The 62,120-nt window shown below is 37.3% G+C and overlaps 2 protein-coding genes across 2 annotated transcripts; one reads left to right on the forward strand and one right to left on the reverse strand.

The window, feature by feature from the left end:
- Window positions 1-6,728: 6,728 nt before the first annotated feature.
- GEN1 (GEN1 Holliday junction 5' flap endonuclease) lies at window positions 6,729-24,966 on the reverse strand. Its single transcript, XM_080342914.1, has 15 exons — window positions 24,840-24,966; window positions 24,007-24,269; window positions 20,970-21,167; window positions 19,022-19,208; window positions 17,856-18,032; window positions 16,083-16,193; window positions 14,119-14,192; window positions 13,496-13,587; window positions 12,551-12,701; window positions 12,397-12,433; window positions 12,213-12,293; window positions 10,932-11,062; window positions 9,117-9,178; window positions 8,413-8,556; window positions 6,729-8,195 (listed from the first exon to the last, which is right to left on the reverse strand). Exons 3-15 carry the CDS (start codon window positions 21,128-21,130, stop codon window positions 6,754-6,756), a joined length of 2,850 nt encoding a protein of 949 aa, XP_080199040.1. The 5' UTR covers window positions 21,131-21,167; window positions 24,007-24,269; window positions 24,840-24,966; the 3' UTR covers window positions 6,729-6,753.
- An 83-nt stretch (window positions 24,967-25,049) lies between these two features.
- Window positions 25,050-60,441, forward strand: SMC6 (structural maintenance of chromosomes 6). The gene is made up of 29 exons (XM_080341682.1): window positions 25,050-25,179; window positions 27,371-27,523; window positions 29,878-30,026; window positions 30,877-30,994; window positions 31,885-31,990; window positions 34,106-34,242; window positions 34,794-34,855; window positions 35,538-35,618; window positions 36,999-37,100; window positions 37,280-37,399; window positions 37,505-37,603; window positions 39,288-39,434; window positions 39,823-39,911; window positions 40,373-40,537; window positions 41,514-41,692; window positions 42,764-42,965; window positions 43,101-43,215; window positions 45,046-45,206; window positions 46,932-47,067; window positions 47,985-48,065; window positions 49,952-50,122; window positions 51,277-51,414; window positions 52,265-52,410; window positions 53,088-53,213; window positions 54,467-54,572; window positions 55,758-55,910; window positions 57,636-57,733; window positions 58,962-59,080; window positions 60,092-60,441. Exons 3-28 carry the CDS (start codon window positions 29,883-29,885, stop codon window positions 59,068-59,070), a joined length of 3,291 nt encoding a protein of 1,096 aa, XP_080197808.1. The 5' UTR covers window positions 25,050-25,179; window positions 27,371-27,523; window positions 29,878-29,882; the 3' UTR covers window positions 59,071-59,080; window positions 60,092-60,441.
- Window positions 60,442-62,120: the final 1,679 nt, after the last annotated feature.

A 62,120-nucleotide genomic window follows, 5' to 3' on the forward strand; every position in this document is an offset into this window, starting at 1 on the left:
CTATCAGCTACTACAGGAGACCTTCCAAGCCACTAACACCAGAAACTGCAAAGTGCATGGTGCTGGATAAGGTGTTGGTGGTGTGTATGGGGTTTTTTGGTGTTTTTTGTTTAGTTGTTTTTTTAAAGTTTTGTTTTCTTTTCTTTTTTGTTTGTAGTTTATCTTGTTTGAAGTTTTTTTTTGTTTTGTTTTGGTATTTTTGTTGGCCTTTGGAAAAAAAAAAAACAAAAAACAACAAAAATCCCCCCATAAAACAACAAAAAACCCACACCCCAAAATTCCCCCAAAACCAAAACAAAATGGAAAATGTCATTGTGAATCCTGCTTTCTTTCTACATTATATCTCAGAACCTCTTAACCATATGATTATCACAGTGTTTTCTTACAGTATTGCCAAAAAGAATATTCGTAAATCAGAAAAGTAGAATAACCTATTTGATGAGTTTTTAAAATTAGTGTGCTAAGAATGATAACAACAACGAACAGCAATACAGGCAGAAAATATAAATATACAGAATCACAGAATGTCAGGGATTGGAAGGGACCTTAAAAGATCATCTAGTCCAATCCCCCTGCTGGGGCAGGAATGCCTCGATGAGGTTACACAGGAAGGTGTCCAGGCAGTTTTTTAATGTTTCCAGAGAAGGAGACTCCACAACCCCCCTGGGCAGCCTGTTCCAGTGTCTGTCACCCTCACTGCAAAGAAATTTCTTCTCAAATTTAAGTGGAACCTCTTGTGTTCCAGTTTGAACCCATTACTCCTTGTCCTATCATTGGTTGTCACCGAGAAGAGTCTGGCTCCATCCTCATGGCACTCACCCTTTATATATCTGTAAACATTAATGAGGTCACCCCTCAGTCTCCTCTTCTCCAAGCTAGAGACCCAGCTCCCTCAGCCTTTCCTCATAAGGGAGATGCTCCACTCCCTTAATCATCTTTGTTGTCCTGCGCTGGACTCTCTGCAGCAGTTCCCTGTCCTGCTGGAACTGAGGGGCCCAGAACTGGACACAATATTCCAGGTGGAGTTCTAGGTGCTCTTACTTGATGATAAGAGTACCTACAGATCCCACATACCTCATGATGTTCGAAGTAAATACATAGAGAATGTAAACCACTATCTGAAATTATGTTGCAAAGGCTGGGATTTTCAGTTTAAAAAGGTAACAGAGAAGATGTTGGGTTGTACGCGCCTTAGTAAATATCATGGTAGGGGGCAGACACGGGGAGAATGGTTGTTGGGCATAGGTTTATACAAGGACAGAGCTGCTGAACTGCAGCCTTGGGCTGTCCCAGGAGGTTATTCCACAATTTAAAACACAAGTGTTTGGGAATTGGAGGGTAATACTTGACCTGTGCTGCCCCACTGTAGTATCTTCTGCTCCTTGGCTGTATCTCAACTTCTCCATGATGTCAGTAGAACCTTTCTGAGGCCTTTGATAACCTCTCAAGGCAAAACCACCTTTACAGCATCATGGCCTTCCCTGCCCCACATCTTCCCTCTTTTTGTTCTGCCTGATAATCAAAAGATGTCACAGCTTAGGGAAGCATGTGTCACCTGGCTGACCAGCTGTCGTCAGAGCCACTGCCGATTTCTTTCCCTCGGGAAGGCATGAAAAGACTTTCTTTCTCCCCTGAGCAATCAATTTTCAAAAATGTACAGCTCCAAAACTAGCAAATATGATTGAAATTGGCCAGTAGCTAAAAAATAGGAGTGAAGGACAGAGGGGAAGAAATCACACGCCATAGACAATGCATCATTCCATAAGGCTCCATGCCCATAACCGGGTCGTGTGGCTACTTTCCCAGAAACCCAGTCAAACCAACAAGGGCACTGAATAAGTTTTCTCCTTTTCTAGCTGAAATTCTCTATTTATTAAGAACATCTATGAAAAAGACACCCCATATTCTTCTGATCTTCCCAGCAGAATATGAGGCCTGATTAAGTTTGCTAAGCAGTAATTCTGGTTACACACTCTCAGGAAACTTTCAGATTTCTATAAAGTCAAAAGAATGTAAGAGACAGTCAGCCTATACTGGTAGGCAAGTTTTCTGGACAGAAGTAAAATTTATCCACACTTAAACCATAAAAGCAATTTAGGTATAGAAAAACGCGATTAATAAAACTGTCTCATTACCAAAAGGTCATCGATGAACTGCTAATTGCCTGTTCCGTCAGCAGCATCTCATATGAAAGATGCCATCCATCCCAGCAGTGTCCTCCTAGGTCATACTGGGACATCAGCCCTGTAAATAGTTAGAAAAGACCATCTCCCACACTTCTGACTGGCAAGGTTTATTTGGTAAAAAGGCCATTCAGTAATGAGGTGAACTAGCAACACGCCATGAAAAGTCTTATAAAGCCCCTGTGCAGTAGGTGTGCACGTGGCTGTAACTTTGTTCCATTAAAATCCAGGCTTTGCAGAACCCAAGCCTCAGCACAGGGCTCTTCTCCACCCAGCTGCAGATTAAGCAGCAAATTTAGCTCAACAGCGAAAAATATTCAAATAAAATATTTAGAACACATTGCAGTGGGCTGAGCAACAGAGAGTCTTAAAGGCTAAAGCTGTTCTGAGACCTGGCGTTCATGTTGGGCTGGAAGGCAGCCTGAATTCGACCTGAAATGAGCCCACAAACCTCATGTGTTTGCAGCAGATAAAATATGGACAGTTTCTAGGGCTTGGGGTATCTTGTCTGTTATTTGTAATGCGGTATCACTGCCAGGGCAGCAGTGGGATGTTGGGATGAAGGAAGGTGACAGAACACAAGGGTTAATCTCCTAAGTTAGCTCACAAATTTATCCAAAGCAGACCATGCTCATAGTTCCTCCCACCATGTCCTAAGGAAAACCCACAGCCTGCGACAGCTCCAAACTTTGTCAAGAACATTTGGTAGGACAACTTGGCTTTGAGCTTGGATGGGGAGTTGGTCAAACAGAGCCAATTGCCATTTAAAATTACATAAATGCTAATGTACAGCTCCTTCTACACTATTTTGTCATTAAAAATATCCACGGTTAGCTTCTTTACCTTCATTGTATTTAGTTAGGCAGCTAATTCACTTTAAATATCCATCAGGAAGAAGTTTAGTATAGATAGCCACTTTCAAGGAGCAAGATTTCCAAAGGTGTTTCCCTTTTTCCAGCTGTGCTCAGTCTTCGAAGTGACAAAAATCTCTCCAACCTTGCCAAATGAAGTTGGGGTGGGGGCTGGAGATGAGGCTTGGATTTAAATAACTTTTAAAGTTTGATATGTGATTAATCTTATTAAGTTAAATTAAGTCCAGTACTGATAGCAGCTACGATGAAGGATACGTGTGCAAGAGAACTGTGCAAAGACTGGTTCTGTCACCCATCGTAATTTTGTTTTCTTGAAACAGTTAAAGTGTTTTGTTTCCTGAAGGAAAAAGCGCTAAATCTAGCACTGAGTTTACTGGTTTGGCAGTAGCACTTGGGTTTATAACAACTCTCAATAATATTCTAACCACGGTTTCCTTTTATCTGCTGATATAATACAGCAGGATTTGACACCTTTTTAGACATGAAAAGACTTTATCTTGTCTGAAGTAACAGCTGCCATTAGTCTCTTCCACCGCTATATTTCTAAGTATCCTTCTTGACATAAAAGCAGAGCAGAGACTGTGCAAATCCTCAAAGTTAAATAATCCCCCTCTCAAATGAGGAAATTCCTCTGTTAACTAGCAAAACATTTATCATCAATTCTATCAATAAAGTAGAAATTGGTAAATGCAATGAAAATGAATTTTTCCTTTTGTTCAGCCAGTTCACACATATTGATAAGTATTTCAGCGCTATCTTCCAAAGAAAAAAGAGCATTGATAGTAGCTTGATAGTAGGATATATACATTTTTTTGGTAAATATTCTATTTTAGTAGCTCTATGTATACATTCCACGTAAACAGTATTTATTTTCCTTTCTGTTTGGATCCCCATGGACCTTGAAATAGTAACAATCACAAACAATGCTAAATAAATGTTTCCCTTTGTTAAGCTACGCTAAATAATTTGCTACATCAAAGCAGATGTTTAATACTGTTTATAAGAGGAAATAATGATATTTATACCGCTAAGAGAGAACCTACGGACCTGTTTTATTTGTCTGCAGGAATCATTCAAGCCAGAGGGATGTCGACACCAGGACTGACAGACCAGGTAACGTATTTGGGCTGGCAGAGCAGTTCTGCAGAAAATCTTTCAGAAGAGTACTCAAAATCAATGAATCCTTCACTTGGCCCATCCCCATCGCAGAAACAGTTTTATTACTTTAGATGAAGCTTCCTGACAGAGACTTTTTGGGCTGACCATGACAGATAATAAATGAAAATACATTCAGGGTCATCAGGCTGGTACATCACATTCATTTATACTTACAGCCATTTCAACATAATCTTGTAGGAATATTTCGTGCAGAAGAAATTTACCCATGATACCCTCTTCAATTATTTAAATAGCATCCTCGCAAGTGTGAGAGGCTGCAAAGCAGTCAGCTTTGCATGGTAAGAACAGTTCCAAAAAAGAAAAACCATCCCTAAACCTTAGATTGAGTAAATTACAGAAAGATGAGGAACCAAAACACTTAAAAAATTGTAACTTCCATTCTGTAACAAATCACACGTTTAATTCAAGCAACAGCCTACATGAGGGAGGGCATCAAATACAGTCATTTTCCCATCTATTGATGCTTCCAAAATAATGGCTGAAAACCTGCACAAAATTGAGATGTATGGCAAATATTGACATTTTTCTGCTTTTCACGCTTGAACTGTACCTTATGAAACCAGATTAATTTGTAGCAATATCAACAACATAGTATTTTTTTTTCTTCTGCAGTTCTTGATGTCTTATAATTATCTCTCATTTCTGGTTTCCATCATCTGCAAAACATGAACTTGTCATAATTTTGGCACAGGGTTTTCAGTGAGATATCCATTAAAGCAGACACCCCAGACAGATTTGGAAAACAAACAAAACACCTTCCAAAAACCACTCTGGCCCCCAGATTGTGGCCAAAACCTCAAAGCACAAAACCCCACACACTGGCTGAAATGTCATGGTCCCTCCAACAAAGAACACATTCCCATGCACAAGAAGTGGACAAAAGCGAGGTCATCCACATGACGTTGGCATATTTATTAAACAAAAATTCAAACTCTTGACTCCAACTTTCAGTATTTAGTATCAGAAGCAAGGAAAAGAATCATACAGAACAAATAATAATGTTTTTCCACAAAAAGGGGTCTGATTTCTCCAGCACTCACCACTGCACAAGGAATCTCTCCATTTACCGTACCAGGTGACCACTACTCTTATCCTCCTCAGCCATTCTATTCCTCCAGATACCCTCTCACATGAGCTGGGTAGTTAAGAGTCTCCAGAAGAGAAAGACCATCTTCAAAACTAAGGTTCCAATATTTTGGATTTCATTTTTTGCTCATTTCCGTAATACTTCTCTCATTTGGAGAATCAACTATAAAGAAGCTTTCTCCGTCTGCCCACAGAGGAAAATAAGAAACTACCATTTTGGCTAATTACAGATCTATATCTATAGACTACCTATTTCTTCCTTAAACACATCTGGAATTTAGCTTCCTAGCTTTTAAAGCCTTGGTCTTTACAAAGAGGGAATTGACATTTTCATTAAGATATGGATATTCTAATTTTCTATTGTTAACATTATCTATCTTAGTAAGAGTGGCCTTCGTTCTGGCTGGTCCATAGAAAGTTATGAACAGTTAAACACAGGCAAGGAAGCACTTTCTAATGAGCTGGTGAAGACAACTTTTTTTTTTGCCTATGAACAGAGATTGCTTCTATATTAAAGAAGTAGGAAGAACAGCTTCAAAAATGCAATTGGATTCAAGTTCTCCCTTTAATAACAATCATTTACATGGCAATATTCAAATAATCTGCAATAACATCATCATCTGATTTTATCTAACTTAACCTTCATTCTATTACAAGTGAGTGTTAGATCAGATTTCATACCTTCTTTAAGAAAAAAAAAATACCCAAATTATTAATGTTTGATTAAAACAAAAATTTCCTTGAACAATAGATACGACAGCTACAAAACTGGAATATCCTCACATCGCTTACTGCATTATTTGGAAGGTGCACATACTCAAAGAACAGTTTATTACAGGACATGGCAGATTTAAATTCAGCTGCCCTGCAAGGCACATCTGCTGTGTGTCTCTGTCTGGTCCTTCAGTGGTAATCAACACAACCAGCATCCCAGGATCTGAAAACCCATTTTAAAACTAGCAAAATTAAGTTAGCAGAGCAGAATGGAAAATTTCAGTTGGGAAGTAATGTTATCACTTTGTCTTATTAAGAATATCCAACAGCAGTGCAGGCACTATTTTCCCAAGTCTGTTTTCATAAGCAGAAGGACAAATAATTGTACACAAAAATCTCACAATTGTCTGGGGAAAAAAACCCTTATTTCATTAATTAACCTCCCTGCTATATGTATACTACATTCTGATGCTTATGTATCAAGTTCAGAGAGTAATCAAGTCCAGAATAACTGGCACTTGCCTATAATCAGCTATTTGGTACTTTTGCTAACATTATAGCTTCAAACTTTAGCTCCAGTATGCAATTATTTCACATTACTTCTTATTCATCAAAACTGTGCCCATTAAAATTGATAGAGCACACTGCAGAAACTTCAAGAACTCTGTAAGAGCTGAAGGTTCGGAGCTAATTGTTATCATAATCTATTTTAAGGGAACCTAATTGATTTTGATTCTTCCCTTTAGTCTTTCAGACAGGGGAAGGGGACTGTCTGCCCATGCACAAGTCAGGATGGCACTTTTGTCTTGCTGAGTGGGACCAGAGCCTGACCTCTCAAATGGCTGCTCTGGGCTTTGGAAACAATCAACTTCCCCTAGAAAGGAAGGTTTTGGAGATACTTGCAATGACAAACTATTAACAGGTTTTTTAAAACCGGTCGTTTTCTTATTTTCTTTAATTATAAGGGCTGAGTCACTGTTAGTTCTTTTGCTAGTAACAACATTATCCCTTTTCTTTGTAAAACATTTTTTAAACTGACCAGGATTCAGCTGCCTTTTTTTCTGCAGGTTTTTATTTTTGTTCCCATCATCACTGTCTTCACTAGAAGAACATCTGTTCTTGCACACACTCTTTTTAAATGAAGTTTGAGTATAGGCTTTTTCAATGTGACAGCCAGTTACATCTGCTGGTTTTTGAGACACAGGAAACTTTTCACACCCAGGAGGCAACGTCTTTGTTGTTTGCTCACTGAGGGCTAGAGATGTTGAATTGCTTATATTATGGTCGTTTTGCATAATTTCAGCCAGGCTGTCAGCTTTTTTGTACTGATCTTGACAAATGTGCACGCTGGATTCCCTTGCATAGTTTTCTGATAGCACTTTTTTACTTTCCTGTACTAGTTTATTTAACTGACATGAGGAAGAGATATAATCTTTATCAGGATTCAGTGTTGCTTTTGTTTGTTTAAAACATTTCAAAGACTCCATTTGCACCACATCTTCAGACAACGAAGGGTTTGACGGAATGGAAGTCTTCTTAAGTATTCGCTCACTTAAAGACCACTTATGAAGTTGCCCCAAAGCATCATCTGAACTCAAATCATCTGCACTATCAGAATGTTGTTGATCAGACTGCACAGCATCAGAATATTCTGAGCTATTTCTTGCTGCTTCATGACCTAGTGGATGTGAGTGCTTCGTGCATGCAGTTAAGCCAGGTGCTGGATCATGGGCATCACCCCCGTGGGCTGGTAAAGTGCTGAAGAAGGTTCCTTCTGAATCAATACTGCTTAGCTGTCGACCAGCTGTTACAGCAGAAGATGATGATATCCCTGAATTTTTAGTAAACTGTGCTGGCAATATAGATGAGTCAGCCAACATACTCTGTAAGAGCGAGTAATGTGATGTGGTCAGAGGCAGAGCAGCTGCTGATGCTGGCATCTGAACAGTTGTTGTGCAGGAAGCTGCAGCCAACACTGCATCTTCTGATTCAGTATTTCTCTGGTGTATCTGATCTTCTGGAGGAGTTTTTATATCTTCATATCCAGAGTCTTGCACAGGAATAATTCCACATCTAGATTTTAAATTCATTTGAGACAGAAGATCGCTAACTTCATCATACACATTCGATAATTCCTTTTCTTTTGGTCTATCTTTCCTATCTGTAAAAAAATAAAAAGGGCATATCAAAATGGCATATTAACCACAGTTCTGATTTCCTAGTGCTAATGTATAAAATGGTACAATAAAAGCACAAGATCATGCCCTGATCTTGACAAAACATGATATTGCTCAACATTGGGAGGAATGTTGGTTGCTTTTGCTTCTTGTATTCTGGCAAGACCCATAAGTTCACAAGAGATAAGCTTTTGGACTTACTCTTCTTTTTCTTCTTCAGAACTTCTGACTTTTCCATTAGATAACGGGCAACAACATCAGGATAAGCAGCCTGAAACAAGGACTCCTCTTCTACTGTGACTACAAACAACTCCATAGGCTCATCTTCTGCATCAATGTAATGTTCTAAAAGAATTAATGAAAGTTCGTTAGACCTGTACATACACATGTATCAAAGTAGGGAATAAGAAAAACAACAAACAAAATATTTGAGTACAAAAAAGGTATGTAAAAAGGTCAACAGTACAATGTTTGAGATTTAGCTACAAGTAAAGTAGCCTTCTTTCTGCCAGTCTCCTGGTGCAAACAGGTACACTAAAAGATGGAAGTCTGTCAGCATATAGAAAAATTTCTAGCTAGCAAACAGTCACAGCTTTGGCTACATAGTAAGATATAAAATACAGAGTCCAGGTCTTATTAACATGTACCAGAAAAGTACCTGAAGATTGAGACCTTTGCTTTCTAGGTAGATGATTTTTTTTTTTTTGTCTGTAAAGCACAGCTTGTACTTTCAGGATATACGAAATTTGATGCAAATTTTCTACTGCTTTCATAGCACAGTTTCCAATGTCACCCACATTTCATGGCCTCATAATGTTGTCAAACTCTTTTCCTCTTTAAAGCACGCTTTTTTTCTTTTTCTATGAACTGTTTTGTTCTGTAATGTACACAGAAAACAGACCAACCTGGTTTTTGCCACTCAATTTCAAAACAAGGAATTCCATTTTTAATACGTGTCTTGACTATCCTGTGAGAACAAAAAGAAGTCAATTAAATGATTTTGTTTCAAGAGGAAACGAAAAATCAAAGTTATCTAAAGTATTTCAGTACTCTAATTTGTAATGATTCAGAGGCAAAAAAATATTCTTGTAATAGTGAAATTAATACATCTTTTAAAAATACACGGTGTAAGTTATACACTACATTTTTGGGGCTAGATTTGAGAACTGAAAAATTTTTATTTAATGATACAGCTCAGAGGAGCATAACAAGAAATCAAAAAGCTATTCTGTAGCAAACATCTGTAATGCAGACTCCTACAAACAGCAGTTCGACAGCTTCAACTAATGCCACAGAGAAGATTGTTGCCATGTACAGTAATTTTCTGAATGACCAGACAGGGTAATTTACATCTTTTGAATAAAAGCATGAAGGAAAATAAAACATGACCTGAGCAGAGACAGTCAATCTTTATGAGATTTTAAAAAAATATACTATCTATATCCCAGGTTAATAGGTTTCTACATATGAAGAGTCTCCTGCTGAATCATTATTGCATTTAACGTAGAACCTCGTTAAAAGAAATCTAGAGCACTCATGATCGTTTTTTTAAACTTTTGAAATACTCAAAGTGTTACAAACAGAGGATGTAAATTAATTCATTCATCAAGGTAAACCCTGCTAATTTATCTAGCCCACCAATTTAAAAAGCAGTGTCCAATCAGTCTCTCCACTGTTTTGAAAGATAACACTGAAAAGAACAGCTTCTCTGCAAGTAATAATCTAATAGACTACAACCCAGAAGAGATACTATCACACTGCTACTGACTGTCCTTCTGTTCCCCAAAATTAAGGTCTATAAAAATCTTGAACAGCATCAAAGAACACAGAAAAACTACCAACTTTCTTGCAATAGAATCTGGGGAGCAGGAGAAATCTGGGTTTCATTTGGGAAACAACCCTGTCAGATAATAAAGTTAAAAGAAGTCACAATTCCCTTCACATAGTGAAGTTCATATTTTCCAACAGATGTTGTAGATTCTAAAAGTTCACGTAAGTCTAAGAAAATATTAGATCATTAAAAAAAAAACCTTTGAGGGCTGATAGAGTAAGAAGGTACTAATGCTGGCTCAGAAAACCCCTGAGTAACAGAAACCTGGATGGTGAGAAAACATTCTGATGGAAAGCACCACATGCCTATCTTGTTGGTTTTTTTTTTCCTGCATATCCATTTTTAGTAACAGAATACTTGGACATTTTTATATTCCCAAATGCAGCAGTCCTGAATGAAAACATTGTTTTGAGAAGAAGGGGTAGCGGAACAGAGCCATAAAGCAAAGATTTGATCTGACAGTTGGTAGGTCTGATGAGAAATTGGAGACCATGACTGAGTCTGTAGCTACTCATTTCTAAGTCCAGGCTCTCATTTTGAAGCACAGAAGTCAATTAAACTTCTCTTAAGAACCTGAGCAGAGGATCAAACCTGTACTGCTAAAAATCTATGTGCAGATCCAGAGAAACAGAATAGAAACAAAGCATAGGAAGAAGCAGGCATTGTCAGTCAGCATGAAAGGAAACTGCTACCTGTATTACTTCGTGCAGCAGTAGTAGAAGAATTGGTGTACTGATCTAAATTTTTACCTCTATTCAAAATGAGCACAAAGCTTGAAACAGAGGTGGAAGAAAACCATTATATTTCCATAAATAAAAAGAAAAAAACCATGACTTTCAACCAGCAACAGAAGTAAACAGATCAAGTTCAAGAAATCAAGTTATATTACCGTATTGCCTGCAGTTGTTTTGAATCGATGTATCCAGATTTTCTCTGGATCATATCATAATGCGTCAATAGCACTAACAGTTTCTTACAAGCATAATGTTTGGGCCATTCCATCTTCTCAGAAGCAAATATCTGTTAGTATTTAAAAAAAAAAAAATATAACAACCCAAACTTTAAAACTTTCTTATTCTGTTAGATATCACACTTAGACAGCTATGTAGCAGGGACAAAGGACTAAATACTTAAAACATCTAGAATGCTTTTATACATTAGTGTAATGCCTAACATTATCTCACTGCCAAGGGAGGGAACAGTCATCTGTAACAGGGCAGATTGATCAGCTGTCAATAACAAGTCAAGGGACCAGTTGTGCAGTGGCAGCAGCACGGATAAGACAGTTGCTAAACACTTTATCAGCTTCAGATCAGCTATGCAAGGAGCTGTGAAAATTACAGATTAAATAATTCTTAGAAAACAATGCTAACACGCATATATTAACACCCCCTGTCCTCCTCCCCGCCCCCTTCCAAAAGGCAGCTTCACAGAATATTTAGCATTTCTTATATGGACAGAGGAATAAGGTAGATCACTTCTGAGCTTCGTGCACTTTGAATTAAAAGGTCTCTCAACTTGAGAGCTGGCAGTATTGTGCTAAATACAAGCTATCTGTTTCTAGGAAAACATGCAGCATTCCAAATAAAAGCCACTTCTGCTTGTTATATACAGAAATTGGTTATCTCAATACCAAAAAAATAATTGAACAGAAAGTTTAACGTTAAAAAAACAGTCCACAATCATGACTTGCTCTAATACCCAAAGTTACCATCCACACACTGTGTCAGTGTGACGATGAAACAAGTACGAGCTGAAACACAAGTTATATCTGATGTCAATACCTTTACAGAAGGTGGATGAACACAATAAAGATAACATCCCTGAAACATATATTATGCTATACAACAATATAGTACTTTATACACTGTATAGATAATGCAGCTCTAGGCAACACAATCTAGTAATACTAGACAGTGAAAAACAAAACAGTGACAACTGATCTTGTTTCTGAGTTCTCTTTCTTCCACATTTCTACATACCTATTTACATCTATTTTTTTCAGTGTCTTCAGTTTAAAGCTTTCAAAAATAAGGTATATTAAGAAGTTGCTGCAAGATTCTTAATTCTTATTTCCAGTTAAATTACCAATTAAGATCAAAATTATCACAGATGCCTTCTTTACTAACAAAAAACTACAGAGCTGAATATCCAGTGTTTTGTTATATACCTGAAAGGACAATAAATTGGGCCTTTGACATTCTTTTATCTTGATCAATTTATTCTTGTTTACAAGAAATTCTTGGATAACCTTGAGAAAAAACAAAAAAGCCAGTTTAAGAGAGGGCAGAAATCTGAAATTTCAATTAATTGATTAAAAAAAAAGAAGTATCTTTAATAGGCTTGTTTGTTACCTCAGAGAATGGAAAGCCCTCACAACTGTTAGCTTTTCTGCAGGTAAAACAAATGTGTTAGGAAGAGAATACAAACGGGAAAAATGCAGAATTTACATGCTCACCCTGCACATGAATGCAGGGAAAAGCAGTTCAATTTGCAAGACATTCCTACTTTCTGATATTGTCCTCCACTGCACTTGCTTGTTTCGCTCGCTCTAACTGATGCCATTCACAAGGGCAGCAGAATTTGGAGTCACTGGGTTTGCAGTATTTAGTGCTTTCACAGAATTTACATCCACTGTGTTCATGTTCCTTGTAAGAACCTACAGAAGCAGATACACAACGCATGAGGAGAAAAGACATTTCCAAAATCTCCAAATATACAAAGCTAACAGTACAAATATGAAGCTCAGGACACACATGCATCTGACATGACTGGTAGTTTTTAAGCAGATCTGACTGATTTAGCTGTATCTTTATATCTACAGTGAAAACTAGTACAAGCAAGCTTGCATTGTTTTTGAAGACTTTTCCCCCAACGGTTTCAGATCTTATGCTGAAAACTTTATTACCTAAAAACTACAGTAGCAACAAGGCAAATGTATATAATATATTTGAAACAAGATTTTCTCCTCCAAGTGATGGATTTGAATGAGTTCAGTACTGAACTGAGGTTCCTTAAGATTAATTTACTTTTATGAAAACACTGTAGCAAAACTCAGCAATGCTAATGGATTCAGTCCTCATGACCCAAGACCAATTCAGGCAACTAAAGAAATAGTTGCTTGCCAGTACAGCATACTTTCTTTACTCATAGTGTTAAAAGGCAAATATCTGGGATCACACAACAGCATTGTGACAACATTCCATCTGCTATCAACTAGTTTCACATTTCAAGAATGGCAGTTCCCAGCCTCAAAAACATTTATATAAAGATCCATATACATAATATTTAAAATGCAAAGACAGCCCAGAAGCTGAATGACAGGAAAGTAATTTTTAATGCTACTCATAAAAATCACCAAAAACCCAGCTGAACAGAAAAAAGCCCCACCACCCTCCCCCCAAAAAGTAAACAACTAGGCTTAAAAAAAAATTCAACACTTTTCAAACTGACCTGGATGTTGGCACTCAGAGCAGTGAATTACCCTTTTAACAACCAGGGGTGGATTATTATCATACTGAAATTGTTCTTTCCATTGCTCAAATCTAAAAGGATGATATTATAAGCATTAAGAAGCATTTTTAACTTTCATACTTAAAACAGTGAAAAATACACCCTTTGTACTTCTCGGTCATCTACATGGGAAATAGTTTTCCAATCTATGAATTATTTTTTTTTTTTTTTACAGTACACTATATAATTGTTGGATTTCTAGTATTGATACACATACTATCATAACAAACATAGAAAGTATTTGTATTTCATGTCCTGATCCATAACCTAATTAAAAATCAGCAAAAATCTCTTATCAGTCCCTATGATTTCCTTTCCAATATATCAAAATATATCTGCTAGCTCAAGAGCTAGAAGCCAGTTAATGTTTAAAACAATTAAGAAGCCTGCCTAGCAAAACACAAAATTAATTTAGCAAACTAAGTTAGGAATGTGGCAACCTCCCCTACCCCATGCCCTCAGTTAAAGTATTACAATCATTGTCTTGGAGCTGAAGTACATACTAGCAAGTCTTTGAAAAAAAATCAAAGTACTTCAGCATACAACATAAATTTTCATTTTACCTTTGCAGCAAGTTCTGGCCTCGCAAAGCATCAATTAACTTTAAAGCTTGCTCTTTCCCAACTCCTGGAACACCCTATAGGGACAGAAACATGAAACATTATTTAATGACAAACAGAAAGTATTTATGTTTTCATAAATTTGCCTTCATAACATCAATGAGCAGGGACATCTTCAACTGGACCAGGTTGCTCAGAGACCCATCCAGCCTGGACTTGGAGATTCCTTTTCTGCAACCTAGTGTACGGACTGAGATCCAGAACTTTGCTGTAACCCCTAGACACACTGAAGAGTGAAAATCGGCTCAAAACATCCAGAGGAGGCTGCAAAAATGCTTAGAGGAATGGAACATCTCACCTATGAGGAAAGGGTAAGAGAGTTGGGGTTGTTCAGCCTAGAGAAAAGAAGGGTCCATGGAGAGAGGACTTACAACAAAGATGGGGATAGACTTATTAGTCAGGCCTGTAGTAACAGGACAAGGGGCGATGGTTTTAAACTGGCCCAGGTTGCCCAGAGAGGTAGTAGATGCCCCATCCCTGGAGACATTCAAGGCCAGGCTGGACGGGGCTCTGAGCAACCTGACCTGGTTAAATATGACCCTGCTCATTGCAGGGGGGACACTAGATGACCTTCGAAGGTCCGTTCCAACCCAAACTATTCCATGATTTAAAACACACACACTGCTTTTGCAGTTCCATTCAAAACCAATTAGAAATTCTCATTGGACTGCAGATATACACTCAGGTAGAGTCAGACACTCAGCTTCTGCAAGGGACACACCATTTTGATATATATTCAAAGTAAGCACAATTATAGAGTATTATTCCCTTTTATCTGTTCTGTCAATCCCCATTCCCAATGCACTCCCATGATTAAGCTTTCCTTAGAAGTTTCTATCTTTATCCACTTTGCTGGGCTGCAGTAATCCAGAAGACCTATCTGACAGAACATAATCACATCGCTTAAGGACTATGCAAGAACTTGGCATGCCAGGAACTGTGAGTTCCATTACAATAACCACTGATTAGCCACTGTTTTTGTTTGTTAGGTTTCTTTGTCTTTTTTTTTTTTTTTTTACTCCTTGTCTCTTTATACATTTATTTTGTAATGATAATAATAAACAGCTCTTTAAAGATTCCTATAACAGAGGCCAGTCTTTCAGAAAAGATAAAATAATTAGAGCTATTTGCTCTTTCAGCAGTATCAGTGGTTTAAAAGGATAGTTTTATCAAATTGGAACACGATGATTTAAGAATAACCAGATATCCACTGTAAGCCTGAATGGGAGCAACTGTTGCCTGAAGTCATTGTATGATGAACTGTATGAAAATCAAGTTTAATCTCACTTCCTTTCCATTTCAAAGAGCTATTACAACAGCTTCTGTTCAAAGTCTCAAAAAAAATTCAGGAGCTTACAGGAAAAAAAAAAAAAAAGTGAAGTAGAAATCAGCAAGATTCCTCTCACTTCATTCATTAGGCAAAGTTCCAAATAGATGACTTCTGCTTCTTCATAAATCATATATTTATAAATGACAAAACTAAAAAGGGATACATCCGAACTGCATCCAGAACTGGTATTACTAATAAATACAGTTCAAAACCATCACTACAAAGCTGTTCTTCTAATTTTCCACAGCTCCTCTGCCAGGGATGTACTTATACGTGAATGGTTACAAAGCATCCTCACACCTTTGCTCAATGTAATTAACACCTCAACTTTTGTTTTCACCTCCACTATAGAAGAAATCTGGAATAATACATAAGTTTTGAAAAGATTAATGTTCACAAACCATTTTTATTATCTCTAAACCTTCACAAACAAAATTTACAGCAACTTCTTCAACTAAATCTCACTAACCATGCATTGCATACAGTTTTGCCAGCATGCACACATCTCCCTTGATGTGGTTCATTGCTTTTGAGACAGCATAAGTACCTAATAAAAAAAAAAATATATGTTGCCTACCTTTGGAAGATAATCACAACCCAGAAGAACAGCTAGCCCAATCAAAGACTCTCTGTCACAACCAAGCTTCTCCTTAATAGAGGACATTGTGTAACAGTCAAGATACGGATCCTGCAAGAGAAATTTATTGCACACATCATTTCTGTAACATCGGGGAAGGAACTGCTCTGAGTCACATTCAGCTGTGATTGCTTACCCACACCTATTCACCCACATGTGCAGGAAACGGGTCTATCCCATAAGAGGGGTCTTATAGCAAAAAATGAGTGGCAATTAAAATTTATAATGTTATGCCTGGACATTACATGAATAACTGCAGTTCTGCAGTTTCATGTATGAGCACCAACTGTTGAAAGAAACTAAAATAAGGCAAGAAGTGTTTTTATTGTTCACTACCTGTAGGAAAAAGTGTGGCAAAATTACAATTATCCAGTACTAGTGGCTGTGCAAGTCATCTCAGGAACTGTAGTTTTTAAAATCCATGTAAACACGTTAATGTGCTACTCAAGTAAAAAAAGGAAAAAAAAAATAAATTGAAATGTCACCTAGCACATTACACATCAGCTAAAGGAAAACCTGAAGCTTTGAAGGGTAGAGGGACTCAAATGTAACAACATAAAATCAAGATTAACATGAATCAAAACATAGGACACTGCCCCCTCATCCCCAAAAGACAAAACAAAACAAAAACACAAAATAACCAACAAACCAAACAAACAAAAAAGCAAAATCACACAAGCCAACAACCCCAAATAATCCAGTTTTCTGAAACTGACACTCCTGACAGACACGCACTCACAGAAATTATTTTGACTTAGATGCTTAACAAAGTACACCTGAAAGATTCAGGCTGCTTTCATTCTTGTTGATAAATGACAAAGAAGTCGAATGAAAGAAAAGAACCAGGTCAAGACAGAACCCAAACACAGTGTCATCAGAGCAAATAATCTGTCATCAACTTTATTATTTTTTTAAAGTTAATTGTTCATACTACTTTTTTTCTGTTCTATTGATATTCTCCTATTACTGAAGTATTTTCTCAGCAAGTCTTTCAGATTAATATTATTTAAAATTCCAACTCAAATATAAATTTTTCTCCACTGTCTTCTTAGAGTCGCAAGACAGAACATTCATAGCTTTCTCTGATTTATAGAGAAAGTATAAATTATGGAAATTTAGCATTGCCTTTCACCAGTTCTGGAAAACTGCAGTCCCAACAAGTGAACGCTTCAGCTCAAGGTCATAAATTGATTTATTTTTTTTTTAACAATTGCAACAATTGACTATGATACAGATGTATAATCCCTACCCTATTCATGTTCAATTGGAGACTAATAGTATTAATTGTAAGTATATTCATAATAAGACAAACCTGTAAGATACAAGTGTGTGAACACTGGTATTAGACCCAGGAGGCTGACCACTCTCATACGCCCTAATGGTAAATTAGTCAAATTCTCCACAGTAGAGGAGGAAAAGGGGTGAAAAGAAAAAAAGCTTGCTACTTAGCTTTATATTACACATTACAGGACACTACAGAGACCATAAAACCGTAAGTGTTCTTTAATTCAGTAGTTTTGCTCTCACATCCAGTACATGGATTGCCAGTGAAACAAACAAAATGTTCCTGTTTTAAATGTACTATTTTTAACAAACTCAACTACTAGAGAGTAAGTGTGATAATACCTAAGTAATTGTTTCACGTCCCTTCTTTCGATTCACATTTTTGGGAAGAGTCTAAAGAGAAGGTAAGAACACAATGAGGGACATCACCTTTGCATTCATAGCAAAGTTCCTATAAACTGTTTGAGCTCCATATAAAAAGACATCTCCATCATTGGTAATGCAGCCATCAACATGTCCTTTTGCATTTAGGTAGGCACACATCGCCTCTGCTTCCCCAGCTGCTTGAACCCAAGGAATACCTAAACACTCCAGCAGTTCCAGACACTAGAAGAAAAAAATCCAAAAGGAACGAGATTGAATTAGATCCACTTACTAGCACATATTTTCCAGACACAAGTGTACACAAAAACTGCTACTGTTGCACTGCTCATAGAACACTACATCAATACAAATACTGCTTTAGGAAAAATATTGTTTTCCGTAACAGTCAAAAGAAACATCCAACTAAAAGCAATGTAGTAGTTACAGGACTTGAACACAGCACGATTAAAGGTTACTCCTTCACAAAAATCTCTACACTTCAAATAGGATATTTAGGATGTTTTCAAAAGAGGAGTAACAAAAGAATATCCACCTTTGTGAAGCATCCTTGTTTACTCAAGCAGTAATACTGGGCTAGCACAGCCATCTTTCAACAGACACCAGATTCCCCTTAGAATGTCAAGCATGAAAGTACAGTACTGTCAACGTAGTAAGACTGGACCACAGTACAAGACATACTGATATATACTCAAAAATTCTGTTTTCTGAAATTTGTAAGTAGTATATATTCCAGATTTTTTTAAGAATAAAACATTGATACATTCAATCTACTGAAGCCATGAGCATCTATAAATTCTGTGTAACCCCTCAAAAATATGCTAACTTAGTTTACATAGGTACGCAACACATTCCTATTTTCACGTAAACCCTAATCTAAGGGAGGAAAAGGTATCAATACTAACACTACTAAAGAACAAGGAAGTTGAATTTCTGTAACGAACAGTTACGGCTATGGCTCACTATGACATGACATGCACAGGAACACATCAAACAGAAAAACTATTCTAACTGACATTGTCCCTCTTTTGCAACCACAGTTAGCAGATGCTCTCAGGCACAATTTCAAAGGCATGTGTTCCCTCAAAACTCAAAATACTGTTGAAATTTGGTGTGTAGAAGACTATCAATTCTCCCAAGTTCTTGTATTTAATTTGGTTAAGACTTCTTCCTATCACATTTAAAATACTGAAACAGAGCCCTCAATTACTCACCTCTTTTAACATGGCTTTAAATAAAGATCTCCCTGTTCTTGAAGCTCCAACTTTCTTTGAAGGTCCATAGCGCATCTCATTCCTCTTACTCATGGTGTCTGCTTTCAACTTGGGGGCCTCTCCTTCCATGACGAATACTAGTTTAATTCCCATTGATGTTAAGAAAGAGATCCGAAAAAATAGGTTTCTGCAACAAAGCAAGGTGATAAGCTGCAGAATTAGTGAAGCCTGATTTCTTCAGATGTTGTACTTCTATCCCTCAGCCTACCTCAGGAACAATCTTAGCTTTCTCTCCACCTTTTACGAACCTTTTATCTATATCCCTGGGTTTGGTTGAAGTTGTTTTACTATGAACTCGCAATAGCTTTACAAAATTCCCAAGAAAATAACACGTAAAGACAAGAAAGATTTTTTGGGGGTATAAAGATGTAAGCAAATTTAAAAGGCTTAATAAAAAAAAAAAATTCAATATCCAAAGTCTGCTTCCAAACACATAACCACATTGATTCTTTTATATCAAATTTTAATTCCAAATTATCAATACAGGTACATCGGATTCTGAAGTGACTGAATGCTGCGGTATTAGACAGACTCATAGATATCATTGCCATGCCAACTAATTTCATATGCAAACCAGCATCACTGAAGAGTGGAATTTTGCAAGTGAGCAATAACTATTTGGTCTGTAACAGTAAGAGTAGTAGCATCAGAGAGTATACGCTTCCTCCAGGAATTCCAGGATCAATCTTTCAAAAAGAGTAGACCAAACATTCATATCTCTTTGATTGACATGGAAAAAACATTACCCTAGTTTTGATTTTGCACATTTGCTATTGGTAATAACGGAGAAGCTGCTCTTTAGACACTAGTTCTATTTACACAAATGATATAAAAATCAGTCACTTAAATTGTTTTGCTAAGTATTTTAGAGTAACTGGTTGTAATTTTGAACTGCCTGAAAACATTTATTTTTTTGGTAGAAATCTGTCCATCCCTTTGCCTTGCTTTGGAAAGACAGCATAAGAGATCTGGACTGATATTTTTCACTCCACTGCATACAGGACATCCTATCAGAGGGAAGTAATGATTTCAGTCACGCTTCAAGTTCTGTAGCCAATAATCTATTTGGGGTCATAAGCATAACATTTTAAGAAATTATTTTCAGAAGATGCTTGTATTTCATATCAGATGAATTCCACAGAAGCCATAGGAATGTCTAGCAGCAGTTAGTAACTTGGTATTCTTAAGTTAACCAAAGCAGATTTACCAAAATTTGTATATATATTTTCATTTTTGTCAGTGCCATTTGCAGAAAACAGTGCTTTGAAACTACAGCTGCTAATATTTGGTCATCCTTGAAGTAGGTGATTCATTTAAATTAAAAATATACATATTCTTCAAGGTGGCTCATAAGCCTGAAGAATGACTTTAAAATATTCAATTCAACATGGGGTCTAACTAGAATGTTAATTTATAAGCCAGACTGTGCTAGAGCATGCATAACTCTCAGTATGTTCTGACTTCACAAGCATCCAAACTTCTGTGATAAATAGTTGTAACTCCTATGTTACCTTCCATCACACAGCCTCAGAAACATTTAGGAATTAGCACATTGATTTGTGTTCCTTGATAATCTGTATATCACCACGCCATAATACAGTAAGACGAACATGGTTCTGCTTATATCTATCTCATCCTTATCTACAGCTGAGGCCCCAAGACAAGGCAAGCTGGGCTCACAAACTGTTTGCACCCAGGCATGAAGTTGAATTCAGCCAATATGACTGAGCCCTCACCTCAAACTTTTACATGTGTAGCACAAGTGATAACAACAGAATCAAAACAGTCAAATGAATTTCGAAGGTAGTCTTAAATTTGGCACAAGTATCATACCTAAATTATACAGCTCCAAGACTTTTGGCTGCAACAATTTATACGGATACCATACCTCAGGTGTGGCTTGGTAACTACTCCAATCATCTTTTTAACGGTCTGTGCTTCACAAACCCAGAGACTGAGATCAACAGCAAGTGTTTTTCCTTTGAGGCTGCTCAAGCTGATTGATTGTCTCACAGGCTCAAGGATTTGCCACAGATTGGTCACTCCCATTGTTGCAGCTTCTTTGTTGTGAAAGTGAAGGTTTTAGCTGTGAAGACCAAGCAAAATAAAATGCTTTCAGAATATTAAGCATGACATATTATGAACGTGAGGTTCAGAATATATTTAGTCATTGCCAGTTTTATGAGCCAAGAACACTTGCAATCAAGCCAAGTGTGTAGTGACTCCAGTTCACAGGTGGTTTATTACTATTTATTACTATTTATTACTATTACTATTACTATTATTTATTACTATTTATTGCTTTCTTGGACTGTATATTTCCATTACTAGTAGCCTGAATGTAAATGAAAAAAAACCTCAGCTGGCAGGCGGGAAATGATCATTCATTTCCAAGACTCACATGTCCCATACACAAATATAAAACAAGCTTTATTTAAAAACAAAGAAAAAACACACCTCTTGAGGGAATTGCTTCCTGATCTGAAGTGGCAGAGTTAAACACTAACATGTTTTGGTTCAAATAGAAAAGGCTTAAAGCTATTTGAGGAATATTTACAATGAACAGAGAACTTAAACTTTACTTAGTGTTCCAAAATGATTTATGGGTCAACTGCCACAGATTCTGGCCTGGAAAATTCAAATTGAACTTCAGGGAAAAAAAATGACAGAAGACACTGCAGCACTGGTTGCCCTGAGGTTGCAGATCTCCACTATTGGATATTTTCAACATCCAGCCAGCATACTGTCTTAGTGGTTTAATCCTGTACTGGTAGAAGTCCCCCTCTGAGTAGAGATCGGCCCTGACGATCTCCAGAGGTCCCTTCCAACAAACATTTCAACATGTATGACACTATGATGGCAGAAATATGCCAGTGTGTATGCTTTCACTATTTTAATTTCAGTATTGTGTGACGGGCACTACTTATAACAGACACCAGCTGAAAACATATACTATATTTCCTTGTCTCGTATTTAACTTATAAAACTCTACCATTATCATATGTTATTTTCTTTATTTTCTTGTTCTCTTTTTCATTTTTCTTCTGGTTTTCATGCCTTGTCACTTCTACACAAGGCATCTAGCATGTACTTTGCTTTTCCTCTTCACAATACCAATCTATTCCTGCACTGTCTTCTTGTACAAAGTTTGCCTCATGTTCATTTCTCTATGTTTCCCTCTTCTCCCTCAATAGTAGAAGATTAAAGAAAAATAAAATAAAATCTAGCATGTTTTGTATTTCTTTTTTCTGAAACTACTGTACACTCTGAAAAAATGTAACTCTCCTTTGAATAAACATGACTAGATGAGCGAGCTACCTGTGCTCCGGCACCTGTGCAAGGCACACGAGGATCTATGACACCTGCAGCCTCTGCTGAACTGGGCCATGTTAAATTTCGCAGTCTTCCCCAGTAACACCACCACAGTCTGATGCATTGTTTTATACTCTAGAACTGGTTTAAAGCAAGGCAGCTAAGCAGTAATACATTATTTCTGCCACTGCAGGAATTCCAGGCTGTTTTCAAACAAGTTCTCACATTAAGATTTACTTTCCACAGAAATCATGTTTCTCAAATTTGTTTGTTTACTTCATTAATTCAACCTGATTTTAGTTGCACCCATACAGGGCATCATGTATTGCTTTAGACATTGTTATACGTTAAGCATATGAAAATCAGTTCAAAATATAATAAAGCATGCAAACACATGGCATAACTTCTTGAAGTCCAGGATGAACAATTTCTCTGATGCACAAGGCATCAAAACCTCCTCAAAACAGAACTATGACATTCAGCTTCTGGGGGGTTTAACAAGAGAACAGCTATCAAAACACAAAACAAAACAAAACAAAGGAGATTTGTTTTTTGATGTTATAATTTGGTTCCTGCCAGTTTGCAACAATACAAATTAAAAAAAACCAAACAACTGTGTTCATTGGCTTCTAAACATTGTTATGGAATGTCACATGGTACTTAATTAACAGGAAAGAAAAATACACTACAAACACTTAACAATCCATAAGATTACAAATACTAGAGAATGAAGAAATATTAAAAAAAATGAAAATTACCAAAAAACTCTTTTTTTTTTTATTATGAGATAATAAAGTCCTATTATTTGAAAGACAGTTTTCCTTATCCTCATTCAACATATAAGGCTGAGTTACAAAAGTCTGTGAGACTTACCAGCCTGTGCTTTTCTGAGCATATTCTGTAAAATATTTAGATCTGGGTCCTATATACAAACAAATCTACTACTTTTAATAGGAGTGACTTGTCTACTCAGATTTTCTTTAGGAGCTTCGGTCATCACAAGCCTTCAATCTACTTAGAAACATGGTAACTTCCAAAGAAGGGAGACTGAGCCTGATTTTTTTCATATACTTAGAAATCACTGAAGGCATCATGTTATTATAAGATCACTGTCAGGAAATATAACCTAAAAAAAATCCTCACAAAACCTTTTCAGTTTCTCATTGGTCCAGTATGTACTACGGCTATATAGCTTCTATATTTTATAAATCGTGTATTAAGACTATACAAGGTCTACAAGGTTTTTTACATGCCAGAAAACATAGCCAATTACTTGAAAACAACTACAGAAAACATTTAATGCTGAAGTTTAGTTCATAAAGTTATGCTTTCACCCATTGCTGAGGTAGGCCAAGCATACACTTTATGTCTGAAACAGAGGTCTCTAAAGTAAGAAAAATTAAAAAAAAAGCCGACAGCAGGCTTTTAAGAACTTTCCCACTCCCTCCCCCCAATACCCCAGGACCTGGCACAGCTTTACCAATAAACCTGAGCACCTGAAGCTCAGCAGTGATGTGCTTCAGCATTTACAGATTCCCCCTCAAACACCTATGCGTCCCGTCCCCGCCAATCAGACGAAAACAAAACCGAGAAATCGCCAGAAAACAAAATACCAAGTGGCGCAGGCATCTGGAGTTACAGGCATTCAAAACTCCCGCCTTGACGGGAGCCGGCGATCGAACGCACCGCACGGACGGGGGCGGAGGATTCCCCGGCCCGCTGCGGGACGAACCGCATCTGCTACCACAGGATGGTCATTTTTGTCACTGGCACGATTGTGGCTTCTGCCAGCATTTTCCCAGATTGTCCCAAATGCAGACAAAGTGTCAGGAATTGCCAGGAAGCATTCACGGAAAGTAGTCTGGAGGCAGACACCCTGTCGCGGAAGATAAAAAGCATTCAAGGGTACAGACGCAGACTGTGATATTCCAGCTGGCTTCAGTACCAGGGAACAACCTTACTTAATACTTAAATAAGTGATGCCTTAGGGCAACAGAAGGACTGCACGGAGAAGTACGAGGATTGCCTATAAACGGACACATGCTGGAGTATTACATCCAGTTCTTGTTTCCTCATTTCACAAAGGAGATAAAAACCTCATAGGATGTGGAAGAGAGGCACAGAAATTATAAGAAACCTTGGACAACAGCCTTGCAGTGAGAGATTAAAGGGGTCTAGTCTGCTGAGTTTAATAAAACTATCTAGTGATGATATCAGTGACCACAACATGCATGTATCACCCCGCTCAGGGCTCCGGAACCTCCTCTCCCGCAGCGCTCCCCCTGCCCGCCCGCCAGCGGAGGCCCGCGGAGCCCAGCCCGTGGCGCCCTGAGGTTCCCCACACCTCCGCAGGGAACACGGCTCACACGCTGCGGGGAAAGGGGGGAAGAAGCGCGGCCGAACAAGACACGAGCCGGTCTCCAGCCAAGCGTTAGTAGAGACTTACGCCCCAGTTCGAGCCCCGAGCGAGCCCAGCCGCTGACTCCCGCGGCCCCCACAGCGGAGAAGAGGGGCAGGAAGAGCCCCCGGGTCCGCTCACCCCCACTTCGCCCCGCGCACCGCCCCGGCGGCAGCTCCGCCCTCTGGAAAATGGCGGGCGCGCGGTAAACGGCCCCTCGGGGCGGGGGACGAGAGCGCGCAGGCGCCGCGCCCGTGGCGGCTCTTCCGTGTGCACCCGGGTGGCCACACCGCCCCTCGGTCCGAGCTTCTCGCCGTGCGGGGTTCGGGGCTGCCCGCGTCTGGGCTTGCGGCGGTTGTAACGGCCTGGGCGGTGGCGTTGAGGAGAGGTAGGGTGATGGCGGGCCTGGCGGCTGGTGCCGCGGCGACCGGCCGCGCTTCTGCTGTGTGGAAGTGGGGGGCGGCCGGTAAGAACGGAGCTTGGTCGGTCGCAGAGCAGCGGAGTTGCCCGCCCCCGCCCCGGCGGGATGTGTCAGGGCAGCGCCAGGTCGGGCTGGGCCGGGACCCCGTGCCCCGCTAGGGCGGCTTTGGCAGGTGTTTCTGAGACGTGCGTTAGTACCGGAACCGGCTGTTACCGCCCGCTTTTCAGCGTGGTTGCCCTGCCCGGTTTGAGGGCTCCCCGCCGGGTGCCCGGCTTTGCCCACTGCCAGGCGGTGCTGCGAAGGCGGGCGGAGCGGGGAAGGAGCGGGGAGCGGCTGCCGGCCGGGCCTGCCGGTCGCGGGGAGACCCGTGTCGCTCTCTGGGACGCGAGTGAATCCAGCCGGATTCGGAAAAGGTGTTGGGCTAAGGAGCAAATAACTGTGGTACCGAAGGGGCGAGTGGGGGAACTTCAGGCCTCTCTCTGTGAGGCTGCCGCTGTTTGTCAGGCAGCGCTTTCCCAGGGCCTCGATAGGAGAGCGTAGACAGTGGCGGTGAATGTATTTGGAGGGGGATCAGAGTCATGTAATCTAACATGGAACACCTGGCTCTGAAAACCCCTAAAAATATACGGCACTCCGCTGCTGTGTATGAAGCTGGGCTTCTGGCTTTGATTCTTTCAAACCTTTTGAGTGCAACAGATTGTGACTGTTCCCTTCATTGTTGTAAACCACTAGACTTAATTTTTTAATTGTTTATAACTGCCTTTGCTTCTGTTTAAACAAATACTGTGTACTGTATGTCAGCAGAAGACCATAACTATTTTTCCTCTTCTACTACCTTTTGCCTTCCCTTCTTCCTATATCTTGCAGTCTTCCCACCATAGACCTCTGATGTCTTTTCTCTACCTTTGTTTTGCGGACTGGACGAAAGGGAGTCTGGGTTCAGAGTGGTTGAAGTGGATGTTTTGAGTGGCAGCTTCTTCCTGTGTTACATGGATACCAGGTCAACACAAGGCTGCTAGAAAGGCAGTGGAGTAGTGTTGGTGGCGGTAGGTTGGTTGTGTCTGCTCTGGATGAGGCTGACTGTGACCAGACAGGTGAGGAAAGGGGAAAACAGTTGTAGAACTGCATTGCAATGGGAGCTGTGGGAAGAGATGTCATTGGTGAACTTGGAACATGGATGTTGTTTCTCAAGTTGTAAAGTGAGAGGAAATGGCTTCAAGTTGCACCAGGGAAGGTTCAGATTGGATACTAGGAAAAACACAGAGCAGGTTGTCAGGCATTGGAAGAGGCTGCCCAGGGAAGTGGTGGAGTCACCATCCCTGGAGGGGTTTAAAAGACCTGTAAATATGGCGCTTGGGGACATGGTTTAGAGGAGACTCAGCAGTGCTAGGTAAGCGGTTGGACCTGTTGATCTTAAAGGTCTTTTCCAACCAAAATCATTCTATGATTCTATGTAGCGTTGCACATTTTAATAACCTTCAGATAGGTCGTATCAGGTGCTTTTCCTTTACCTTGAATAGTTGTTCCCAAACTGTTGTTAAAGTTACAGTAAGTAGTGCTGAGACTGAAATCAACTATTTTTTTTTAATTAAAAACTTAATGAAGACAATTATAGGTGTCTTGGTGTAAGAGTTTTGGGAGCAATTAATATTTGAAAAAATGAACTTTTTCTGTCAAAAGTATCAGGGTGATCTAAGGTAGCAGTCAAGTGTGTGTTATTTTCTGTGTTTGTTTTTTTTTTTAATGTTGATTATTTCTTCCTTTTAAAGCTTTCTTTCTTGTCAAGTCTTATTAGTGGATCCCTTGTTGCTGCAGTCAGTTTCTCTTTCCTTCAGGCTTTTTTTATACTCTATGGAGGTATTATATCCCCTGGTACTTGTCATAATTTCTAAGGCTACTTCAATAAAGTTTATTTGCAGTTCCAATTAAGTTTTGTTTGCAATACCAGCTCTTCAAGAGTTCCAGGGTACAGACTATTCGGTCCTTTGACTTCGTCATGCTTAGATTACACTAGTGAGTTTTCTTCTATGTTATTTTGTTCTGTTTTCTCTTTTTCTTAAATGTCCACATGTTATAATGATGGAACTCATAGCCCTGATCGTTAGGTTGGACATTAATAATAGGAACATTTAAATCTTGTGGTTTTTCTTTTTTCTAGAGAGAGATTTCAATGGAACAGCAAATTGAATGAACATGTATCTTCCTGATTGGGTGATGGATAAAGTCTAAGACCATACAAGCGACTCTTTCTCAGCCTGACATAAAGCATAAAGACATGTTAATGTAGGAAACTGGAAGTAACATACAAAAAGTATGTAGCTGAATCATGAAGTATATTTGCTTCTTGGTTTCTGTGTGTATGGCATTAAACTACATAACATAAAATGGAAATTACATATTCCCTATAAATACTTAATGGATATAATCCAGTATTTGATCTGAAATTCCAGTCATACGAAATTATTGCAAGAATGTCAGATGATAAGTTCATTTTATTTCTTCATTTGCTTTGAATTTTGGTCATTACACTTAACAGAAAGAGATGCATGTTATTTTTTCTTTACCCTTTAGATAATATGTCAAAGAAAACTGAGTGCATTATCACAGTATCGCAGTATGTTAGGAATTGGAAGGGACCTCGAAAGATCATCTAGTCCAGTCCCCCTGCTGGAGCAGGAACGCCTAGGTGAGGTCGCACAGGAACATGTCCAGGCGGGTTTTGAATGTCTCCAGAGAAGGAGACTCCACAACCTCCCTGAGCAGCCTGTTCCAGTATCTGTCACCCTCACTGAGAAGTTTTTTCTCAAATTTAAGTGGAACCTCTTGTGTTCCAGCTTGATCCCATTACCCCTTGTCCTATCATTGGTTGCCACCGAGAAGAGCCTGGCTCCATCCTCGTGGCACTCACCCTTTATATATTTATAAGCATTAATAAGGTCACCCCTCAGTCTCCTCTTCTCCAAACTAAAGAGACCCAGCTCCCACAGCCTTTCTTCATAAGGGAGGTGCTCCACTCCCTTAATCATCTTTGTTGCCCTACGCTGGACCCTCTCCAGCAGTTCCCTGCCCTTCTTGAACTGAGGGGCCCAGAACTGGCAGTCTATTTTATAAATCAGACACTCTATTTTATTAAACAGTCAACGCATATCTAAAATAGAAATTAAATACTTTTTGTGATGATATAACAATTTTTAAAGTCTGTGGTGGTGTTTCGTGTAATAAATGCTATTGTTGGTGATGCTTGGTAGTATGAACTATCTGTACTTCTACCAGTTGAAATCAGGATGAAGTTTGACCAGAACATTAATCTGGCACAAGTAAAAGAAACTGCTCAACGAAGCACTCTTTTTCCACAATGACCCAAACATACAGATCTGCATGGTGGAAGAGTATCTAATTTAAAAAGAAAACCATCAAATATTTATTTTTTTTTAATAAATGAACTCAGCCTACTCTTAGGCCATATGATATGCAGTGATCTTTCTACAGCAGTGAATATTACTTACATTTAATGCCTCTGAGGTGCATTTAAGTTCATTGCCATCTTTCCTAGAAGGGAGATCTAGATTAAACTCTAGTAAAGAAGGTTAAGTCGGAGAACATACTCCATTTCAGAAACTTTTTAACGTCAGAAAACTAGGAAGCTGATATCAGTTTTAGCCTGTTTTGGACAGTTACCGGTAAGTAACTTAAATACTGGCAAATAAAAAGATTGCTTTTGTATAAATATGAACTTGCTTCTACTTTGGGCAAAAGTGTATGAATTTTCATCTTTTGTGTAGTGCTTTGGGACTCTAGATATGAAGAATGTAATATGTACTTTTGGGGAATAAAAACCATGCCCTAAGGTCACAGGTATGGAAAAAGCGAGGTTTTGACTGATCTTGATATCTGTTTTTTTAGTTTCATGTGACTTTAGTAGACCTTGTTGCTTTTGCAAGGTTCATTTCTGACCAGTAATATTAGTTCAGGAAGTCTGTGAATTATTTATACTTTTGTAGAGCAAATATATGTGTATATTGTCTACATAGAGGATTGTTATCCTTCATTAGCAATATTACAGCATTTTGTTTACTGTTATCCCTGTACACTGCCTCACAAAAACAGGGTGGCTGTATGCAAGAAACAGCACAGGAACAATGCTATGAATCTAAATTTTCCTTTATTTCTACTTCTATGTCTTCTGCATGTTAATTTTCTAGCCATTTGTCAACCACATATAATTAATATTTTTTATTTTTGGCTGTGCAGCTCACTTTGATCAAACCAGCATGGCTGATGATGATCGTAGTATGATAGTTACGTACTTCTTGCAGCTTAATTTTCAACTCCATTACTAACTGAAATCAGTTTTGGTAAATATCCCAAGTCCAATATAACAAGGAAAACAGAATCAAGTTTGATTTTGTTTTTAGTCAACAAACAAATTCAGCTTGATTAGAATAATTGTTTCTTTTGTTGTAACACAGCTTCTTCATAGTAAGCTTAGGCTTAAATTCACTGAGATTTCAGTTCAAAAAAATATTTGTTTGTTGCAATGTTTGCTTTGATCTTAAAGTTTCTTTTACCAAAGTAAATATATTGGTGTGTCTGTGCTATGGTCTGTAGATATGTTTTCATGTAGAAGACTGAAACCTACAATCTTTCACTACTTCTGTTTTTCAGTAGTCATGGGTAAGAGAAAGGAAGAAAGTATTTCAAAGCCTGGATCCCAAAAAAGGCTGAGACAAGAATACACAAACGAACACAGCGATGAGTCTAATGACGAAGAAAATTCTAAGTCATCAGCTGATAGTAGTTTCTCTTTATTCTCGGTAAGTTGTTTAAAAAGTTTTGGGGAGGAAGATATAAGAAAAACTTGATATAAAAAGGTTCTGTGCCTTTGGTTGACTTTGAAATGTCATGTCGGCTTGCACGTAGGCTTCAGTAGAACCAATATAAAAGAAACAACAGGTAGTGACTGGACTTCTGTATGAGTTCATTCCTACCTTGTTTCTTTAGGGTTATCTAGTTATAACCGTTGATCATAAAATAACAGTATTTTGGTTTTATAGAATGAATACTACAGTAGTTGTTAAATAACGGAATAAAGGAATCATATTTGGTTTGATACAAATATGGTATATTTGGTTTATGGTTGTAGTAGAAGCAGGGAAAATACTTAGAAAAAAAGTTATATACTAAAAGAAGTACCAAATACTTTTGTTTTGCATAGATGACACTTTGAAATGTCTAAAAAAAAAAATCTAGTGTTTGAAATGCTGTCCCACTTTCAGTTTCATTTCTCCCTTCCTGATCTGATTTAATCTCCCTTGTTCTAAGCTGTGCTAAGAATTCTTGCAAATAGTATTATTCAAGTAACAATCTTTCTATGATACACTTTATTGCTGCTCTGACAACTATATAGAACCTATGATCTTAATATTTTATATGGGGTTAATTGTAAGTTAATTATGGGGAGAACTGAAAGTTACTGTGGGTGAGTGATCAGCTTTGGCAAGGAACTTTTCATAGTGTCATGAAAGCCTTCGTATTTCCTTGTAGCTTGTAACCATTAGTGTTTTATATGGTACTGTCATTTGAATTCTCATTATATTTAAAATAGATAAACTGTATCTCATTAAAATGCATACAAACCACTAGTTTTAATTGTTAATTCTTTAGAGTGTAGGGGAAGTTGGGATAATAGAAAGTATCCAGCTGAAGAACTTCATGTGCCATTCAATGTTGGGGCCTTTTCAGTTTGGATCAAATCTCAATTTTGTTGTTGGAAACAATGGAAGTAAGTATTAATCGCATCATTTCTTTGTCAAAGAACACATTTGTTAATACATTAGGAGATGTAATTTTTATTTGAAAAAGAATTGCTAGCCGTCTGTTGGGAGTGGAGGTGGATTCACTTTTGGACTTGGGAACCAGACAGGTCTATCCCAGTAGTTCAAGGCTGGTGAGAAAGTTAGGTCTTAAATTTGGATTTTTGTGAAAGATGATGTGAAAACAAATCTTCATAGCTAATTGTATGTAAATTTATATTTAAGCTAAATGTACTCATATGTTCATTATTAGATGCACAGTAATCGTCCAAGTACATGTCATGTAGAAACTGTTATAGGAGAAGAAAGTGATCCTTATTTATGCAAGTTCCCTTCTTTTGGAGAGAGAATTTCAAAAATCAAACATAAATTTTGAATGAGAGCTTAAAACCTTTCAGATAGTTGTATAAATGGAACGTGAATTTGATTTCTTCTGATGTATATGTGTTTTCTCTGTGTTTGTAAGGGACGGGAGGTTCTTTCCTCCTGAGATTGGACATCTCATTGAAGGCAAATTGCTAAATAGAAGTAACAAGTTTGGCTCAGCATGGTTGATTGATTTGTTTGGTTTTGTTTGTTTGGGGATTTTTGGTTGGTTGGGGGGTTTTTTTTGTTTGTTTGTTTTTTCTTTTTTGTTTGTTTTTTGTTTGTGTGTCCTTTTTTTTTTTTAGGGGAACCTTGGAAGTGGCATACGTCTTTCTAGAGTTATTGCTGGTTTCTAGAGTTATATGTTGGTTCAAAGAAGACAGAATCTGTACATGAATACATAAACAGTCAAACAAAGATTTGTAGTATGAGTGAACCGGATAAATAGTTGCTAGAACTTCTTTTTAGAAAAATTTCAATGCTTTTGTTACAGGTGGAAAAAGTTCTGTATTAACTGCTCTTATTGTTGGACTTGGTGGAAAAGCCACTGCAACTAATAGAGGTTCCTCATTAAAAATGTTTGTACGAGATGGAGAGAAGTAAGTAAAACGTTTTTTTAGTATTAAGGTTCAACGTGTTGTTTAGTGATTGTGATTCAGGTTAGCTGGTCAGTTTTCTGTTCACCTTTATCTCTGTTCTTTTGTTGGATCTACCAGATTTGAATAGAAAGCATAACACTGAAGAGACCATATTTCAACAACAACAAAAAAAAACAAAACTAGACACAAAAACCACATCAGATATTTTACCAGTAATTTACCAGTAGCATACTGTTACCTCTGAACTAGCTAATGCAGTGGTATGTCCTATGTATTGTCCGGTTCTTGTGTATCACTTTCTATGATGTACTTGAATACCCTACAGAAGAACTGAGTTTGTTAGGAAAGAAAAATAGAAACCTAGTTATAATTGTTCTGTGAGCAATGAAGTTAATTCTTTTTCTGTCTTTCTGGTGACATGAATGAATATACAATATAAAGACCCTGGCTTACTGGTGGATTATTAAACATGCAGGAAGTGGATTCATATCTGTTGCAAGAGTGATGATAACATGTTCAGTGGAATCAATTAAAATATAGGAGATAAGGTTTAAAAGTTTACATTTATCTAAAGCTGTAACTATGAGCCCCAGGCTTTTCCTTTCAGAGGTATTTGGAGTAAAATTGTTGGCAGTACCTGCCTTATGTATAATAACTTAATGTTTCAGCATTCACTTGAGAAACAGGAGATATAAATTCAGAATTGAAACCACATCTCATCTATTCTAGAACACCTTAAGCATGCTGCTGTGTGTTACTTTGGTTAGAGATGGCTGTAGAAGCTAAGCAATTGTTTCCTACAAAAGACAGTTTGGGGAGAGGACAACAGCCAAAAAGCAGCTTGATTTCACAGCCTAGTGATGGGGGTGCTCAGATGGGAAGGGAAGATGGGGAAATCTGTTCTCACAACTATTTGCTTTTGGCTCATGATTTATCTGAAGCGTAGAGAAAGTGCAGGCAGGTCAGATGGAAGCCTTTCTGGCCATATGTCTCCAGTGCTGTTTTGACTCACACAGCATAAATTTAGAGTCACGGAATCGTTGGAAAGGACCTTTAATATAAATGAGTCGAACCGTTAATCTGACGCTGCCAAGTCCACCACTAAGCCATGTGCCTAAGAACCTCATCTGCACATCTTTTAAACACCTCCACGGATGATGACTCAACCGCCTCCCTGGGCAGTGCTTCACAACCCTTTCTGTGAAGGAATTTTCCTAATGTCCAATCTAAACCTTCTCTGGTGCAACTTGAGGCTATTTCCTCTCTTGGGAGAAGAGACCAACACCCTCCATGCTACAAAAGGTAGTTGCAGACAGAGATAAGGTCTCTCCTCAGCCTTCTTTTCTCCAGGCTAAACAGCCCCAGTTCCCTCAGCTGCTCCTCATCAGACTTGTGCTCCAGACCCCTCACCAGCTTCATTCCCCTTTTCTGAACTCTCCCCAGCACCTCAATGTCTTTCCTGTAGTGAGGGGCCCAAAACTAAACTCAGTATTCAAGGTGTGGCCTCACCAGCACCCAGTACAGTGGCACAATCACCTCTCTAGTCCTGCTGGCCACACTGTTCCTGATACAAGCCAGGATGCTGTTGGCCTTCTTGGCCACCGGGACACACTGCTGGCTCATGTTCAGCCGCCTGTCAGTCAGCACCCCCAGATCTCTTCCTGCCAGGCACTTTCCAGCCATTCTTTTCTCAGCCTTTAGCCCTGCTTGGGGTTGTTGTAACTCAAGTGCAGAACCTGGCACTTGGCCTTGTTGAACCTCATACAGCTGGCCTCAGCCCAATGATCCATCTGGTCCAGATCCCTCTGTGTGGCCTTCCTACCCTCCAGCAGATCAACACTCTCACTTAATTTACTGAGGGTGCACTCTATCCCCTCATCTAGATCATTGATAAAGAGGTTAAACAGAACTGGCCCCAGTCCTGAGCCCTGGGGAACAGCAGTCGTGACCAGCTGCCAACTGGATTTAACTCTGTTTACCACAACTCTGTGTGACTTGTACAATACATGACAATTTTTTGTGGAAAATTAGACTGTTCTGATTTTTTATTTTTTTTAGATTTGGAGATTTGGAACTAATTCTAGTTGTCTTTTTTTTATTACTTTTATTTTCTAGTTCTGCAGATATTTCCATAACACTGCGAAACCAAGGTAGAGATGCATTTAAACCAGAAGTGTATGGTGACTCTATTATTGTGAGTCAGCACATTAACCTGGATGGAAGCAGAAGTTATAGACTGAAAAGCAAATCTGGTTAGTGGTAGTTTGTTTTGCTCTCAGTATTAGCTCTTTAAATGTTTTTGTTGCTTTGAGTGGCTTCATATTAGTAAAGGATAATGTTTCTCAATTCATTTATCATTCAAGGATGATGGCCTTTTTGTGTTTACCTTAGATTAAGACTATTTTAACATGTCAAAAGCAATTGTGACAGGATCTGTATGGTGTAAAGTCGTACACTATTTGTCTTTATGAAAATCTTCTAGTGTGATGAAGCTGAACATAGTTTTCAGTCTTCTGTAGTTTTTGTGGAATTTGCTGATTCATGTAAATTCTGTCACAGAGGGTTTATGAGGCAAGCAGGAACTGTAATTAGATGTCTTTCTCTACAAATGTAAATGTATTGGGAAGATTAAAAAAACCAACCAACCAGTGTTTCTTGTTTAGAACTAAATTTGTGTTACAGAAATACTAATCTCATTTTTTTACATTTACTAAGAACCACTAGGTTGAACAAAAGTCTAGGGCATTGTATGTCTCTTTAATTTGAACGTATTGGTATTTTTCCTTCCCTTTTTCTTCACTAGGGACCTTAGTTTCTTCAAAGAAAGAGGAACTCGTAGGAATACTGGATCACTTTAATATACAGGTAATTATTACAGTGTTTAAATTCTGTGCAGTTTAAGACATCAGCATGTGATGTTACAATTCTTCAAATAAAAAGCAATGTTCCATTTTCATTAAATGAGAGAAGTCCACTTCTGCTGTTGCAGCAATTTGGTGGCGAAAGTTTTTGCTGCTTGAGTAATTAAGGAATGGTAGCGCACATGAAGTTTAAAATATTCAACATATTCAGCCTTTCAAATGATAGAAACTTCTGTTAGCATGGATTGATTTTATTTTGTGGAAACTTCCATAAGAATATATAGGGCAATTCATTGCATTTAATGCAATACTTTGATCAATTGAACAATGAGAAATTAAACAGCATTGGACAAAATTCCTAATGTTGATCTCGTTAAATAACTGGAAAAAAATAGGCACTGTCTCTCTAGAGGTCAGTTATTCTCCTGGAAATTTCTTAATTGTCCTTGTTGTGGTTCTAGTTTGTACTTGATGGAGTTGAATTTTTAAAAATTGTTCATTTGTTTGTTATGGGCTTTTTGTACTTTAAGAAAGGAGTAGAAACCTTAATTTCTGGATCTGCTTCTCTCAGCTTATTACAGAATTGCTGGACATGGAACAGTGAGATGGTTTACTAACTTTCATGGATATGCAGTTACCTGAGAACTTTTTTACTTAAAATGAAAATAAAGTAATTTATTTTACAGGTAGATAATCCTGTGTCTGTTCTAACCCAAGAAATGAGTAAGCACTTTTTGCAGTCTAAAAATGAAGGCGACAAGTACAAGGTAAGAAAAATCATTGAACATTTTGATTAAACATTAAAATACTGATTTCAAATCTTGAGAGGTGGCATTTGGAGGAAAAAAAATAAATCAGAATTCTGAATTTCAGTGACCTGTTGTGGGTTAATTCAGGTAAGCAACTAAGCACTACACAACCACTCGCTTACTTCCCTTCCCTGCATTTGGGATGGGAGAAGGGGAAAGGAAGAGTAAAAGCCAGAAAATTTGTAGATTGAGAGAGAAATTATTTAAAAACTGAAGGAAAAGCTGGAAGTAAAGAAAAAGATGGCAAGACAAAACAGGAGATGTGAAGGCAATCACTTGCCTCTTTGCCTGGGTAGGCCAATGCCCAGCTGGTTCCTGCAGAAGAGATGCCTAAGCCGCCTAAACCCTCTCTTCTCCCTCTGTATTGCTGAGTGTGACGCTGTTGGTTTTGGCTGGAGTAGAGTTATTTTCTTCATAGTAGCTGGTATGGGGTATGTTTTGGATTTGTGCTGAAAATAGAGATGTTTTAGTTATTGCTGAGCAGTGCTTACACAGAGTCAAGGCCTTTTCTGCTCCTCACGCCATCCCACCAGCAAGTAGGTTTGGGGTGCACAAGAAGTTGCGAGAAGACACAGCTGGGACAGCTGACCTCAACTGACCAAAGGGATATTCCACATCATACAATGTCATGCTCAGAAATAAAAAGGTAGGGGAAGAGGGAGGAAGGGAGTGATATTTGGAGTGATGGCTTTTGTGTTCCCAAGCAACTGTTACATGTGATGTAGCACAGCTTTCCTGGAGATGCCTGAACACTTGCCTGCTGATGGAAAGTACTGAATGAATTCCTTGTTTTGCTTGGCTTGGATTCATGGCTTTTGCTTTACTAAACTGTTTTTATCTCAATTCACGAGTTTTCTCGCTTTTACCTGTCTAGTTCTCCACCCAGTCTCACTGGGGGAGTGAGTGAGTAGCTGCGTGGTGTTTAGTTGCCACCTGGGGTTAAACTACACCAACGATGTGTTCTAGGATGGAATATCCCTTTGATTAGTTGGAGTTGTCTGCCTGGTTGTAGCCCCTCCAAACCTCTTGCACACCCCAACAGGGCAGGCAGGGTGAGAAACAGAAGGCCTTGGCACTATGCAAATACCAGCTGAAACATTATTATAGGAGTCATCCACTTACAAAACCTTTTTTTTAAATTTATTTTCTCTAAAGACATCGATAAATTAAAAACAAAAAATAGGACACTGCTGAGTTCATTATTCAGAAATACCCCACCAGTTATTTTACTTTAGGTATCACTCAGCATGTGTAGAGATTTTTGTCTTTTTGTGATAATTAAAGTTCACTTAGATAAGCTGCTGTATATGACATCTGCATCTTTTTATTCCTTTATAGTTTTTTATGAAAGCAACCCAGCTGGAACAAATGAAAGAAGATTATTCATCTATTATGAAAACTAAAGAGAATACGTGTAATCAGATAGAACAAGGAGTAGAGGTATGTAAAAGCTGAAATAATTATTAGTACAGATTGAGCACTTGAAGTAACTATAAGAGTTAAAACACATAGTTTTGATTTGATTAGGTCTCAGTAACATTAAATTAAAAAAAATCTTACTAAGATTTCATATTATATCACAATTTTTGCATTCATGTTTGAACCTCTCTTTTTTTAAGCGTCTTCAAGAACTTAAGCAGCTTTATTTTGAAAAAAAGGAACGTTACAAAAGCTTCGGGTTTGTGAATGAGCTGCGAAATCATCTTGAAGATTTGAAACATAAAATGGCATGGGCAGTGGTAAATGTCTTATTAAAATATGTTTCCTTATTAAGAAACATACTTCAAGTTATTCCCAATCTGCTGCAGACATTCTGAAAAATTATAATAGATGCTTCTGTTTAGGTGAGTGAGATGGAAAAAGAAATACAGCCCATCAAAGAAGCCATCAGAGCTGACGAAGAAAATACAGAGAAGTTTGTTCAGAAGCTAGAAGAGTGCCAGGTACATATATGGTTTAGACTGTATGTCACTCTAGTTTTGGCTCTTTGACTCAAGAATAAAAATAATATTTGAACTATGATTGTCCTTTAGCTTGTAAGCTATGGAAACTGGCCATTTTACTTCTTCACAAATGGCTAAGAACATTTCCATTTGTATACCTTTTAGCCACCTAAAACTTAGCAGTAACATTTGCATTCCACATTTAATTGGATAATAATATCAGGACATTTTGTTTTGTGTTGTTTAGTAGGAGTAAGTGTGTGTGGTTTTCATGCTGATACTTTTGTTTGAGGTAAGGGTTATTTTGTTGATTGAGAATTTGAAATGACTAGCATTGCAAATACCAGTTAACAGTATTTGAAATGGTTTTGTTGTTGAGAGTACTTACTTGATATCTACCTCTGTAACATTGGAGCATCTTTCAGAGATCTGTCATGTAGGTTTTCTTGGGTATCATTGCCTGTAGAAAGATCAGTATCTGATTTCAGGAGACATCTGGAAATTTAACAGACTCTTTAGATGGTACTTAAGACTTAAGTAGGTAGCAAGAAAGAATAATTTTGCCAAGCATTCAGATACTCATATGAAATATATCTTTTGCAGTGAAACACTAGGCATTGTTATTTTGAAGTTTTCAGTCTATTAAAGCACCTTCTCCAAAGTTTCTGAATTGGCACTCATTTTTCTTTTTTTTTTTTATATTTGTAATGTTCTTGTTTCAGCTGAGATAGAGTTAATTTTCTTCTGGTAGCTGGTGTAGTGCTGTGTTTTGGATTTAGAATGAGAGTCATGTTGACAATACAGTGGTGTTTTAGATGTCACTAAGTAGTCAAGGACTTCTCAGCTTCTCACACCATGCCAGATGTATGGGAAACTGGGAGGGGATGCAGCCAGGACAGCTGACTCCAACTGGCCAAACAGATATTCCATTTCATATGATGTCATGATCAGTATAAAAGCTGGAGGAAAAAGGAGGAAGCAGGGGCATTCAGAGTTATGGCATTTGGCTTCCCAAGTAATGTTACACGTGATGGAGCCATTCTGTTCTGGCGATGGCTGAACACCTGCCTGCCGATGGGAAGCAGTGAATGAATCCCTTGTTTTGCTTTGCTTGCATGTGTAGCCTTTGCTTCATTTATTAAATTGTCTTTATCTCAGCGCACGAGTTTTCTCACTTCTACCCTTCTGATTCTCTCCCCCATCCCACTGGGGAGGCGTGAGCAAGCGTCTGCGTGGTACTTAGTTGCTGGCTGAGATTAAACCATGACAATGTTTTTTTAAAAAAAGTATCTATTTATTTTACAATTGAGGCATTTTTACTTTATGGCTGAACATGTCTATGTAGTGTTGATGGAAGATTGTCCAGATACTGGTTTTGCTTCTTTCCATATCATGGTATTTAGCCTTATTGTATTAAAAGTCCTATGTTTGAATAAACCATGAGTTAGAAAAGAAGGTTGCTGTTTACTTCACAGATTTGATAGTCCTTTGGTTTCCTTAGTATGTTCCTTTAATAGTTTTCATCTTGGCCTATCCTTAGTGGCAATGACTTGCTTTATGTTTTTTTAGCAAAAAAACCTAAATGAGACATGTCAGATGGATTCTTTTGAGAGATATTTCTTCTACAGCATTAAGAGGTTTTGCTTAGTTACTCTTTGTGTATCATTCTCTTTTTGCACCAAAGGCAAAAGTGAAGGAAGCAGAAGAAAAGTACAAAGCAATACAAGACAAGTTAATAACAATAAATGAAGAAGCACAAGCCCTGCATCCTCAGTGTGTTTCTTTACAGGCTGATGTGCAGGCAAGAAGAAAAGCAGTCAATGAAGCTGAGGTAGGCAAAAAGAACTTTCAAAGTTCATACCAGCTTAAAGCTCTAATCTTGTCCATGCTCTACCTATATATACTTCTCCATCTGTGTCTAGGCTTCCAGAATCCATAGTGTTGTTCAAATAGGTGCAATTTCCTGCCTAACTTGCAAGTAGTTTCTGTTTGGGGGCCATGGGGCTTATATATTTACACAAGTGCTAAGCAGTGTTAAGCTTAGGTAAAAATAAATATGATTCATGTTAACTGTGCTATTGCTTTTTCACATTCCTGAAATTCAAATTATGTTTGTCTGTTTTGATTCAATTTAGTGTTTATTTCCTCAAAACTGTAGTTCTTTTTGAAATTTTTCTTGTTTCTATTTATTAAACTACTGTATCATATTTCCTTCATAGGTACTTTATAATCGTTCCCAAACTGAGTTAAAACGTCTGGGAAAAGACGATGAACAGCTACGTAAACGAATTGAAGAACTGAAAAGAAGGTAAATACGGATATAATTATTATAGCGTATGTTTATTAAGGTATAGGAGTGCAGAGAGTGAGCTCTTCTGATTGATGAGAAAATCTGCAGTAACAGAAAATACTGATTTAAACTTTAGCAGGGTCCATTTTAAATATTTCTGATCCTGCTTCTTTGCATACCAAGATTTTGACTAGAAGGTGATGAGGTAACTGGGTAGAAAAAAGCTTTTCTATCTTGTTGGTGATAATATACATTTTCAAGCTTCCATGGTGTTGCAAAACAAGACAGTTATGTGTGATTACAAATAAAAGAATAAATACCTTGGTATCTATGCTTTGCAGATCTAGTAAATGCACAGAATCTTAAATATAACTTTCTGATGCATAAATCTTTTGCGTGATACAGGTAATAAAACAAAGTTGGTGTCACTTATAAATCATCAGTGTGGTTTTAAAATACTGACGTATGATCTTTTCTAGTGCGAATCAGGTTTCAGAGCCTGAAAAGTTGGAAAGACAAAGGAAAATTGCACACTTAAGGGAACAGTTAAAGGCATACCATAATGAAGAAATAATGATTGGTCAACAGGTGGATCAGTTTCAGCAAGCTATATATAAGTGTAAAGAAGAACATACAAGACTTAGGTAAGTTACACGTTTTGAATATAACTGTTTTACTTTCAAGTTACAAGAGGTCCTTTATGTACCTGTATTTCCTGAGGTATTAGGCTCCAGTTTTGTTTTGGTTTTTTTCCTATTTTATCTTGCTAATCTTTTGTCTTTGGTGCAACATGACTTAATTTAGAAGCTTTTGGAAAATTAAGAGAATTGTTTTGTCATTAAAGGTGAAAGGTGTTACTAACTTAAAGCCTGATATAAATCCGTACTGTCAGTTTAATGCTCTTCCTCGCGCCATGAGTCCCTTATTTTCTTATCATCGTATGGGCAGATTATGATTTAAATTTTTCATGTTATTTAATACATAGTACATCCTGATATGATGTCACAAGATATGTAAAACAATATAAGGAAATAGACAACACTTAGGGATAATTGTTATATTTATAATTAAAGACAAATTTATAGAGACTTTTAAGCAAGTGGTTAAAATACCAATTTAGCCCATACCTGAGGCAGAAAAACAAAGCACTCTTTGGCTTTGATTTGGAAACCTGAACTTGACCAATGATTACCAGACAGGATTATGGTGATGTTGTCATTTATTGTCTTAAGAGATTTGAAAATGTTTGCTTATTGCACTTGATGTATTAGTTTAAATATATTTTATCAGTTATTGTAACCTGCAGTTACTCTGTTATGTTCCAGACCTTTGTAGAAGACAATGTAATGGAAATGTATAATTAGAAATAAAATTTATTATAAATTGTTAGAAATAAAAAAGTCTTGTAGAACAGTTGCAAAGTAGTAATTTTCCTGCTTGCTTTTTTGTCTTGTGTTTCTTGAAACTATGAAAATATTTTGGCATGTGTGTAGCTGGCTGTACATTGAAGTACTGAAGTCTTGATGCACTATCCTATTTGTACTTGAAAAATGAGACTTTATTTTAATTAAATTAAGGCTTCATAAGCTGTTGCTACTGAAAAAAATTCTGTTCTCTTAGGAGAGAAGACTTTGAGGCGAAACAAGCACTAGATGCCAAGCAGAAACATCTGAGAGAGCTGAAAGATAGTAAAACAAATACCTTGAAAAGGTTTGGACCACATGTACCAGCATTTCTTGAAGCAGTTGAAACAGCCTATAGGCAAGGGCGCTTTAAACACAAACCTGTCGGACCTTTAGGTAAGAATAGCTGCTGAAAAAGATGGTATTTCCTCATGGGATTTACTGCATGGCTGCTAATATAAACAGTGATCTTTTAGAAAAACTACTTGTTCTTTAAGGAGCTTCAGATACCTTAAATATCTTTCTTCTGTACTTCCTGGGCTAAAGGTTTTATCCTGGTAGGTTATCTTTTGCTTCTGTCCTTTTTATCACGCTAACTAGTTACACCTACTGTTTTTCCTCATTTTCCAGCTGTTTTTGTTAAGGTATTTTATGTAGTTACAATGGTAAACTTTCATTGCACCACTCTGACTCCTCCACCCCCTCTAAGCAGCAGATGCCTGTGCTTTGGCTGCTCGTTCCTTGGGGGTGACAGCACTGTCCAGCTCCCAGACAGGCTTTGTTTGAAATGTCCGGTGCCTGACTTGTGAGCTTTGTCAAACTTGAGATGCTCTGTGTGGAGCAATTCAGACAGAACCAACTGAGATTTTCGTAGAAAGTTTGGTTTCATTTGATTTTTGACCAGCTCTGACAGTGAATCCTATTTTCAGCTTGTGAATGGGAGTAATGCCTTCAGCATGAGAACACGGAAACACACCTGCTACTGAAGACAGCCTATATAATGGAAATCTTCCTGTCTGTTTAACTTGCAGCATAGTTGTTTCTCTGCCTTCACCCTTCAAGCATTAAATTGTAGATAAGGAATTTTTGCCTTGATATACTCCTGCTGAGCTGCCATAAAATTGACACCTTAGTGGAAGTCAGCAGTAACTTGTCAAAGATCTTGGAAGAAAATGTAGGTCCCTGAATATGTATAGGTGTATCTATAGGAAGAGAAATTATGTGTCTGTGTTCTCAGGGTAGCTTGTCTGTTGTGGAGTTCTTCATTCTTTTAGTTAACTTCTTACTTTTTTTTTCTTCCTGTAAAAAAAGTTTATTTTAGACTCTTTAAAAACAACTGTACCTATAACACCTTGAAGTTATAGTATGAAGTAAAATGAAGTAAAACCCTTGAGTGGTAAAAATGCACTACTGCATGTTTTGTTATGGAACACGGCTTCTGAAGTGTTGTCTCTTACGTTTATTTAGGTGCTTTCATTCATCCAAAGGATGCAGAACTGACCTTGGCTGTTGAATCTTGTTTAAAGAGCCTAGTTCAGGCATTTTGCTGTGATAATCATAGTGATGAGAGAACTCTTCAAAAACTGATGGCAGAGTATTATCCGCATGGACACAGACCTCAAATAATTGTAAATAAATTTCAGAATGAAATTTATGATGTTAGACACAGGTGAGTTATATTTTGAATTTTATTGCTTAGTCTTCATAGTTCATATTATTATAAATAGTTCTTTTCAACTAATAACATATTTTTTTTAAAGATTCTAATGTGTGCTCTATGAATGGTGTGTTTTCTTTTTTTCAGAGGAGTTTTTCATCCAGAATTTCCATCAGTTCTTACAGCGTTGGAAATAGATCACGTAGTGGTTGCCAATTGTTTGATTGATGTGAGGGGTATAGAAACAATCCTGCTGATTAAAGTAAGACTCTACACTTCCTATTGGTCTTTAAAGAAAAGCATTTTCTCTTTTTATGGAGTGGATACGATAGTGCCTGTAACTGACAAAAGAGAAAGATGATCTTTTGATGTCCCTTCCAATCCCAAACATACTGTGATGCTGTGACATGGTTTAGTGCTGGAGTTAGGTTAGGTTATGGTTGGACTTGATGATCCTGAGGGTCTCTTCCAACCAAAATGCTTCCATGATTCCATGTGGGAGTTTGTGGTGTTTTTTCTTTGTTTTGTAGTTTGTTTTGGTTTTGTCTGTTTGTTTTGGTTTTGTTTCATTTTGTTTTGTTTGTTTTGTGTTTGGTTTTGTTGTTTGTTTTTAATTTTGTTTTTTCCCCGTTGGGGAGAGGTAAGGACCCTGATGGCTCAAGTAGACCCTGACTGTATCAGTTATCAGTGCTACAGTGCAGCACCCACATTGATGTTTCCACTGGAGGGGTCCCAGTAAGGCCCTCTTGGCATTCCATGAACTCTCAGATGCAATTTTTCAGTCATTGTCAAGAGAGAGTAAACTGACAACCCATAGTGGATGGATTTGGATACTGGGATTTATTTAAGAACCAGCACGGTTAGAGCATTTGCTCTCATTTCCACACACTTGCTTGTTTCCCTGCCCATCCCAGTGCAACCTTCATAAGTCTCGACTCCTGTCCCCAGCAGATAGATCACTGCTGGTCCAGGAAAGTCAGGCAGAAAATGTATTGGTTCCTGCTATGCAGCTGCTCACAGATACCTCTATGGGCTGTTACAGGTCTGGATCCCTGGGTGTTCCCTGGGATTTGTCTCTACAGATCTCTCCCTGGGGTTTCCAGGATCCTCCTTGTATGTTTCTGGGATGTTCACCACCACCTTTCTGGGCCTCTGAGTGCTCTACTTTCCCAGTCTAAATTGTCCATGTGTGTGTGATTTGTCTCCTAACTTCAGTCTCTGTCTCATGTTGCTTTACTAATTGGTGGCTTCCAGATGTGTCAGTTTTGTGTAGTCTGGGTGTTACCAAAATTTGCAGCTAGGCCCTACAGCAGCTGGTAGCTGGGTACCAGCTGTAGCTGTAGCAGGCTTGTGCTTGAGAGTCTGAAAGTTCTTTTTTGGCTATTCAGCCACCCTCTCTTATTATGAGCTGCCTCTTAGCATTCACAGCCTAATTTATTTTTTGCCTACCACAACAACCAGATGCCCTTTGAACTCTGCACAGTTAAATCATTTCAGATCAGAAAGGGCAAAGAAACATAGTTGTAGATAGAGTCTGGTAAAATAAAAAAAAGACAGCAATAGTCAGTTATTAAGTAGGATTTGAATGAGGTGACTATCAACTGGTGTTGAATTAAGATTACATACTATTTTGGTAGCAATGTATTTTTTGATCACGATAAAAACGTTTTAATGACTTTGAATATTTGATGTACTTCACAGCTTGTTTTGGAATATTGTTTCCTATGTATATATTCCACTTTTGATAATTAAATGTACATAGTGACCTTTTGCTTAGTGATTTATTTTTTCCCATGGTTAATTATAAAGGACTGATCAGACTACAGAACTTAGAATGAAGATAAATTTGTGATATGGTAAAAGTGATGGGCAACTAAGCTGAGTTTTTTGAGAAGACAAGTGTGTTATTCAACTAAGAAAATCAGATTATTGACATTATAGTTTCTTTCACATCCTTTTATTACTGTGTTTCTTATTTTTCATTAGGAAATGAAATTATTTCTGGATCACAACTTCCTAGACAGGTTTTAAATTGATGTCTTTAATTATGGTTGCTTTTCTATTGGTATGATAAGGACATTGTATTTTTCAGAGTAGCCGTAGAGCTCGGGAAGTAATGCAGTCTAATCGGCCCCCAAAGAATTGTCGAGAAGCTTTCACTGCTGAAGGTGATCAAGTATTTGAAAGACGATATTACTCTTCTGATTACCTCAGACCCAAGTTCCTAAGCCAAGATGTTGAAGCAGAAATAAGGTCAGCATCTTGTAACACTGTATTTGTAAAAAATGCACATGTTGATGTGAAGAGTGGAATTGCATATTTGTCTCTTTGCATATATAATACTCAATACTCTCCAGTTTTTTTTTGGTTTGGTTTGGTTTTTTTTAAGATTTATCCTTCCTTTCTAAGAATTCTGGAAAACATCTTCATTTCAATGCCTTTCTGTCATAGGTTCAAACCTGACTTGTACCTAAATATTTTTCAGCTTGTAAATCTTGCCAAGCAAGTGGGGATTTGCTGAGCTGAATACTCCAGGGAATCTGCCTTCCTTTATATTTTATGCTTGCTGAAAAAGTGCATGGAATCAAAGGTGTTTCTTTAAAAATCTAATAACTGAATAGTGGTTTCATATTTTACTGCAAAGGAAGCCTGATTATTGAAACCAAAGCTATGCTGGCACACATAGTCCTACTGGTTTCAAACTTTGCATCTGTGTTTTTTCAGGCTTTTGACGTAATTCATGGTGTAGGTATCTCTGATAAACTACACTTCTTCCACTCCTTTAAAAATAAATTTATTTATTTATTTCTTATTACTTTCAAAACAGTAGTTTAAAAAGGCAAACACATTTGAAAGCTTAGAAACTTGAACTGTCGCTTAGCAAATTTGTGACAGGAGAATGCTTTTATTTTGAGGCTCAGATTATACTGCAGACATATTAAGTAAATATTTCAATTTCAGTGTTAATAGCTGATAGTGTAGACTGAATTGAGTGTTAAATCTATTTCCATAAACTCAAAGTTTTAAATATGTCAGTTCACTGTACTTTATTCATATTGCTGTATAATGAACTTCACTCAAAGATTATTTCAACTTTCAAAGCGTTATAGGCATTTCATTACCAACATTGCTAAGGGGGAATGATTTAGGCCAGTTAAAAAGGAAAAATGTCTTCATACTTCCCCATCCCTCCTTCAGAACTTAGCCTAAAGCAATGACACGTTTATTTGGAATAGTATAATTTATTAAACACTGACTCTGCATCAGACTTGATCAGTCCATTTTATGCATCTATAACAAAAGTTGAATGAAACACTTATATTAAGGTGATATTTTAAATGTTATATTAGTAAGGTTTCCCTTTTGGCAGGGGTGAAAGATGCTTTGCCATCTGTAAATAGTAATAAGAAATACCTTTCTTTTGCATTTCAAATAGTTTTACCACAAACTGAATTACTGATGGAAGTCTCTGGTCATGCCATTCTTTGTAGAAAGAAAAGTATAAGACCATATAAGATATTTTTTTGTATCTCATGAATATATTTTCTCTCAGACTGGAAGTGTTTTGCCATAGTTAAAGTATTTCTTTTCTCTCAAGGTGGAGCAGTATTTCTACACATGGCACCACTGTTTACTTCAAACACTTGACCTGTTTGCGGAAATTGCAAACAGGGGTTGGAGATGGTTCAAATTACACAAATGGTTGATCTGTTGGGCATTGAACTAGGACCATCAAGCATCTCTCTGCTGGTTATTAACCATGAGTTCTGCTGTAGAGCTTTGATGTTTCTTTACTGATCGCTGAAAATATCTAGTGCATAGCAAACTTCAGACTGTTGTGGGTTGTTTTTTTTTAAGAGGAGTGCATTTTTACCCTTTGTCTTGTCATGCATTGAAATTTCATTTGTGTATTTCTGTGTGTATAATAGATAGTATCTGTGTAGTATATAATATCTCAATATCGCTTTGTTTATAAAGTCACTTGGAGAAAGAAATTGAAAACAAAAGGGCACAGTTGAGAGCATCTCAGGAATGTTTATATTCCATTGAAAATGAGATCAGGCAGAATGAAGGGCATCTTCATGGTCATCAACGACACCAAAAAGAACTACAGGTAAAAATAGGTACAGTGTTAACTTTTAGAAACTGGTCAGTCTTTCCCTGTTACTGTGACTTCTACTTTTTTTTTTTTTGGTGGATGATAGTTTTTAATGTTTACCCCTAGTTTTGTTGTTTGTTTATCTTTTTGTTGTTATCTTTCCTGTTGTTTACTTTTGTTCATCGTTTAGAACAGAACGATAGAAGTCACATGAGTCTCAGCATGTGCCGTGTACTGTATGGTATCTTTTTTTTTTTCCTCTTGTGCTAAATCTCACAAATTTCTACTGCTTTTTTGACACAAATAGGAAGTTATTGCAATATTTGATGCAACATTCATTTCCCTTCTTCCTTCTTTTTTCTGTTGAGTCTCACCTCTTCATTCCTAGAATCTTGTTTCTCCTCATGCTTTTCATGTATATTCTTAATCCATTTTAATATGCTGAATATGAAATTTTCTTTTAATTTCATTATAAAACATTTTACAACTATTAGTTATCTTTCTTTGTTTTCCAGTACTTCTAGATAGCATATGTATCTGTGGTGGCCGATGATCTTAGAGTTCAGCAATTTAAGATAATACATACTATATAAGGTTATATACAATAAACTACAAAGAAGAACCAGCAAAAAAACCTCCTGACATGTAGACTCAAATTGCTAAAGATAAATATTTAAAGAAAAAATAAAGTATATTTTATTCAGTTGTCATATTGAATGGAAATGCAATAATAACTTAATGATTTAAAGTGTATGTGACTTTCAGTTATATCTTGTAAAAACAGATTCTGTAGGTAAGTGGGAAGAATTCTCTATTTTGTTGGCACTAATGAAATGAAAAGACCAAATATCTTGCTTTCTGTGTTGACTTAAATGAACAAATGTGAACTTTTCTCTTTAGATAAGCTTAAGAATATTTATTTTCTGTTTCAGGTAAAAATAAGAAGAACAAATGCAGAAATAGCTGATCTTGAAAACAGGGAAGAACACCAATCAGTGGACATCCGTACACTAGTAAGAATAGAATATCAAATTATGTCTAATAAGGATACGAAATAATGTCTTTTAATGTTGGCAGTGCTTTGAAATAAGTAAATACTGTCAATTTCAAGTAGTATACGAGTTGGATAAACACTGAAAAATGTACCAATTTACGGAATGTCTACAGTTATGTCAGTGGCATGATTTCATGATGTTGCTTATTTTTGGACAGGTTTGGTTTTGGTGTGTGGTGTGGTTTGTTTTGTTTTGTTTCTTTTCCTTTTCTCTTACTTCTGCCCTTTTTCAAAGCAATAACACTGCAGGTCTATGGAAGGCAAGGTGGTGTTGTAAAGGGATATTTCCTGCATTTTCTTTCCTCATTCCAGACCTGCAGTGCTGTAAAACTCTGCGGAGCAGTAGTGCTGTAGGTTTGGAGGTCAGAAGTGGCACCATCAAAGTGCAGGTATAGGCCATTCTGGAGCAGAATTTCTGTCCCAGCATTTCTGCTCTGCCCTGAACCCCCCATTTCTTGCTTTGCTGCGGCTTCACTGTGCATCAGTTCTGAAGTTCAGGTATCACCCTATGGAAGGATCATGGTAGTATGATGGCTTTTTCAAAGTTCTTATTTGTATCTGTGTGTTCTTAAAATGAATGCACAGCAGCCTAAGAACACCAAAAAAAGTTTGAAAATCTATTGTGATTAGTGAAATTGTGGCCATGAATTTCAGCTATTGCTCTGTAATAACCTAATGTATAGATGGCCAAGATTTAAATTTTGAGAATCACTCTGATATATGTTAACAAAATCCTGACTAAAGTTGTTTCAATTAAAATGCAGTTTTCTCACTATTTTATCTGGGATCAGTGATGTCACTTGTGATGTCAGCACAAACTCGTACTTTTTGGCTAGTCAGTCTTTCAGCATGTGTGTACAAGTGGCGTGTAAGTTTCAAAATTGACTCAAAAAGTAAGGGATCGTTACAGATTCTGTAAGGTCTTGTAAGGTTTCCTCTTTTCAAGATTAATGAGTTTCGTTGGGCTTTAAAAAAGGATATTCTTTACCCTTCTGGTGAGTTGGAAAAATAATTTGTTACCTTAATGTAGGAGAATATCTTCCTGTTTGAAAATTATTGGACACTTGTGTTTTGAACATAAAAATTTTTACCATTGCTTCTGATAATGATCTTAATGCAGCTGGTAGATTTACATATTTGCTTCTCCTTACTCCTTTCTTGGATTTTTGTTGTTTTCCTGTTTTCTGAACTTTCTGACCACTACTATGTGTTAGTTGCTGTTCTTTCACTTGATATTTGTCTTTCGTTGCTACCTTGATTTCACAATTGTCGGATTGTGAAAAAGAATCTTAGCAACACAAGCTTTCATTTAGATCTTTTTTCCCACATTTCAGAATATCTGTCTTTTCAAATCAGAAAGTATGTATGATGATAATTCATTTTGAGTGGCAGAATTGTCTAGGGAACATGATGATCCACTTATTCTTCTTTTTATTGCTTCGTATGCAGAATGCATATATTCTGTCACAGATCCAGAGGGAGGTTATCTTGTTCTTTTGTTTAAAAAAATTACTGTAGTAAAATATTAACATGTCTAAGGTTTCACAAAATCCTATCCCCTTTAGTCTTTTCATCACAGCTCCCAAATAAAGTCTCCTTAATTTTCAGTCAGATAATTGGGAAATTCTACTTTTTCTTTTGCTATTTGATGTAATGGTCTGCTACAAGATCTGTCAGTCTCTTCTGGGCTTTAGTGACAACCTCATTGAGCTGTTCATATTCTTATTAGAGAGTACTTGCATGTCATCTTGTACCCTTGTAGCAGTAATAAAATAAAAATCTTGTACAGTGCTTTGCAAATGTATGTCTCCTTTTATTATTCTTCATTTTAATGTATTTTGACAGGAAGATGAAGTTCAAGAAAATAAGGGTAAGATGGAATCTGTAATAAAAGACATGCAGCAACAAAGCAAGAAAATGGAAGAACTGAAAAGTATTCTCCATGTAGCTGAAAAAAAATTGGAAGAAATGAAAGAAAAAGTTCATCAAGTAGAAGAAATTGCTGGCCCAATTAAGGTAACAATAAATTAATCTTGTATTTTTAATGCAATGCCTTTGTGTGACTTTGGGAATGAGGTTAAAAGGAGGCAGGAGAAAAGAGTATGCTCCTTCATGATCCATTTAAGGTCTGCTTATGAAAATGGAAATAAAGCATTCCATGTAGAGAATGTCAAGAAATAAACTTGGCAATATTTTGAAGATAATGTTGATTGTTAAGTGTAGTTGCTCTAGTGTTTTACGTTTAGAGTTTGTTTCCAGGTATTTTTAGTCATGGACTTAAAAGGAAAGAAGAATAGTTTCCTTGACTTCCGTTTTTACTGCACCACGTTTGTTGTTTTAGTTTATTAGTTTGTTTCTGATAAGGCCTAGCTAAGAAGGTTCATAACTGGTCACTTAGAATTTTCTATTAGATGTACTGCTGTGTGTTCTGCAGTTGTTTGATGAACTCTTGGCGTATAGCAAGTGGTGGCTTTAAGGCAGGATTAGGAAAGGTAAGAGCTTTCATTACTTTTGGTCACGGTGTTCTTGTTTGTGGTTTTGAAGTTTTATCTGGTTGGTTTATTTTTTGAGGGGAGGGTGATGGTGAGGTTTTTTGTTGCCTTTTTTTTAAGATGAACTGTTAAATTGACAGGGATGAGGAAGAAGATTGTTTTTTAATTTATGTCATTCTTTATACCTCTTTGCTTCTCTAGAAAGATATGATATGACTTCAACTGTATCAACACTTACATAGTACAGAAATTGCTACAGTCTACATCACATTATAGGTATAGCAAGATACTGAATTTTCACACAGAAATGCAGTTCCAATTGATGTCACACAGACATCAGAAGTTCTGGCTAGAATGTAGTGTACAAAATAAGTGTAGTTTTTGGAGGTTTAGGAGAAAGGGTGGCTTTTGTTCTAAGATTAAAACATCCCCTCAAGATATGATCCCTAAAATCATTACGAGCATTTATTATGTTCTTGTCAGAACTGAGAAGACTTTTCTGACAAGTTGCTGTTAAAGCACCTGGATATTAGAAGGAGTCGTCTCACTGAAAGCAACATAAATTAGACAGTGTTAAAAGCAACATAATTATCTGTGATAAGTCAGTAAACATTAGGGAGATGCTTAGGATTACACCTCAAACAGTTCACTTACCAAATCTTGATTTATTCTAAACAGGATGAATTAAACCAAGCTGACTCAGAAGTGGAAAACAGTAAACAACGTTTTCAGCATTATGAAGACAAACAGAAGGAACGCTTGGCTTGCATAAAAAGACATAAAGAATTACTGGCTGCTAAGGAAAAAGAATTAGAGGTAAGTGTGTGGGCTTTTTTCTTCATTCAACTCAGTCATGATCCTTCTAATATTTAATAATAAATCATTCAATTTGTACAACATACAGATCATATTAATACATGGAATATTCTCACAGAATCATGGGATGGTTGGGGTTGGAAGGGGCCTCTGGAGATCATCCAGTCCAACCCACCTGCTAAAGCAGGTTCACCAGAGCAGATCGCACAGGAATGTGACCAGGCGGGTTTGAATGTCTCCAGAGAAGGAGAGTCTTAAGCTGACTGTGTTTAAATCAAGTAGAAGTAATTTGTATAAATGAATGGAGGCCTCTTTTTGTCTGTCAGAGCATCATTTTTGTCCTGACAGATGAGTTAGGGGTTACCCATATAGAACTCTTCTCTTCTGTATTTTGCAGTGAAAAAGATTAAAGTGACCTAGCCTTAAAATTTGTGTTTAGAATTAAATTGCATATTGTTTTGGTTTTTTTGGATGCTAGGTTTTTCCTTATACAGACCTCATACCTGATCTTTTGAAGACTTATCTAATCAAGCTTTATTAACAAACTCCGAAATTACACTTGCAAAGACTTTTGGAAGACTGTCCTAATTAAATATGGTGAATGTGGCTCCTTATTGATCTGTATTAGCTAAAGGAAGTGTGAACATATTAAAGATTTCACATGGGTACAATTCTTAACATTGAAATAACTACCTATCTGTACATGTTGTTAGTGAAATTATTAATGATAAATAGATTTGCTGTTCTTGATTGGAGACCTTGCTTTTCCATAGCACAAAATATTTGTTGTGAAGACTAAACAGTTTGTTTAAAAATGTAACAATTAATTGAATTTCAAACATTACTTTAGGAAAAAATTTCACAAGCTAGGCAAATCTACCCAGAGCGCATAGAGGTCAGCAGAACTGTTAAGAGTCTTGATGCAGAAATGAATCGCTTGAGAGAGAGGATAAATACAGAAAATAGTCGCCATGGCAACAGAGAAGAAATCATACAGTAAGTTATCTTTAATGTCTAAAGTAGTTCAATTAAGATGGAAAAGACAGGAGAAGGAAGAGTTTTCTTATTGACTCACAATGCATTTGTATTTGGTTTTAGAACTCAAACCATGTAGTAAGGTGTGAAAACATCCTTTGCTGATTGCTCAGTCAACCTGTACTGAAGAGGTTTAGGAGTTTTGAACTACCCTCTCATGATTTTTAAACAGTGTCTGTATGATATTTATGAAGTTACCAATAGTCAGATAGCCTTTTAGTGTATAGAGGTACCCAGTTACGACTGGGTGGTGTGAACATAACCTGCCCTTGTTCTGGCATGCAGTGAGCATTAAGCATACTTCTAGTTTGAATAACTAATGCTGAAGTTAAGCAATTACTGGAGGTTTTAACTGTGGTGTATTTTAAATACTCCCTCACTTTGGATATTCTTGAATGCGAGGAGACCAGTCATTCATTCTCCTTGGTGTCAGAGTTTGCTTTCAAAGAGTTAAATATAGAAGTAAAATTTAATTTTTGACCACTTTTCATTAGTAAACAGTGTCTAACTTGATTAATCAAATGCTTTTAACTGTAATGTAGATCCTTTGATTATGAAATTGATTTTCAGGATTTATAACAACAGTTTGGATTTAATGTAATGCATGTTGATCCTAAACTTTCTGTTAATTAAAACAGGCAATTTCATGATGCAAAGGAAAGATATGAGGATGCAAACAGTAAAGTGAAGCATTTAAAGAAATTTATTAGGCTGCTGGAAGAAATAATGACACAGAGATTCAAAATATATCATCAGTTCTTAAGGTGAGTTAATTTTACTCTCATTTCAGGTTTTGGATAAACTAAAATTTAAGTGCAAAAAATTACAGAGTAGACCTGTGAGAATGAGATACCTTTAAGGTGGTATTCACAGTGATCTTTCTAACCTAATCTTGCTCCCAGATCCAATGCTACCATGCCTGACAGTTTAGAGGCAGCCTGGACTGACAGCTGGAAGAACAATGTGATCAGTTGAAGGCTCAATTTTGCTTCACACCAAGGGCCTCCGATGTGCTGACTTAATCCAAAGCAGTTCTGTTTCAGTCCTGGGTTTAGTCAGTAAAATACCAGCACCATCCAAGCAGTGAAATCATCTGGACTGTTGCTCATTTTTACCGAGTATAACTAGTGGTGCTGTGCTCACGGAATTTAATTGTGGGCCGAACAATTTTCTCCACCCTGTGCTGATATTTATTTAGACTTTGAAATTTGAAAGCTGCTTCTGTCACAGAGGATCCATACCAGGAGTGTACCCCTTCTTTTTTGCTCTAGTCCCTTAGTATCTTGTTCCTATTCATGCAGATTCTGTGGTGCTTTTTAATCTGGGATTTGGAGGGGGTGCCAGTATGATCCTGACAAATAATGATCAGGAGAATCCCAACCTTTGCAGGTAGAAGTATGGAAATACTAGTGGGTAAGACTGACCTGCAGAATCTGATGCTTGCCTGATGATGCCCATATATGTCAAACTGAGTCTTGTTTCTAGTGCCCAAATTGGAGTACAAATCCCACTCTAAGATGCATTCAAGAATCATAGCTCTTTCTTGATGGTAATATAATGTGTCTTCTACTGGGGGGGATTTTATGCTAGAGTTGGAGGGAAGGTGGGGATGGGGGGCAGTTAATATTCAACACTTAAATTCCTGGAGTCTGGAAGAGTCCACATAAATTATTTTCTGTCCTCACTGTGCAGTCCTAATACTGGACAGGAAAGAAGTGGAATTTGGTTATTTTCTGTTGGAGTTGTGGAAGAAGGGTATAAAAGCTTCCAGTCTGTTGGAACAGACTTCTAGAAACTACAAAGCCTGTGCTTCTGTATTTCTTACCTTGTTACCTTGTGTCAGTGATTCTTTCCAATATGTCCAGTATTGAGTGTCACCTGCTTGGGCGCTTGATGTTATTAATGGAGCAGGGTTTAATATTTAAGAACATGATCTGAAACCGTTGCATGAAAAAGTGATAACAGATTTTTATCATTTTAGAACTTACTGAACTAATAATTGTTTGCTTGATTTAAGGCTCCTTTCATTACGATGCAAACTCTACTTCGACCATTTATTACGTATTCGAGCTTGCTCTGGAAAAATACTTTTTGATCACAAGAATGAGACACTTTCAATAAATGTAAGTAATTCTATATTATTTCAATTGTGGTAATACATACTTATTTTTTAACACCAGCTGCTAGAGGACATGCATTGCAAAGGATAGAATAAATTATTCCCCCCTCTCCAAAATGCAATATACTAAATTTTGAATGTTGCTGAAAACAAGCAAGAAAAACATATTTTTTTTATGGGCAGGTTGGAATAAATTTAGACTGTGGTCTTATGCTAAGAATTCACTAGCTATTCATCCTAGTCAGTCTTTCAAAATTACTCATTCCTGTTTTGTTGACAGGAAATTTGTGTGATTATATAATGACTGGTTATTATTGAAACAACTTCTAATGGCGGAAAACTTCAATATTATGTTTTTTTCCTGTGAATTCTGTAAGTTTGGATCTTTTAACATACCTTCCCAAAAATTTTAGTCATGGCAGTTTTTACTGTTATTGCTGTGAGGGACTTCAGTTTTCAGAATTCAGGGGAGAAATGTGTAGCAACAACATTAGTTAGGACTATGTCAACATGTATTTAACAGGTGAAGGATATGTATCTGAAGAACTCAAGCTCAGTCCTTAAAGTGTTAAGTCATTATCTGGCTTTTTCAGAATACTTTTTTTATTCTATAGCTGATGTTTCAGTGTTTCTCATGCAAGAGTTGACCCCATTCCAAAATAATTCTTATTTTTCTTCTTGGCTTGTTAAGCGTAATGTAATCAACAGGACAAGAAAATGCTTAGGTTTATTCTTAGAGGAGTGCCACAAGATGTCCTCATAGGCAATGGAACCAAAGGACTGTTGACAATGTTTCAAGTATTTCAGTAAAGAAACTCTTCCTCCTTGAAACTCCTGCTGTAAATCAAATACCAGCTTTTCTGTTGTAGCTGGTGACCATTGCATTTTACTCTAATATAACTACACTGGTTGACATTTATTAAACATTGTTGAATAGCTATTAAAAATAGAGACTTGAATAAGAAAACACTGTTAGAGTCATTCAGTGTATTCAGTGTTGCAGTGATCCTCAAGCCGTGTTATGAAATGATGAGGAGCGTCCCGTTCCAGAAGGGTGGTGGCAGTGAAGTGCTTAACACTGTTCTCAAGTGATCTTTATCTGTTCATGTGTAACATGCTCGCATTTATGATTCTATTAGTAAGTCTCCAGCTCAGGTTTAAAAATGGCTCTTAATATTTTTATTTCAAGATTCAGCCTCGAGAAGAAGACAAAGCCTCTCTCAATGATGTGAAATCCTTATCAGGAGGTGAACGTTCCTTCTCAACAGTTTGTTTTATTCTTTCTCTGTGGTCCATTACTGAATCTCCTTTCAGATGCTTGGATGAATTTGATGTCTACATGGTAATTTTAAACTTAAACTACATTTGCCATTCTGATTTTTAGACATAAGTGAAATAGTTGGGTTGTTATCTGTGTTTGGTTAGCTTTTAAAACACTATAGTTAACTCTAAATAATGAATACAAGCCTCCAAAACAAAAAAACAAATCCTCAAAAAACAAACTTGTTAAGGATCTTGTTCACTTTGCTTAGTGACTTTTGAAGCTGCTTCTGTTTCTGAAGTTAGTACCCAGAGCTATGAGCATCTGTTACTTTACATGCTTAAACCTTAGTTCAGCACAAAAATAATGAAATATAACTTTTATTAGTTACCCAGGCAGTTGTTACTATGTTGGTCACAGGTTGCCTGTGCATATTGCTGTGACAGTTTTGGGCTTAGCATGTGCTTTGGCTTCTACCAATTTTGAGGTCAATGTGTTGGGTTGGGTTTTGTTTTGTTTTGTTTTCAGAGCAAGTGTAGCAACTGAGTTCAGTGTTGCTCCTCAGGAACATGTTTTATACTTCACCTAGTAGCATCTTTCCAAGATGTTGCAATGCAGAATAATGAGCAGTAAATACTAATGTCAGCTAAAACTGATAAACATCATCTTTGTGTACAGCTTCCCTGGATAGATGATTAATCATTTTTTTAATATATATTTATTTCCTCCTCATTAATAGGCAGGGTGGTAAGGTTTGAAAAAAGATGTCGTTCTGTGAGACAAGGAGTGGATACTGGATTATTTAATTTTGTCTTCAGCGTCCCTCTGCCATCAGTGATTTATTTACTGGAATCACAGACCTAGAGGGGGAAAAAAGATAACGTACTTTGTATATATAGAATTTCAAAAGCAAAGTAGGCATGTAAAGTGGACAAGCAATCATTTTTCAGGCACCTTCCAAAGGCAAGGTCCTCTTTTACAAGTTAGTTGTACAGAAGTTTGTCCGTCTGTCCAGAAAATGTTGGATGCTCAGAACTGCAGGCCCTGCAGAGAACTTGCATGTCAGCTATTCCATAAATAATTCCACACTATTTGTATTTCCACTGCAGTGCCAGTAAGTGCAGCCTTACTGTCTCCAGGTTCTGCAGTTACTTTTGGTGTAACCCTGGAGCCTCACCACCAGAGGACTCCGTCAGCATATTTGCAAGGGAGACTATTTCATGTCTAACAGCATAGATGAACAGAGCTTTGATTAACCCCTGCTAATAATAGCTTCCCATCACACATCTTTTTCAGTAAGCCTAATGCATAAGGTTGTGTTCAAAATAGGAATAGTAATAATAACAATAACAGTAGTAATTAAAAACAAGCTGCGTAACATCTTAGATTTTGTGCTGTGCTTAAATCCTTTCAGGTAATTTTGAGGCAGGATTTTATAGGAAACATTATTCCACTAAAAAGTTAACCTCAACATACCAATAAAGTAAGAAGTACTGTGTGTATCAAAGCTGAGAGGAAAACATCACAAATAGGAGTGTGTGATTGTTCCAATAGAAGCTTTTTGTTATGTTTGTGTACTAATAAATAGAGTTTAAGAATTTCCTAGGCTGTAGTTTGTAGTTTTTCAAATTTAACCCTAATGTTTCTCCAGCTTGGTTTTTATTAAGACTTCTCTTTGTATATTAATTCTGTTAGGTTTTTCTATTAAGGTATTTTCTAATTAATTTATTCTTAAACACTTGTGCAATATTAGGCCAGTGAAGCACACAGTCAGTATCACTACCTGATAAATCTTTTTGTCTTTAGGACATGGTTAACAGAAGAATTGCAATGGACATGATTCTCAAAGTGGCTGACTCTCAGCATCATCGACAGTTCATTTTGCTCACCCCACAAAGCATGAGGTAATAATGCTGTGTTGTATTTCCTGGTACAAGAACTACAAGGAAATTCTATTGCAAGGAGCATAACTTGGAAAAAGTAAATATAAGGAGAAAGAAATGTTCCTGTTGTGGCAGTAGAACGTCAACAATTAAGCAGTTCATTGCTGAAGGTTCTGGGAATTTAATAGGTTTTTCAGTCTACATAATGTCTCTTAATATGGTAGTTCAGTGAGACTTGAATCACTTTATATTAAGTAGAACAACGTTTTGAAATGTTTCATTGTGTAAAGTAGGCTCCTGGTAGCTTTTAGCGCTGTATCTGCCTCTTCCCTCCCAAAATTAACAGAAGACTTTGCATTTTTTCCACTTTTCCTGTTAATACTACAGTATATTCAAGAAAATTGTCATTTGAGTTGTTTTTTTTTTTTTAATATATTACTGCTCTAGAAATGGATTCTTTAAAATTCTTTAAAAACCTCCATTTAAGTCTCTGCCCAACTTAACAGGACATTCACTCTCTAACCTTATGCAGCCAGCTCTGCTATAAGCCAAATGTGATCTGTGAGGCCTGCATAGGATAATTAAGCAGTCTTCAAAATGATTTAATTGTCTTCCCTTACTGAAATCTTCAAAAAGTAGAATAATGGCATTCTACTCTTATTTAAGTGGAAGAGCCATGGTGGGAATTTCTAAAACTGTATTCAATCAATATGTAGAAATTTTCTGTATGGTTACTGTTTAAGTGCAGCTTGGTTTTGTTATGTTTTGTTCCATGTTGGATGCCCAGTAATCATTTAATTTGACAAAAGTATAGAGGCACCTTCAGAAAATTTAGGATAATCGGCGGAGAAGCCTTTAGAAACGTATGTGTAGTAATGTTGTTAATTCTCAGTGTGATGTGATTATGCATGTGCAAAGTTGTGTGCCACTTCAGGATCTGTAAGGCAAATATGAATGATATTCAATCGTCATTTCATTTGGAGTTTCTCTTGAAAGTACCTTTTCTATAGTTCAGGTGGTGTAAGTGTTAGAAATCACAGGATTGACATCAGTCATTGTCTTTACCTCGAGCTTTTACTGAAGCCTGGCTCCAGTATCAGTTCAGTGAAGCCAGAACTTCACCCCATGTTACTGTTTTTTAAAACTGTCGAAGAAAAATAATGAAGTTATTTAAAGGAAAATACGTAATGGAAATACTCAAATTTGTGGAGAAGAAACACTGTTTAAATGATACATACTTTATTTTTAGTTCTCTGCCTACGAGTTCCCGTATTCGCATCCTCCGAATGCAAGACCCTGAAAGAGGCCAAAGAACACTGAATTTCAAAAATAGGAATGACGAAGAGGAAGATCAATAAGTATCTTTGTGTATGAATATGCCATAATATTGAGGATGGATGTATAATGAACTGTGTAAAGTTATTACTTCCTGATGCTGGATAAGAGGATGTTTTGTTCAATACTCTAAGGAAAAGAAGGGGTTCCTTCATAATTTGTCTTTTTTTTAAGAATGAATATATGTGTACAGACCAAGAATAAGCAGAATTTTGGTTATAAGAAAATCCTGAATGTTCATTTGATATCTTTAAACACCAACTAGTAGAAGTTTTTTATCAGTTTTGTTTTTTCTTGTGGCAAATATGAAATATATTTTGTATAATTGTGGAGTAATATTTTAATAAATAGTCAGAACTGATACTTGTAATGTTTTAGTGTCTCTACACACTTAAATTTAGCATTAAGTTAAAAATGTTGGTTTCTTCCTAGCTCGGCTTTATTTCTTAAACATAATTAATACATGCAGTAAGACTTGACGTATGTTTCATTTTTTTCGAGTGGAATGACAGCAGCTGAATATGAGAAACTATTAGTACCTGCAGTGTATACTTTCATAATTAGAGAAGTGAAATATTTATTTGCAGTGTATTCTCTGGGCAGGAAAAAAGTGGTTTTATTTCTTTGAGTTTCTTTGGGCACGAGCTTACAAAACCTAGCAAATTGTAGCTTTTATAAACTTAGATTCTTAATTACAATAAAGTTCTTGCACAATCTGAGTTTGCAGGTATAGACTAAGTCTGTAGATATTCATTATAATATAACAAACTGAAGTGACAGAAATCCTTCCCATATAGAGGACTGATGTGCAATGAGAGTTTTGGGAAATGCAATAACTATTCTAGTGCATTGTAGACCTGCCTTTTGTTGGGTGTCCCAGCCCCCCTGCCCCTCCCAGGACTATACTAGAATAGTTAAAGTAAGATAAAGTCACTTTATTTAAATAATGCAAGCAGTTATTGGGGGTAAGAGGGAGAAAGAAGAACCAGATTTTTCAGAGAGTCCCAAATTAACTCTTTTTTTCTTCTGTTCTCCTTTCAACAGGAACTTGAAATTGTTGGGAGCTCTTCAAAAACAATAACTTGTTAGAGTTCAGCCATTAAGCATATTTTATTTTTCTTTTTTGGATGTTATGGGGATACAAAAGCCATTAAGACTATTGAGAGCAGTTCTGCAGTTTCTACAGTTGTTTACCAAACAGCAATTCCTCAATAAAACCTCATTGTATTACAAGTTAACTTTGTAGCCAAATTTGTTATTAGCTGCTGCTTCCTATTTTCTGTTCTTTAATGTTATTTGTTTTTACACAAGCATGTGTTAAATTAGTGGAGGACTATGAAGACGATGAGGGGTCTGGAGCATCTTTCTTTTGAGGAAAGATGGAGAGAGCTGGGTCTGTTTAGCCTGGAGAAGAGAAGCTGAGAGGGGATCTTATCCATGCTTATAAATATCTCAAGGGTGGGTGTCAAGAGGATGGGACCAGACTCCTTTCAGTGGTGCCCAACGACAGGATGAGGGGCAACAGGCACAGACTGAAGCACAGGAGGTTCCATCTGAATATGAGGAGAAACTTCTTTCCTGTGAGGTGCCAGAGCCCTGGAACAGGCTGCCCTGAGAGGTTGTGGAGTCTCCTCCTCTGGAGACATTGAAACCCACCTGGACACATTCCTGTGTGATCTGCTCTGGTGAACCTGCTTTAGCAGGTGGGTTGGACTGGATGATCTCCAGAGATCCCTCCTAACCCCAACCACTCTGTGATTCTGTATCTCTGAAATATGGAGGCTGTCGAAGAATTGAAGGAAATACCCTGAGAAAGCTAACTGCAGTGCTAGTGCGGTCTAACTTTAAGAATTAAGTCCAGTGACCTTTTAAAAGCTTCAGCTGTTACTTCTGAAAGCCCAGGGTCATGGGCCAAGAGACTCAGAGCAGCCACGAGGAGCTGACTGACAAAACAGGACTGGACTTTGTGTTGAAGTGCATGGCAGGAGGGAGAGAGACAGACCGCAGTCAGAAGTTGAAGTGGGGAGGTTCTGGCTGGATAAACCTGGGGGAGGGATTGTTCATGATGAGAGTAAGAGGCAGTTGAGCATTTTTGTGACAGGCTATAGAATCTGCATCCTTGGAGCCTTTCAGGTCTGAACAGGCTGACTGCTACACCTCCCGCAAGCAGGGGCTTGGACAAGGGACTTCTGGAGGTCCCTACCAAACCAAACAATTCCATAATCCTGCGATTTGATGGAACGTATGTTAAAGATACTTGCAACTTGTTGAGGATTAAAATACTGGGTGGAGCAGGAACCACACAAAGTGCATACTTGGCAAATCTGGTCTGGAACACAAGCCCAGTTTGTTTGTACTAGGAGTCCTCAATCCTGTTATGTGATCATGAACCGCATGTTCGGTTTGACTCAGTTTTACGATGAAACTAGAATATGTTTCAGACTTCTACAATTTGAAATGATAGAATGGCATAGCTTTATTTATTCCTGATTTTGTTCAGCATCCAAAAAATAAAGCAGAGGCAGGAAGGAGAAAAGTATTTATCTTCATTAGTACTTTTATAATGAGTTGTGTAGAGAAAGGAGTTGAAGAAAAATTACTGCATTCCTACTGAGCTAACACTTCAGCTGTCTCCCAGATTTTCTATAGACTTATTTGAAATGTTGGAGCAGTTGGCAACAATTCTGCACTTTTGTTCAAATCAATATATTGTATTTATTCTAATCTACCACTGTGCTTGATGAAAATGTGTGCCTGGCTGCGTAAGAGTTATAAGCAACTGTTTTCATGGCAGAGGATTTGTTCTGAATAAACAATTGCTGAAGCACTTGCTTGGATGCACTTGTTTTTGCAGTGATCCTACTTAAGGTCTCAAAAATATCTTACTCTTGGTACTTTAAATACAGCATTTACTATACCAGCTACCTAGAGAGAGAACTGCGGTGCTGATTTTCTATACTGTGGCTTGTGTTTGAGTTGTTGGCCATTTCAGATGGCAACACATTGCTTAATGCTGCATTAAACGGAGCCTGTCCTGCTACATGAATTTGAGGTGCCGCTTCTCTGATAAGTG

Source organism: Nesoenas mayeri (genome assembly GCF_963082525.1).
Source record: "Nesoenas mayeri genome assembly, chromosome: 3".
Taxonomy (NCBI): Eukaryota; Metazoa; Chordata; class Aves; order Columbiformes; family Columbidae; genus Nesoenas; species Nesoenas mayeri.

Excerpts from the sequence above, each read along its gene's own strand:
- SMC6 (XM_080341682.1), top strand. The coding sequence starts at position 29,883 with ATGGGTAAGAGAAAGGAAGAAAGTATTTCAAAGCCTGGATCCCAAAAA. Across the intron at positions 30,027-30,876 it reads GTAGTTTCTCTTTATTCTCG|AGTGTAGGGGAAGTTGGGAT; the intron begins GTAAGTTGTTTA and ends TTAATTCTTTAG. Across the intron at positions 55,911-57,635 it reads ATGAATTTGATGTCTACATG|GACATGGTTAACAGAAGAAT; the intron begins GTAATTTTAAAC and ends TTTTGTCTTTAG.
- GEN1 (XM_080342914.1), bottom strand. The coding sequence starts at position 21,130 with ATGGGAGTGACCAATCTGTGGCAAATCCTTGAGCCTGTGAGACAATCA. Across the intron at positions 18,033-19,021 it reads TTAAAGCCATGTTAAAAGAG|TGTCTGGAACTGCTGGAGTG; the intron begins GTGAGTAATTGA and ends TTTTTCTTCTAG. Across the intron at positions 13,588-14,118 it reads GGCCAGAACTTGCTGCAAAG|ATTTGAGCAATGGAAAGAAC; the intron begins GTAAAATGAAAA and ends TCATCCTTTTAG.